This window comes from Pleurodeles waltl, chromosome 3_1, assembly GCF_031143425.1.
Source record: "Pleurodeles waltl isolate 20211129_DDA chromosome 3_1, aPleWal1.hap1.20221129, whole genome shotgun sequence".
NCBI lineage: Eukaryota > Metazoa > Chordata > Amphibia > Caudata > Salamandridae > Pleurodeles > Pleurodeles waltl.
In genome coordinates, this window is record NC_090440.1 from 911756599 (window position 1) to 911828687 (window position 72089).

The 72089-nt window shown below is 47.8% G+C and overlaps 1 long non-coding RNA gene across 1 annotated transcript; it reads right to left on the bottom strand.

The window, feature by feature from the left end:
* Positions 1–18860: 18860 nt before the first annotated feature.
* Positions 18861–56636, bottom strand: LOC138283281 (uncharacterized). Its single transcript, XR_011201166.1, has 3 exons — positions 56608–56636; positions 21613–21671; positions 18861–19367 (listed from the first exon to the last, which is right to left on the bottom strand). It is a non-coding gene; the product is annotated as an uncharacterized lncRNA (long non-coding RNA).
* Between the last annotated feature and the right edge of the window lie 15453 nt (positions 56637–72089).

The window sequence follows — 72089 nt, forward strand, 5'->3', positions numbered from 1 at the left end:
CAACATGGCGGTTTACCGCTACCCATATTATGACCAACACATAGCAATCCGTCACTATACAGACACACACACAAGTCCACCAGCCTAAGGGTCAGTGATAAACTGGCGGTAGCCAAACCCACACTGTTACGCCAACAGAACTACGCCCACAGCATTATGACCCACGAATCACCATGGCGGACATTCAACCGCTGTAAACCATTGGCGGTACATACCGCCACGCTCAAAATACACACACACACTAACAAAACAACACTACATTGGACAATTCAAACTACACACACCTGACACACATATACACACCACACACACACACACCACTATAAAACACACACACATGCACATTACCCACAACCTTTTACGACTCAAAGAAAGTGACAACTGAGAGACACACCAAGAGCACTCTCAGAACCAGAGCCACAGAACACCATCACCCACACACCATCCACGCACCTCACAGCACGCTGTGGAGTTGGAGAGACTGGTGGATGGGGTCCTACCCCAGTACCGAATGCTGTATGGGCCTCTAGACCAACAGGTGACTACACTGTGAGCATGATGCAAGGGGCATGGATGCATGGAGGGCTGTGTGCGAGGGCCTCGTGTCGGTGGGAGTTGGTGGAAGGGTTTTGGGCAAAGTGATGCATGTATGGTGGGCAATGTCTGTGCGTAAGGGGATGTGAGGTCTATGGTGGGCCATGAGTGTAACAGGCCAAATGGTATGACTGATACCTTTTTCAATGTATCTATTTATGCAGGTCAGCGCCCATCAGAAAAAGGGTATATGGTGTGCCATTGCCAAGGACGTGTGGACCCTGGGAGTCTACGACAGGCGGAACACCCACTGTCGCAAACGGTGGGAGGACCTGAGATGCTGGGTAAGAAAGACGGTGGAGGCCCAGCTGGGGATGACCTCCCAGCGAGGAAGGGGTGCCCGTTGAACCCTGACCACCCTGATGGCCCGGATACTGGCGGTGGCCTATCTGGAGCTGGTTGGGTACTTGAGGGCATCACAGCAGCCACAAGGAGGTTAGTACAGTTTCCTTATATATTACTTGTGCACGGTGGGGTGGTCTCCGGGTGGGGGATGTGGGCCTGTGGGTGCCCCTAGGCCAGGCCGGACATTGCAGTGAAGGTTCCATGTTGGGCAGGGGCTGATGAACACCACCTTCTAACAAGCTAGAAGGCATCCACTACTGGACAGAGGTCTGTGGGTCTCAGGTATGCTGCTACTGGGGTGGGTGGGTGGGTGGTTGTGTGTGTGGGTGTGTGTGTGTCTTGTACACCAACGGTGGTGTTGTTGTTGCCATTGACCAAGGGTATCATTAGTCTCCCCCCCACCTTGTTTTGTCACCCTGTCCTTATGTGTATTAGCATCATCTGGCGGAGGAGCAGAGGCGACAGAGGGAGCTGCATCCCACAGGGCCCAGGAGGCCGAATCCAATCGACGGTGAGGGTCCCAGTGGGACGGAGGGCAAGGGGAGCACCACGGCAGAGACAGGAGGGGACAGTTCGGACAGTGATACCTTCTCCAATGGAAGCTCCCTGCTGCTAGCGGGCACATCTGTGCCCACCCCAACTACAGGTACAGCCGCCACCCCCATACCAGCACCGACCACCCAGCAGCCCCTCAGCGAGTTTTCCGTTCCCGCTCACCCATGAGGGTGGGCATCTCCTTCGCCCCAGGCACCTCAGGCCCTGCCCCAGTTAGCCTTGCTGCCCTGGGTAAGGAGGCTATTGACCTCCTGCGATGCATCTTTTTGGGCAGTCAACCATAGTGAATGCCATCCAGGGGCTGGCAGGCCATTTGCAACAAACAAATGCATTCCTGGGGGTATTCACTCTTGCATGGCGGCCCAACAGAGATCAACCCAGGCTCTGGCCTCCTCCCTGATGGCAGCCATTGTCCCTGTCTCTAGCCTCCCCCTCCACCTTCCTCTACCCAGTTCCATTCTCCTTAATCCCAACCTATCCCAAGCACATATTCAGACCAGCATGCAAACAAGACAACACAACACACAGGAGTGGCTCAGGCAAACACAAGCACCACACATCATCCCACAGGCACTCACACAAACACCATCCAGATGCAGACATACCAACACCCACTGCCTCCACTGTGTCCCCCTCCTCCTCCTCATCCACCACCCTCCCAGTAGCATCTCCACTCACACCTGCATGCACTACATCCTCATCCACTACCCCCATCACCATCACACCTATCACTACACACCCCTCACTGGCAGTCTGCACCCCCATATCCATGCACATATCCCCTGTGTCCAGCTGCCAAGGGGAAGAGCAAGGAGGCACCACCAGCTGCCAAGGGGAAGGGCAAAGGGCCTGCACCTAAACATGGCGGTTCAGCCGTCCGAGGCTGCAGGGGAAAGGCTGGAGCCTCCCCCCATCACTGGCATCCCCCACACCAGCACCAGCACTGCCACCAGCACCACAGCCAGCAGCAGCAGCCCCAGGTGGCAGCTATCCGAGGCTGCAGGGGAAGGGCTTGAGCCTCCCTCACCACTAGCATCCCCGATACCAGCACCACTGCCAGCAGCATCAGCCCCAGCGGTCAGCCGTCCGAGGCTGCAGGGGAGGGGCCGGAGCCTCCCCCCACCACTGGCAGCCCCACCACCAGCACCGCCACTGCCACCACTAAGCAGCCATCACTGTCGGCGGCCAGTGTGTAGTCCTACCTCCAGGGGCTGTAGTGTGTCCTGGCCCCTTCAAATCCTGTGGGTTTGGCACCCAGGTGAGAGACTGTGAGCTTCACTCCCCCAAGATCGCATCACAGGGCACAATGCCCACTCTAGAACCTGTGGAAGAAGCCATCCACTTACCCCTCCTTGCCAGGATGCAGCACACAGGGCACAAGGCCCCCTCCAGAACCAGTGGAGAAGCCATCCATTCACCCCCTCCTTAACATCATGAAGCGCACTGGGCACAAGGCCCCCTCCAGAACCAGTGGAGAAGCCATCCACTTGATAGACTGTGGCTTTGCACTCCCCAGGACCAAGCAGTGGGCAAACCACCCACTTGAGAGACTGTGGCTGTGCACGCCCCAGGACCAAGCAGTGGGCAAACCACCCACTTGAGAGACTGTGGCTTTGCACTCCCCAGGACTAAGCAGTGGACAAACCACCCACTTGAGTGACTGTGGCCTTGCACTCCCCAGGACATCGCACAGGGCATGTAGCTAACTCCAGGATCAGTGGTGTTGTACCATCTTCTGGCTGAGGTGCCCTCCTATTCTCCGTCTCTCTGAGGTGCCTGTGTATTTTTGACCTGATGCCCCTGCAGTGTTCTCTCCGCGTTGTTGCAGGAGTCAAGTGGGGCCTTGGCCTATGTGATGTGGCCCTGAGGCCCCAGGACATTGAGGACTGGGCAGTGTCCCTCCATTTCTATTAATGTATATACCGTTTAGATTTTGAATCACGATTTTCTCATATTATATCTTATTACACTCACTTTAATCAATTCCTTTTGTCCTTGCATTATTCCTGAGAGGTACGGGGTGTATATGTAATGTTACTGCATATATTTGTGTGTATGGTGTTGGGGGTGGGGGTGGGGGTGGTGGTGTTGCATGTTGCATGTTGCCTGTGTGTGTTACTCTTTTTCCTCCCCCTTCCCTTGTGAGCTAGGCAGCAGTACTCATCGTGGTCATCTTCGCCAGTGTTGTTGTTTGTAGTGAATGAGGAGGTATACAATCATGGGAAATATGTGCAACTTGGGCTCCATGGCGTCGTGGTTCCTCCTGGAGTCTCCAGGTGAGTTATTTTCCTTCTGTATACTGTTTCTGCCGTGCTTTTTATGTCGTTGGTACCGCCGCAGAAAAGGTGGCGGATAGGCCTGTTGTAATACAGTGGGCGGTACATTGTCTTCCGCCTGGCTGTTGGCGGTTACTGCTGCGGTGCTTGTTGCTACCGCCATGGCAGTCACTGTGCTATAGTGGCTGTCTGTGTGGGCGTTTTCCGCCGTGGTCATAATTCCATTTTTTTTTACCTCCGCTTTATCACCGACTGCCAGGGTTGTAATGAGGGCCCATGACTGCTACGAAGATTCTTTCAATGCTGTCAAGATTACTATTCAGTGTTCAAATTTCACAAACTATTAAAAAATGTTTAATGATGAAATACAACAAAAAGAAATGATTGCTGCTGAGGTAGCTACGGATAGTTCTCAAAATAGCCATAGTTCAGGACCACAGAGTCAAAATCCTCTTGGACAACCTATGATTGAAAACGCAGCTGCAATAGCTATGAATGAAGTGCAAACTAATGGAGCAACCAAGACAGGAATCTGTACATCTGGAACAGTCAGTTGCACAACAACAAAGAGAAAGACATTATATCGAAGTAAAATGCAAAATGGAACATGGATTTCTTCATTAGAAGAAACCTTGCAATTGCTCATCATTCAAGCCCATACTTTTATATATTAGTGTGTCAAGCTGGTACCAGGAAAAGCTTTTTAAGTGAATCTCCGCTTACATACATAACGTTACAGAATCAAACATATTGTTTGTAGTAACAGCACCTACTGGATCAGCTACACAAATTATCAAAGGAATAACTTTACCTAGACTACTTATGCTACTAGTTGAACATGGCAATGAACTGGAATACCAGAAGCAATCTGGTGAAGCTTGTCATGAAGTGGCAAGAGTTTTGAAGAAACTTAAGCTTTTAATTATTGATGAGGTAAGCATGGTTTAAAATGTAATGCTTGACTTTGTTCACTTGAGAAAGCAACAGATTTTAAAAACAGAATACGACATATTGTTTGGAGGAAAGCTTTGAATTGTTTTTGGTGACCTACTGCAACTAACTCCTGTAAAATAATAGCCTGTTTTCAAGAGTCTTTTGCATGAAGAAACTTGGAACTCATTGGGAAGTATTGGAACTCTAAACATTTGGCAATATTTCAAATAGCAGCAACTCGTCAAAAACATGCGTCAAGCCTCTGACATGGAATAGGGAAATATTTTTTAAGGACATTAGAGTATGAGTTCTGACAGAGGAGGGAAAATGTACCTTGGGAAGTCAACTTAGCAAGAAACTGTTTTCTTCTAACAACTCAGCTGCAGGGCTAATATTTAATTTCTGAAATGAGGGGAAATCCATAGCTTCATTAGTGCCTACTCTTCAGGAGTGTGCCAATTTGAAATAAGAATGATTGAAACTGGAGAAAGAAGACATTTTGTAAATTACAGCTATCAACAAAATGGAACACCAGAGAGTGACAGTGCTGCTGAGTATAAAACTGCAAGAAAAATTGAACTCTTTGGAGAAATCTGTGTGTGCAAAAACTGTAGAGTAATTTTGAGACAATTTAAATGTTGAAGGCCTAGTAAATGCTGCTATGGGTAAAGTTATTGATTCCCTAATTGTGATGAGGTTGAATTCTTAGCTATAAAGTTTGATTAGGTTGATGGCATAAGTCAAATTAGAAAATGTGTTGTATTCTTTTAACTTGTAAAAGACTTGTATGTCTGGCAGAAGTAGTTCCCAGTCTGTCTTACGTATGCTGTAACTATCCATAAATCACAAGGTTTAAATGCAGATTCTACATTACTCAAAATTGGACATACAGTATTTAAAGAAGGAATGCCATATATAGCATTGTCACTATTTCGAACATTGTCAGGTTTATTTCTGGTTGATTTTGATAAGAAGCTTAGTGCAGATGCAAGTTGTGTCAGAGGCTACACCAGATAAAGAAATAAATATGCTCCTCATTTAGGACAGTATCCTGTTCATGAAAAACAGATCTTAAGTCCTAAGTGGAATTTTCGTGAAAAGACAGTAAACCAGGAGAAACAAAAAGATGCTTAAAAAAAAATTTGGAAAATGATACAGATATTGTAGGTTACTAGTTGGAGAACACAAATAGTGTAAACTGCTATGCTAATGTTGTTCTCAATGTTCTCTTCCACCTACTACATGTTGTAAATGCAATAAAAAAAAAAACATAGAACACATTGTGTACAGCAATGTTTCAATGCCTTCAACGCTTATCTAATGAAAGAACTGTGGCCGATATTTATACTTTTTGACGCAAACCAGCGCTGGCTTGCATCAAAAATGTTACCGCCGGCTAACGCCATTCCTACGCGCCATGCGGCCGCCATATTTAAGGAATGACATTAGCCGGCGCTGCGGACTGGGCAGAGTAAAAAAAAAATGTACTAAAAAACAGGCAGCGCCGGCGTGGGGGAAATTGGGGGTTGTGCGTCAAAAAATGGTGCAAGTCAAGTTTGAGGAAAAAATCATGCCTCATACCGGACTTGCACCATTTTTTGACGCACAACCCCATTGAAATGACTCCTCTCTTAGCAAAGACAGGAGTCATGCCCCCTTGCCCAATGGCCATGCCCAGGGGACTTTTGTGTCCTGGGCATGGCCATTGGGCACAGTGGCATGTAGGGGGGCCCAAATTAGGCCCCCCCATACCGCTTTAAAAAATAAATAAAAAATACTTATCTCAACTTACATGTACTTACCTGGGATGGGTCCCCCCCATCCATGGGTGTCCTCCAGGGGTGGGTGAGGGTGGCAGGGGGGTGTCCCTGGGGGCAGAGAATGGCACCTCTGGACTCTTTCCATGGTCAGATACCATGTAAGTGAGCACACAGGTCCCTTAATGCCTGCTCTCACCCATGCGTTAAAAAACAGTGCACATCAGGATGTGTGCCATTTTTTAAGGTCCGCCCCCTCCTGTGCGTCAAAATGACGCAGGAGTATAAATAAGGCGCACAGACCTTCAAGTCATTTTTTGGGCGGGAACGCCTACCTTGCATGTCATTAACGCAAGGCAGTTTCCCGCATCCAAAAAATGACGCACACGGAGGAATTTTGGCGTCCGCGGGCTCAGGTGTCAAAGTTTAAATATGGTGCATGGTTTGCACCGAATGTGCCCCCAGGGTTGGGTGCCATGTAACTATAATGAGGTACCTTACAAAAACTGTTTTATATGCCCTGGTGAGGTAAAATAGGCAAATTTGTTTTTCCCTCACTGTAGTGAATGGCCTCCATAGGCTAAAATGAGGAGACTTTATTTTAATTAACAAATTCCCCCTAAGCGTCAGATACCTTGAGTTTGATATCAAAGTAATTGTTATAATAAATCCCACAACTTACAATTGTTGGATTTTATATAACTAGTTCAGGTAAGGAGCTATAAAACTCTCTCTGAAAGTTGCCAATTTCAGCTCTGTAATGCCCTTCTCTGATTGGCCAGCCTCTGGCAGCCTGGCCAGGATGCCTTGATGAGATGTGAAGGGCCTGCGCTGAACACAAAGATGTGCCTGGGGGAGGAGATCTGCCTCAGCTGATCGGGAGGCAGGAAGGGGGGGAGGGCAGCCAAACTGGTCTTCAAAGGCAAGGAAGGACACTTGGAGGAGCCCAGCACCTCCCTCACACCCTGCAACCCCAGACAATTAGATGCCCTCTTGATTAGGAGAGGGCAGGAGAGGGGTGTGTTTAGGATTTATAGCCGTACCAGTGGATGGGCTCAGCCAGATCTAACCTCCAAAAATCACTTTCAGGCATGTTGGATTTTTGTTTTTTTTAGGAATGTTGCTCTCTGTGATTGACTTTAGCCACACTTCTCAGGAAGTGGTCATCAATTGCGGAAGGAGCCTGCCCGTGATTGGATACCAAGGACCTTCCTGTTTTTCACACAGGAAAAAGGATAAATGTGGCAGAGCTGCACCCACACCTCAGATCCCTACAAGGAAGTACATCAGAAGAAGGAGTGCCCTGCCGGATCCCTGATCTGCATCTTGACACTCTGAAGGACTGCACCAGCTGCACAATTGGGCTTCACCACAAGAAGGACTTTGCCTGGCTTCAGCTGGTTCAAGGAGGGACTCCCTGTTTGCTACAGGTGAAAATAGCTAACCAGAGTCCCCTACATCAAATATTGAAGAAACTGACCAGGTGACCACTGTCCAGTGGCTATTTTGGAGTTTGAGCCAGGTGCATTCTGGGAGTTGGAGTCCATTCCCTCAAGGATCAACTCAGAGCTTCTGGTGCCTTGGGGTGAGCTGTGGACTCCTAAAGGACCTTCAGAGACCTTCTGGAAGAAGATCCAGAAGTATGGAAAAGATTGGTGAACTTTTTGGAACAGATCCATAGTGGGATGACCTGCTGCAGTGAGTCTAGCCGGCATGCCTCAACCGTAACCTGGCCTGACTTGCAGGTTCGACGCGCTGAAGAAAATCTCCAAAAAAGTGACTAAGGGCCAGATGTAGCAAAGTCCGATTTTGCGAATCGGAAATTGCGAGTCGGTGCGGCTCGTAATTTCCGATTCGCAAAATCGGATGCAGTATGGTGTCGCAGACACCAACTGCGAGTCGCTATGGGGTCGCAAAGACCCACCTCATGGGGACCCCTTCCCTTTTGCCAATGGGTTACCACCAGTGTGACACTGGTGGTAACTCCGAATTGCTTTGCGACCACATACGCGGTCACAAAGCAATTTAGCATAGCGATGCGAGTCGCAAATAGGAAGGGAACACCCCTTCCTATTTGCGAGTCGCATTCACAATTTGCGAGTCGGTACCGACTCGCAAATTGTGAATGTGCATCGCAAAAGGCATTTTCCATGGCGCAAACTGCGCTTTTCGCAGTTTGCACCATGCAAAATGCTTTCTACATCTGGCCCTAAATCTGAACGCAGAAATTTGCTCAGGACCTCCTGCACAGTGTATCCAAAGATAGCTCCAGGGACGTCGGATCAAGATTCAGGTTTGGCCCGGTCGAAGGATTTTCATCTAGAAAAATCATCCAAGTCCCAAAGTGGAAATCTTCACCAAGGTCTCCTGCGATGCGTATCTGAGGAAGGGCTCCATGGAAGTAGGATTGGACTGGCGACTTCATCCCACTGAAGAAAATCGACTAAGTCTGAAGGTAAACTTTTAATCGAGGCCTCCCACTTGCTGTAGCCGAGCAGGGCTCCATCGCGATTGGCCTTAAACTTTGACTTTGCCCCGGTCGAGGTGCGACCAGACGACCAGATTGGCGCTTATTATTTCAATGCGCTAGAAAACAGTAATTCTTTAAACATTTAAGTGTCATTTTAAAGATAAAAATATAATCTATTTTTATAAATTGGTGTTGGATTTTTATTGTGTTTTGTGTTTTACTTATTTACTGTTTTGTGCTTTTTAAATGCTTTACACACTTGTCTCTTAAGTTAAGCCTTCTCACTCACTGCCAAGCTACCAAGGGTCGAGCTGGGTTTAATTTATTGAGACCTAACTGGACTTAAGTGGAGGTTAGTGGCCTATTGCTAAGTGTAGGTACTTACCTGCCATTACCAATAATCCACTTTCCAACATTTTTTGGTGCGCAGCGGTGGGATCCAGTACTTGTGTTTAAAGTCCCAATACAGTTTTAAGTGAAATAATTTAAAAATCCTCTATATTGACCTAGAGCAAAAGTATTTTTGATTTTTCAATTTTGGATTAATTTAATAATTACTTCATTTTTAATTTTTCTAAATTGTTCTGATCAATTGGTGGCAATGTTTTTTTAAGTGACACAAAACTTTAATGAGACCATGGTGTTTGATCTGGCTAGCCTACCCACACTCACTGCAGCTGAGCTTAGGGTGTTATGCAGTAAGTGGGGATTACCTGCTGCTAACAACCTTATGAAGGATATGATGGTCCCTTGAAGCCTAGGTAGTGCAGATGGAGGCAGCGAAAACTTCAGAGGTAAGAGGTGAGAGGGAAGGTGTGCTCTCCAACCTCCAGGGGGAGAAGGATGTTTGCCAAACTGTAATTTCAGCAGCTATGGCCCCATCAATAGTTAGTTGGAGGGGAGGATCTGTGGCATCAGCCCAAGAACAATCAGACCTGGACCTCAGGGAAAGGGAACTTGAGGCACAGGTACGATTTCCAGACAGGGCACCTCGGATCAGCGCAGGTTCATGATGACTTTAACGCCCAGCGACGATGCATGAAAAATCTGGTTGCAGTGTCAGAAAACTTCACTGCATGGGGTGTTGCATAGTTTCTCTAGCCTTGATGCATCGAGCTCCCAGCCGCGATGCAGGTGAAGCATCGATTTTAGCTGCAAATCAGGTGGCACCACGTTTTTCAGTAGTGTTGCAGGTGGTGCATGGATTTCATTCTGTGGTCTGCTGACTTCACACCTCAAGGGCCCAGAAAAGTGCAGGGCACCACTTGGCAGGGCAGGAGTCTCAGCAGAGAGTCCAGGTGCTGGCAGAGGAAGTAATTGAGACTTCAAAACAGGTGGCAAGCTCACTTAAAGCCCTTGGAGATTCTTCACAGGCAGGAATATATCACAAAGTCCAGTCTTTATCCTCTTCCAAGCAGCAACGGCAGGCCCACCCAGCATAACACATTGCAAAGGAGCAGTACTTCTCCTCCAGCTCTTCAGTTCTTCCGCTTGGCAAAGGTTTCTCTTGATTCCAAAGGTAATCTAAAAATCTGTGGTTTTGGGTCCACTACTTATACCCCTTTCTGCCTTTGAAGTGGGCAAACTTCAAAGGAAAGTCTGTTTACAGGATTCTGCCTTGCCCAGCCCAGACCCCAGACACACAACATGGGGTTGGAGACTGCATTGTGTGAGGGCAGGCACAGCCCATCAGGTGTAAGTGACCACTCCTCGCTCCACTCCAGCCCAGACGGTTCATCAGGACATGCAGGCCAAACCCCAGCTACGTTTGTCACACTGTCTAGAGGGGATTCACAAACAGAAACCACAAAAAGGCAGAGCCACAGAATGGTTTAAGCAAGAAAATGCCCACTTTCTAAAAGTGGCATTTCCGAAATGACAATTTAAAAACCGACTTTACCAAAAGATGTATTTTTAAATTGTGATCTCTGAAACACCAAACTCCACTTTTCTTACTGCTCCCAAAGGGAAATTGCACTTAAAAGTTATTTAAAGGCAACCCCCATGTTAATCTATGAGAGATAGGCCGTGCAACAGTAAACATTTAATATTGCAGTATTTCACTGTTAGGACATGTAAAACACACCATTACCTGCCCCACCTTTAACATACACTGCAACCTGCCCATGTATCTATCTAGGGCCTACCATAGGGGCGCCTTACATGTTTAAAAAAAAAAAAAAAAAGGGAAGGTTTGGGTCTGGCAAGTGGGTACACTTTCCATGTCGAATTGGCAGTTTAAAACTGCACACACAAACACTCCAGTGGCATTTTTACAGGGCTACTCATTACTCATGTTGGTGGCACAGCCAGTGCTGCAGGCCCACTAGTAGCATTTGATTTACAGGCCGTGAACAACTCTAGTGCACTATACTAGGGACTTACTAGTAAATCAAATGTGCCAGTCATGGAAGAGACAATTACACATATAATTTACGTAGGGAGCACTAGCACTTTAGCAGTGGTCAGCAGTTGTAAAGGGCACAGAATACCAAAAACAGAGTCCAACACAAAGTCAAAACATGGGAAGCAGAGGTAAAAAGATAGGGGAGACCACACCAAGGATGGCAGGTCTAACATTCTCCTTTTCCTAGTCATTTTAGATCACATGCTCACTATGATTTGGTTATTATTTGTATTTATGATTCTTGTAAAAGTGCATTCAGCCCAGTGGTATCAAAGCGCTAAAAACAGTCAAGTAGGCCGAAGCTATTCCAAGATCTAGGGAAAAAATAGCCAAGTCTTGAGTTGCTTATGAAATGGTAGAAAAGATGAGATTCCTCTGATCTCAATTGGAAGAGAATTCCATAACTTACCAGCAGCTATTGAGAAAGCCCTATTCCCCCATTTTACTTATTTTGCTACTTGGGCTCCTCTCCATTTTAAGACTTAGGGGGTCTTTTTGACCCTGACGGTCGTGGTAATGTGGCAGTGGTACCGCCAACAGGCTGGCAGTACATACCGCCACATTAGGACTTTGGCAGGTTGGCTGCAGCCAACCTGCCAATGTACCACTCGGACCACCATGCTGCTATTATACTGCCTCAGGCATTTTGACCCTGCCTACCGCCATGGTTTTCGTGGTGTTCGTAACACCACGAAAACCATGGCGGTAGGCCATATCAGTGACACCGAATTCCTTCCCTGTCACATGATAGGAGTCCCCCACAACAACTCCCCAGATGTTCCCCACCCCCCTCCATCCACGCTCCACCCTTCCAATCCCCCACTCCCTCTACACACACACACACACACACGCCAGTGCAGCTTCCTCATGCCCTCCTTAATAGAAGAGAACTTGGATAATCAGAGCACCAGCCAGGCGGCTGAGTTTTGAACAAGTTGAAGCTTGTTCAAAGATAGTTGGTTAATATTCAGGTATAGGGCATAACAGAAGTCCAATCTGGACGCAAGAGCCAGAGTTACCATCACTCTGGGTTCCTGTCTGATAAATGGCAGGACTTTCTTTAGAATTTGAATTAGCCTGGAACATGTGTCAGTAACTTTATTTACCAGAGCATCAAAAGTTAATGCTGAGTCGCAAATAATCCCGAGATTCCTGACCTCTGGTGTTGGTAAAGGTAATGTACGCAAGTCTCGGGTCACGAGTTATGATTCCAAATGGTGGTATTCGCACCAAAGACTAACTTCGGTTTTGTCCCATTCATTTTTAACCAGTTTTGGTGCATCTACTTTTTGACTTCTCTCATACAGGTTTGAATGTTGTCTTCTTGAATGGTAACAATAGTTTGGCTGTCATCAGCATATGAGGACACATGGAAGTCAAAAGGCCGAATCAGTTTGGACAGAGGGACAACTTACAGACTAGAGGGTCAGACTTAAAGATAATCCCTGGGGAACCCCACAGGGGATCTGGTAAGGGGCTGAGCAGAAGTCCACGCACTTGACTAACTATTCTCTCTTGGAGAAACATCACCAGAATACTCAAAGCTGAGCTCCTCAAACCTACCTGGTATAGTCGGTGTATCAGTTTTTGGGGTGAGACTGTGTCAAATGCAGCTGACAGATTTAGTAGGATTAGAATAGTGCCCCCTTCCTGATCCATCTTTTTCTTATAATATCTGTGGTGGCCAGTAGGGCGGACTCCGTACTATTATGTTTCTTCCGGAATCCAGGTTGGGAGACATCCAATTGATCATGTGCCAGCAGAAAGCTAATGATTTTTGGGACAAATAGCATGACTTGCACATTTTATAGCACTTTTATATCTCCCCAGGTTTCTCCGAGTTTCGTTCTTAAGCTCGTTATACCTTGGGGCTGAAACATTTTTCCCAGATTTAGGTTTGAATTCCCTCAAAGGGGCCACCATATTGATTGCTTATCTAACCCAGGAGTCAAAGACTTCCACTCGCGGTCCAAGACTTCGCTCAAGCTTCACCAGACATCTCTCTAAGCTAGGGTGAAATCCCCTTTCTCAATACGCTTCCGGTTGTATACTGGGAGTAGTGAGAGTCTTCTTGGATTCCTTTCTTCTCTTATATTTTACTTTAAAAGGGATCCTTCTATAATCTGTCCAATCCAGCTGCCTGCACTTTCCTACTGAGATAAATTCTTCAGTGGAGAAAATGCCATCCAGTATATGGCTGCCAGTAAGAGTATTTGAGGTAACCTCTTATACCAACTCAACAATGTGAAGTTGGAACTTCCACTGTACCATAAATGCATTGTATGCTATGTTACTGCTAAAAGGGCCATATAACCTCCTCCCAATTGTGATGGAGCTTCGCACCTGACACAATCATGAATTGTGGACAGTTTGGTACAACTGTCCATCATAACGGACAAAATCAAGATACATCTTTTTTAGGTAGTCATGTATCTGCTCAAAACACTCCTTCGGTAGTTATCAGAAATCTAGTGGTAACATTTTGCACAAAACAAACAAAACACATACACCTTGTGCAAAACCTACATGTTCCAGAGGTTTTTTGTGCTTTGGACGTGTGCCAACCTTTAGGTTGATCGATAATTTGTTGCTGTAACCGAAAAAAGTTATCTAACGATAAGAACTCAAAAATAACCTATCATCTTTATGCAGCTGTTGGGCTCTCCAACTGCCCATGAAGCTCAGGATAGGTGAATGCAAGTATGAGGGCCATTGGGGGTGAGGAAGGGTGCAGCACAAATTTTACATTTCACACATTTCAACATTTGGCTGTATTTTACACTTATTAAACTGTTTCTACTGGCCACTAGAAGTTCAGGACATGCAGTTTGTAAAGGGAAAATTTCTAAGTGTGAGTAAATTGAAAAGAACAGTTACTTGAATCATCAAGGTACATTTTCATTTCAATTTACAGAAATTTAAAAACATTGTTAAACATCTTGTTCACAGCCAAATTAGTGAGGTGACTTCACTGAAATCACATCACTTTACTCTGGCTCTTAGGGGCATATTTATGAAAAATCACACACAACTGCACTAGCGCAGTTGTGCGTCATTTTTTTAACACAAGCTAGCATAATTTCTTAGCACCACCCATGCACCATATTTACAAAAGGATCTAGGATGGCGCTAAGGAATGGTTAGCGTTCAAAATAATGATGCTAACATCTGCAACATGCCACAACAAAAGATGACGCTAATGCTGCAAAAGTGGCGCTAAGGGGTTAGTGGGATTTTTTCCACATTTGCATCAAAACAAAATGCACAAGCAGGAAAGAGTGCAATTGCAAGAGAAGATGGAACCAACAGGCCAGGAGAGACCCCAGGGAGACCTCAATCACTCAAGAACCAGCCAGGAGGGTCCAGAAAAGTCCCAGGAGAAGGTAAAGAGAAAGCAAAAGTGTCACTTTAGCAAGGAGGAGCATGACATCTGGTCAGAGATGTGGTGAGCACCAACAACAGCTCTTTGTCACCTCCAAAATGCAAGTTGGTAGGAGAAACGTAATATGGCAGCAAATAGTGGACAAAATAAACAGCGTCACAGAGGTGAAGAGGACTGTGACTGAGTGTAAGAAGCGCTGGCATGATTGCAAGCGCAGGACTAAGGAGAAACTTGGCAGAACAGACTGGAGGTGTAAGTCCTGCACCACAGGAGAACCTGGATGAGCTAGAGGAGATAGTTGCAGAAGTCATCCTGGAGGCGCTGGTCACTGGGATTGCAGGACAGCTCAGCGCAGACTACCAAGAATCACCACAAATTCAGGGTAAGTTGCAGGGGGGATATCCGGAAGTCCACTAATGGCAGAAGAGAGGCACATAGGACACACTCAATGCATACTGAAGGGTTGCATCACAATACATAGGCCCTGAATCAAGATGCACCATAGCCACACATGTACTGATGCCTTGGTTGTGATATGCACTTCAACATATACACAGCGTTAACACACGCCACTCACTATGGCTACACTCCACCATGTAAATTTGCACCACATTGCCTGGTTGGCATGTGCAAATAGTGTGGCTGTGCCATTACAACACCCATTGCATATTGTCAAAGCCCCTGTACTAACACAGACAGAGACTAGGACAGAAGTCATTACCACCCCAGGTGTGGTGTCAGGCTGGTGTCTCTGGCCAAAATGCTTCCCTTCCTCATTTTCACATTGCCTTAACTCATGTGTGCTGCATTTTGCAGCACACAATGAAATGCCATCTCAGCAAAAATAGCTTGTACATGTGGAGGAAGGGACACCTGTCTTCACATGAAGAAATCATCCCTTCAAGGAAGGCACCCTGTCATCAAGCTGCAACAATGTCTGTGTTGGTACAGGGAGAACAAATCTGTGCAGGTGCATGAGGAATTGCAAGGCTGTGCTGTATGGAAGTAAATATGGCACATCCATGTCTATCTAAACTGCTGCAGTGTACTGCAACACATATTGCAGCTGCCCTGCCATGCCTCATGAGAAAAAAATCTGCCCTGAATCTTGCAACCTGTGGAACACAACCCATACTGGGTGAACCCACGACAACTCAGACATATGCACCATATGGTAATGGACACAAAATAAAATACATTCAACACATTGTGCATGTATGTGAGCATCGTGTGCAGCTGTACAAGTATCTGCAATCTCACAATCTGACAAGATACAGGCCTAGATCAAACAGGAAATGGTGCCTGCTGCAGTGCCAAATTAGGCAGCATCACGCACCGTCAGTTTCAAAATGCAGGGAAGCACCATATAAATAGGGATATATTGCATATCTTTGTACACTCCTGCACAAGTGGAAATTAATTGTTGCGCGCCAACACAGCCACCCTTGGACCATAGTGCAAGGATGGCTGCATTGAGGCAGAGATTGTTTTTGTAGAGTAAGGGACACCTTTCTGCACAACAACAAACTCAAAGGGCAATTTGCCTTGCAGCACACATAGTAAAAGCACAAAATCCAGTAGAAATATGAGCATTACTCCAAGATTTTGCAATGCTAAATCCACCCCTGGGCTGGATCAGCATCCGGTATACAAATAGCCCAAAATCTGAGGCAGTGTCAAAACACAATGGGTGTAGCTGTGGTACACTGCACACACCTTCCACACAAAGTGCTGGTGTGAAGAGGCCATATATGCAAGGTGGCTTCAAGGCACAAAAAGTGGCTTCTTACTACCTTGTACATACGGGGCAGGGCATTGCACCACCTGAGCCTAATCAAGTGACTCAGGTGGCTCCTGGGGCACCTACTTATGCCCCAAAATGCCTAGTGAGCTTCAATCATGTGATACACAATGTTATACATTAGTACAACCACAACCTTGGGTCAGTAACATGTCACTGAGCCTCCAGTGGAAAATAAATGATGCCCAAGTCAAGAGTCAAAACAATTGAATATTGATTTTACATTCTCATTGCAGAGGATGATGGCTTAACCTACTGCCAACTTGCCTGTCCTGGATTTTGCAGATGACATGGATGACCAGCTGTCAACCATTAATGAACAGACTCCAGGATTCCCTAGGATCACTCCAGACACCACCTCCAGTAGCAGGGAGGACACAGCATTGAGGGGTCTTCACATGTAACACCCAGCTACCTTCACGCTACCAGCCAGTATTCACACAGCCTTGGACTCCGAGGACCAAGAGATCAGCTTTCACAGGACAGTGGTAGGAGTCTTGTGGAAGCTGGCCAAGCAGGTGGGGGGTGGATGGAGCCGATGGAAGGCAGCCTAGATGGAGTGCGCACGTGCCCCAGTCAAAATAAGGTAAACTCAGCCATCAGAGACACCCACTAGGTGGACTCCAGCAGTCTCTTGCTGACATAGGTGCTGTCATGAAACAGAGTCTACAACAATTGCCCTCCCAGGCTGGCAGCAGCATAACAGACAACAGGCTGTGGGCTATGCACAACACCCTGGAGTCCACACAGCAGGAACTGGCCTCTCTCAGGGAAACATGGCTGCCCACCACTGTGATGTTGCTGCGGTGTTGAAAAATCAGCAGCTCCTCCTTGCTGCAGTGATGCCTTATGTGTTGCCAACAAATGGCATGCTGCCAGGACCTTTGACTCCATATCTCTATCCCCTGAAGTGTGTGTCTCTCTACCTCTACAACTGTAGAAGCCATGGCACAGGAGGGTCCACACACAGGATGAAGATGTGGAAGGAATACATTTCACAAGGAAAAGCACCAGGTAGCACAAGTCAGTGCCACATGGACAGTTTCTCATTAGTTCTGGTCTTAAGATCATGCCAGTGTTGTGACAGTAGGAAATTTGCCCTTTTCACCTAACCACTGTTGTCTTTTATACCAATTGGCATCTTTTAAACTCCTCACTAATGCACACTACTCCTAACAATGTCGCATGACATGTCCCTCAATCCTGGACTCGATTGTGCTACATATGGCTAACGTTCACTCACGGGGTCTGTAACCTGGACGTTCTATAGAATTCACAAATACAATTGCACCTGTAAATAAAGCACCTTGTACACATGTAGCATTTTTACATTTAATGTGATCCATCTATTAAGCTACAAGATAGCATTGTATCAATCTATGTCAATGTGTATTGAATATCAGCACAAGAGTGCAAGACTGTCAGACACAAAGCCACACACTAGGATCCTAACATGAGAAAGGTGAATGATGGTGTTGTCAGCTACAACCAACTCACTGAGTAATCTAGATAAATTTTGAACAGAACCTTTGAAGTGGACCTATGGCACGTATGGCTCTGAACCAAGTCAATGGTAATTTACTCAGATTAGAGTACCAGTACAACTTATTTGTGGGGTGTAGAAGAAGCACACCTTATCGGTGATGGCAACCTGTCAGTGTTGCATGACAGTTTCAAATTTGACTGTTGTCAGATGTGCCACACTTGCCAAATGAAATTGCAGGACCCTATCAATGACAGATAAAGTATCATATTTACCTGTCCAAGATAAAGGGTATATATACACATTGTGAATGGCTGGAACACTGGATGAAAAATGTATGCATTAGTAGACGGTATGTAGCAGCCAATCTGACAGCTCTTTGGTCATAGGGGATGCACATGTTAAACCTGAGAAATCAGTACAGTAAGCATACCCTAGGCCATTTCCCCAACTTTGCCAGTGCACTCATGAGAACCCCCAGACACTCAATCAACTTACAAAATGATTAGGCTACGAAAAAAAACAGGATTTATTGTAAAACCATACACATAGGACTAACCTAAAAACGACATTATGCTAAACTAACCTATACTAACTTAACTAACAATGACACCTATCTAACCTATTCTAAACGTATCTTACACATGTAACACCCCCCTCAAGAGACAATATACACATAGGACAACATAAACTAGGACTAAACATGTACTAACCTAACCCATGGCATAAACAAATATATATATATATATATATATATATATTTTATACACAAATACCCAAGCATGACCCCGGAACCCAACCCCCACCAATAAAAAAAATGAACAAACAACCCCCCCCCCACTATACTAAACCTAACATATGCCTACACTAACATAATACTACCCATCTAAACAAGGTAAAACAGTAAAAGGGAGGAAAAGGAGATGGGAGGTTGTAGAACAATATAAGTTCATTTATTTCTTCAGTTTTTTAAATTAATCGCAACATCCTCTGGTTCCCAGTACTCTCCTCCTCCAATTTTTGAAGTCTGGCTAAAATCTTGGCCATGTCCCGTCTCATGTCTGGTTCAAATTGGCTAGCAACAACTGTAGCAGGTAGCTGAACTGGTGCCTGGCTCCTGGCTGGTGTAGCAGCTGTGGAGGGCCTTGGACTGGCTGTGGCCCCCTGCACCCCTAATGTTTTTCCTACAGTGTCCTTGTGTGGCTGTGGCTGTGGCTGTGGCTGCTGTGGAGGTCCATCTGCAAACACCCGCCATTCCCTGGATGCCTTCTCACTGTGGAACCTCCTTCCATTCAGCAGTATACTACTTCCACCTCCATTATGTTGTGGTAGTGTTCGGCTCTTATGAAAAGCATGCCTTTGGTCTGGTTCATATTGGCAGTGGAAATAAGAGGAGAAACAAGCATCAGTTACAGTATGGGATGGAGGTTGTACAGACATTATGTACATTGCAACTACGCATAACACATTCCTCAACTTACTCCTCATCTATGACTATTTACTACCAGCCATCTAAAGTATCATGTACATGTCACTGGGATGTCGGCTATCCATTGTTAACCAACAGGGCCCAGAGCTGATTGGACAAAATTGTCCATGATCAACTTTAGTGTGGTAAAACTTGTAATGATCACGTCCCCAAACAAGTCTGGATTTCCAGTGTGCCTGTGCATAAGGGTGGCTGTGTATGCAATCCATAACCTCGGCACCCCTGGTGAAACATCCAGGCTTGCCAAGTTATCATGGATGCAAAGTGTTGGGCCATATGATAGGGGGTCTGGTAACTTCCCAATGGCTATTCTAAGGTTTGGAAAATCTTCATGTGTCCTGGTGTAAGACGTGGCCTGAGCATATGTTACAAGGGGACATGCCATTGCCCATGATGTGCCCACATGTACAACTGAGGCAATGTCCCCAGAAGGTTTGGCCAAAGCCTGACCTGCCCATCCAATTTGTCTTCACATTAAAGAACTGAAGCCACTTATCCTGTGCTATGTTGTGCTAACTGTGTTAAACGACACACATGGTGGCTGTATGGGTGCCTTTAGGCCCACAGTGAGTTAGAGTCCGCACTGGGTGCTGCAACAGTATTGTGATACATTGTACATCATTTGCACACACATATCAGACATCAAAGTACCAGGTACGCACACAGTATTCACATCATATGGATATGTGATTTTTTGCGTACTCGCAACCCGGAGGACGATTCAATTTGACACACAGGATACATTTATAATTGGTGTGACACTCATGCTTTGTATGCAGATCTACGGAGTAATAGAGAGGTGAAGTTGTGACTTGTCATCTGTTACAAATCAAAATAACATTTCTCTTGAACTACATAATATGATGTAAGGCAAGATACAGATGAGGATAAATTAATATATAAAGAGGACCATTGGAGAGCCTGTGAAAGCCCTGAGTAACTCGTGGGGTGACACCCCCAGATGAAACAAGTGTTGGCTTTGCCTGGAGTGATGTATACATAAAGAAATAAAGAAGACTCTTGAGAACTGCATTTGGGACTGGACATCATATCAATTGATATATGAGAAGACATGTGCATTGTTTATTAATATGTATGTATTTAACAATCATTTTGATTGTTTTATTTAAGGTATAATAGGGAGGGTTTGATAAACAACGGTAAGGGTCCAGTTTGTTGCTCCCTGTGAAAATTCCAATTCTAGTAAAGTTAGATAAACGTGGGAGCTTGAAACCGGGGGAAATGGACCCTAGTCCCCCATTTATAAAGTCACCTTAATTATAAGAGGTAAGTTCCCACTCAAGTTTCCAATAGATTATAAGGCATCCAATTGACAATTATACAATAATATTCCTTAATAAATTAGAAGGGTTCTCAGAGACCTTTAGTCCAACTTGAAGTTTACTTAAGCAGTTATAAATGTCTTCATACAAAAAAGTGAAACATAGAGCAAAGAGAACACTCAGCCAACACATGTTTCGCCCTATGGGGTGCATTTACCAGGGCTCTCAAGGCATGATTGTAGTTCAATTTCTGCTAGTAACAATGTTCATAGTATTAAAGAATTAATAATCAATCCGTTTAGTAACCGCTAAAGTAGCAGAACGGGAAAATACAATTGGGCGCGTCCGCCACCATCTTGCGTTTCGCCCTGGTGAATGCACCCCATAGGTCGAAACACGTGTTGGCTGAGTGTTCTTTGCTCTACACTTCACTTTTTTGTAAGAAGACATTTATAAAACTGCTTAAATAAACTTCAAGTTGGACTAAAGGTCTCGGAGAATCCTTCTGATTTAAGGAATATTATTGTATAATTGGCAATTGGATGCCTTATAATCTATTGGAAACTTGAGTGGGAGCTTACCTCTTATAATAATAGGGAGGGTACCTTATATGTGCACAGTCTGCGGATTTGAGGCATTAATGGTTATATGTATTAAATATTTTCAGTAGGAGAGACCCTTATCTCCTTGTTACCCCCCAGTGTTATTCTATGAAGCATATGTGATGTGAACTACATCACTCACAGGTATCATGTTGGGAGGACTTTGTTGTGAAAACTGCTGAGATCTGGCGTGGGATGAATCAGACTTTTCACACAACCCCAAGATGACACTTACTGGCTGCATTGGGTCTTCAAATCGGGCCTTCTCACCTACAGTGTAGGGTGGAGGTCCACCTGCAAGACATGAATGAAAACATTGTACTTATCAGTTAATGGACGACATTGTTCACTGTTAACTTGTTAGGCTGAGCAGGCAAATCATCCTAGTGGTAGATCAGAGCAACTGACAAACATCTATGATCAGTCAATCACACTTAGGGGGTGATTCTGACCCCGGCGGTCTTAGACCGCCGGGGCCAGGGTCGGCGGGAGCACCGCCGACAGGCCGGCGGTGCCCCGCAGGGCATTCTGACCGCGGCGCTTTGGCCGCGGTCAGTGCAGGAAAACCGGCGGTCTCCCGCCGGTTTTCCGCTGCCCCTAAGAATCCTCCAAGGCGGCGCAGCTCGCTACGCCGCCTTGGGGATTCTGACACCCCCTACCGCCATCCTGTTCCTGGCGGTTCGCCCGCCAGGAACAGGATGGCGGTAGGGGGTGTCGCGGGGCCCCTGGGGGCCCCTGCCGTGCCCATGCCAATGGCATGGGCACTGCAGGAGCCCCCGTAAGAGGGCCCCGCTTGTATTTCACTGTCTGCATTGCAGACAGTGAAATACGCGACGGGTGCAGTAGCACCCGTCGCACCTTCCCACTCCGCCGGCTCGATTACAAGCCGGCTTCATGGTGGGAAGGTCGTTTTCCCCTGGGCTGGCGGGCGGCCTTTTGAAGGCCGCCCGCCAGCCCAGGGGAAAACTCAAAATGCCCGCCGCGGTCTTCCGACCGCGATACGGTATTTTGGCGGCTCCCGCCGGGCGCGCGGTGACCGCGCCCGGCGGGAGTCAGAATGACCCCCTTAGTCTCAGATAATGTAGACTAACACACAAACCAACCATCACTGTCCCTCACACTCCTGTGGTGCTTCTCACTGCATCATTTATACATTACATTGTCATGCAGGTGATTGGTAGCTCTACACCTCCATGACCATATGGGACTATCACACTCTATACTGCATCTGAGAGGCATGCAATAGTTGCAGTGTGTTGGACCTGGCCCCTTTGTAGGGTCATCCCCAAACTTTTTGCCTCCTTCCTCCTATTTCTTCTGACCTCTTGTTGTTTGCTATAGGACTCAGAGCACTTTATCACTGCTGAGCAGTGCTAACGTGCAGGTGTTCTCCCTTCTAAATTGATATGATTGGCTTACACCTAATTGGCACATTTAATTTACCTGTAAGTCACTTGTACGGTGGCATCCCTATACCAAGGGCTTGTAAATTAAGTTCTACTAGTGAGCCTGCAGCACTGCTTGCACCACCCACAGAAGTAGCCTTTCAAACATGTTGCAGTCCTGCTAGCACAGGGCCTGCATGCACAGTTTACTGAGACAGGGACCTGGCATCTAAATTTACTTGCCAGGCCCAGATCATCCCTTTTACCACATGTAAGTCACTACTAAGGTTGGCCCTAGATAGCCCTTTGGGCAGGATGCCAGGTATGTAAAATCAGGACATGTGCCTGATTGTGTGGCCTGTCCTGGCAGGTACAACGTCTATTTGGTTTCTCACTGCTGTGTTGCCTTTCTCATAGGAATGCAATGGAAATGCCCTGCCTTATGACTAGGGAGTATTGCCTGATTTATGAGGGGTAGCATAGGCATGTTTGCAATGGTTGTAATGATAGAGAGAAATGCTGCTTTCTGGTGTAGGTGGGTTTTTACTACCATTATAGAAATGGCACTTCTAGAAAGTAAGCATTTCTCTGTGCTTATGACTCTGGTGTTTTGCAGCTTGACTCCCATCCATGTCTGGGGCAGGGTGACAGCTGGGCTTTGTGCATACTTTTCAGACAGCCTGTACATAGGGATGGTGGAGGTGTCACAGAGGTGCACATGCATTTTGAATGGTCTTCCTGGGCTGAGAGAAGGGGAGGCATACCTGCATTTGTAAAAGCAGTGCCCTGGCCTTACACAAAGGGCTCGTCTACCCCCAACTGATATCTGGAGCCTTTGCTGGAGGAGAGAAGGGACACTTCTAGAACCAGTTATAACTGGTTGAAACCTCATCTACCCCTCTTCTAAATTGTTTTGCAAAACTGAGTATAAGTACAGGGTATTTTCCACATGTAAAATGCACAAGAAACATTCTTGACGTAATGGACAGTCAGTCAAAATACATTATTTGGCAAGATGCCATAAGAGCACAAACCATTTTATACAAATTAAAAGTTAATATATTAAAAAATATGCAAAGCATTGTTTACAAAACATTTCAGAAGCATAACGCAAGTCCAAATCTAATTACACTACCATATCAGCAAATTCATGTCAATTCCTGGTAGCAGTAGCAAGTCTAATAAGATTTAAAACAGAATAATAAATTTGATACCCTTCGATTTTAGCTGATATATAAAAACAGTATAAAATTATTTAAAAATGTTAAAAGTATGCAGGATAAAATGACAGATGCTCACTTCTATCAGAAATCACGAAAGTCATATCAGTTTCCAAATTAAACTATTGTACAACTGTATGAGCAGATTCATATTGTTTCCTGATAGCGATAGCAGAGCTAATAAAATGTAATACAGGATAACAGATTTGAATTTCTGGCAGTTTTTTAACATAAGTCATAACATCCTTTTGAACATAACTCATTGCATCCTTGTACTGTATGAACTTTAATTTACATAAAAAGGGGCAATATAAAAGCATATCTAAGAGTAGTATAAAATGTACAAAAAAGGAAAAAGTGACATGTGCTCTGCTTAGATCTTGCATCGCAGGGACAAGGTGGAAGCTCTTTTTGCCAAATACATTGTTTAGGGAAGGCCACTCTATAATGAATTAAGTTTAACCTGAATGAGGTTAGAAAGGAGCATATTAATGACTCAAGAACCAGGTTAAATAGGGTTCCATAGTAGCCACGGTTGAAATCCGGACATATGGTTCAAATGTTTTCAATTTCAGGGCACTATAAAATCTAAGGCTCAGGGTATAATCATTATGCCATTGTTTCACCATCTCCTTTGCATTTATTGACAAAGGCTCTGGGTCTGTACACATATTCCCAACCCCCAAATTTTGAAAAGATGTTTGCAAATATGAGAGACAAGGGATTCTATTTGATTTGACCAATTGTAAGCAATCAGTCATACAATCTTGGACCAAGCTAGCCACAGGGTTTCTCCACCATCTAAGCCACAGCAGTAGTAGGCAACAGCAATCAAATCCTCTATATATCGTAAACCCAGGTCCTCATGGCAAATTATATTTGCTGCATTCTTGGGTACCAACAGTAGTCTGTGGGCAAAGTTGTTCTCAACACGTTGAAGCAAGTCTACTTTAACGTAACCCCACAAACCCGCCCCACATGTAGCTGCTGATACACACTTGGAATTATAGAGCGTAACAATGAGATGTTGGTCTGTAGCCCAATTTACGGGTGAAGCGAAATATCGCTTCTATATTTCTCACCAGTTGCTGGGTCTTACATTTGAAATGGGAGTTCCATAACAGAGGAACTCACATGCATACCTAAACAAAAGTCTTTCACCTTGTTAATAATTCCTCCACTGTGAATTGTTTAGACCTTGTATTTCGGGGGCCACACGTCATTACGTACATCTTTGAGAAATTTACTTTCAAATCAAGGTCCTGCATGAAAGTTACAAAAGATCCAACAGGCCTTGAAGACCGTTAGCTGTTGGTGCAATTAACACAGCATCGTCTGCGTATAGTAAAACTGGGAGCTGTCTGTCCCATCTTAGGGAAATCCTTCCAATATTTTATTAAAAAGTCATAGAGCCCCCTGATATTTATCAAAAATAAAAATGAGGCTAAAATACAGCCTTGCCTTACTCCTAGTCTTGATGGAACGGGGGTGCTCACACCATGCAAGCCAATCTAAACTGAGACCTTTAAGTCTGTATGTAAACGCTTAATTAACTCCAAAGCAATCCCCAAGGTTTCCATAATTTGGCAAAGTTTCCCTCTATTTACCAGATCAAAAGCACTTGAGAGGTCAATAAATTCCATATGAAAGGATTCTTTTTGAGCAATTACATATTTGCTAAGAACGAGAGGCAAATTTTGTGATTTTTCTACTGCGCCTAGGCCAGGCCTAAAGCCATATTGGATTGGGGAGTGAATCTTTGCCTCCGTCACCCAATCCTCCAACTGTGATAGGCTCACACTCCCCAATATCTTAGCTGTGAAATCTAGAAGGGATATTGGCCTATAACAAGTAGGATCTTGTCTAGTACCCTTTTTGAATAGAGGGATAATAATGGCCAACTTCCATGAAGAAGGAATACTACTCTTTACTACACTTCTTAGCACATTTGTGATTAGCAGACCCCAAAGATTTGGCATAGATTTAAAGATGTCTACAGGGACCCCATCTGGTCCGGGTGCCTTTCCTGGCCTTGAACAATTTATTGCTGAAGTGACCTCATGGAGGTCAATGGAAATATCTAGAATGTTCAGATTAAATTCTGCATGTTTCTGCTTGATACTTTCTTCCCCCTCAGTTGGTAAGTCATTTCCAGAATAGAATACCCTCGTAAAATGATTCACCCAAACAGCTTCTGAAACCAAACAATCTTCATCTTTAGTATCGTAATCAGAAAAATACTGTTGATTTACCACCTTCCAAAATGTTGACGTATCCTTCAGTTCAGTGGCTGCCAAAAGCTCTTCCCATGCTTTAGTTCTAATTTCCAATTTCCTCTCTTCTAGCGTTGCTATGTACTGACCCCTTGGCATTTTAACTAGATCACAGGAAAAGGGAATAGTTCTCAGGGCTTTTTTTTTTATTTTTGTGAGCAGCTGTGCTCGCAGAGAAACCATTGGTGTACCACTGTACCCGGAGAAATCCTATCAGTTATCAGTACGACAGAGATGGCATTACTTAAATGTTTATATTCTTGGACTATGAGATCATGGGTTGACTGATGTAACACAAATATTAATGGAGTCTAACTTTGATTTTACAATTTCCCCGATTAAAATCATTTGAATCTACCTTTTCCCATTTCATGCATACACCAGAGTTTTTAATGAATGCAAATTTTCTTCTCACTTTCCAATTCTTTGACACCGGTTTGATGTTATAAGCTAAATAATTGCATTGGGGATTATTATCACTGGCGCAATAGGGTATAATCTTGAAATCAAGAATTAGATGGAAATCTAAAGCGCTAATAAGAATAAAATCAATAATACTCCCTTTGGAATGCACTGTAAATGTGGAGTTTTTTTGGTTTGCAGACACTGTTCCCCTTGCATACACAAGATCAAACTTAGATAAAAGAATGTAAAACTTCAGCATCATTTGAATGAGTAAAGTGGGCTAACATCTCTACCCTCAGTAGGAATGCTACACAGATGTGGCGCTTCCTGATAGCATAGGGACGCATTAAAATCTCCCACCCATACCATGACTAGCTCTTTGTCCTGTAGCCGAGTAGATGAATCAAAATCTATTACATCTCAAGGTTTCTCTTCAGGAGACCACGTGGAATATTATTGTAAAAGTGTATTATCAAAATACCCTTACTTCCCTCAATTAATAGTAAAATAAAATGAGGACCAGATTAAATTTGCCTCCATTTTTGGTAATTGTAATGAAACCAGAGCTAGAAGGCCCCCACTTGCCCTTCCCGCTCTGGAGGTTATTGCTGGTTGATGTAAGGATAAATAGCCGTTGTTAGAAATGGGGTCTTTGGTTGACAGTCCGGTTACCCCCTGTTCAAGCAAGGACCCTCACTCTAGTTAGGATAAAAGAGAATCACCCTCAGCTAACCCCTGCTTACCCCCTTGGTAGCTTGGCAGAGCAGTAGGCTTAACCTCAGAGTGCTGGGCGTAAAGTATTTGTACCAACACACACAGTAACTTAATGAAAACACTACAAAATGACACAACACCAGTTTAGAAAAATAGGAAATATTTATCTAGACAAAACAAGACCAAAACGACAAAAATCCAACATACACAAGTCAAGTTATGATTTTTTAAAGGTTTAAAATAAAAAGAGTCTTTAGGTAGTTGTAACACCACACTAGCGCTGCTAGCGTGAAAATGTACCTGGTTTGCGTCAAAAATAACCCCGCACGGGCGGTGTGCGTCGAAAATAACCCTGCACGGTTATATGCGTCGAAAACAGCTCGGCACGGCGAGGCGCGTCGAAAAAGCCAGCCACGCGACGGTCCGAAAGTCCCGCGGCGCTGGTTGCGATCTCTCAGCCTTCGTCAGCGATGCTGCGCGTCGTTTCTCCTGCTCCGGGCGTCGATTCTCCGGTCGCGTTTCCTGCGGCGTCGTTTCTCAGCTGCGGAGCCGGCGTTGCGTCGTTTTCTCAGCCGCGATCGGATTCGCGTCGATCTTTTCTCCGCACGGCACTCGGTGCGTGTATTTTTGTCCTTAGGCTGCCAGCCTCTCCTTTCAGGGTCCCAGGAACTGGAAGGGCACCACAGAGCAGAGTAGGGGTCTCTCCAGAGACTCCAGGTGCTGGCAGGAAGAAGTCTTTGCTATCCCTGAGACTTCAACAACAGGAGGCAAGCTCTACATCAAGCCCTTGGAGATTTCTTCTTCAAAATGGAAGGCACACAAAGTCCAGTCTTTGCCCTCTTACTCTGGCAGAAGCAGCACTGCAGGAAAGCTCCACAAAGCACAGTCACAGGCAGGGCAGCACTTGTTCCTCAGCGATCAGCTCTTCTCCAGGCAGAGGTTCCTCTTGATTCCAGAAGTGTTTCTAAAGTTTGTAAGTTTGGGTGCCCTTCTTATACCCATTTTAGTCTTTGAAGTCACCTTTCTTCAAAGGGGACTCACACCTTCTTGTGAAATCCTGCCTTGCCCAGGCAAGGCCTCAGACACACACCAGGGGGCTGGAGACAGCATTGTCAGAGGCAGGCACAGTCCTTTCAGATGAGAGTGACCACTCCACCCCTCCCTCCTAGCAGAGATGGCTAATCAGGAAATGCAGATCACACCCCAGCTCCCTTTGTGTCACTGTCTGGTGTGAGGTGAAAAACAACCCAACTGTCAAACTGACCCAGACAGGGAATCCACAAACCAGGCAGAGTCACAGAATGGTTTAAGCAAGATAAATGCTCACTTTCTAAAAGTGGCATTTCCAAACGCACAATCTTAAAATCAACTTTACTAAAAGATGTATTTTTAAATTGTGAGTTCAGGGATCCCAAACTCCACATGTCCATCTACTCTCTAGGGGAATCTACACTTTAATCATATTTAAAGGTAGCCCCCATTTTATCCTATGAGAGAGAGACAGACCTTGCAACAGTGAAAACGAAATTGGCAGTATTTCACTGTCAGGACATATAAACCACATTACTATATGTCCTACCTTATCCATACACTGCACCCTGCCCTTGGGGCTACCTAGGGCCTACCTTAGGGGTGCCTTACATGTAAGAAAAGGGAAGGTTTAGGCCTGGCAAGTGGGTACACTTGCCAAGTCGAATTTACAGTGTAAGAATACACACACAGACACTGCAGTGGCAGGTCTGAGACATGATTACAGAGCTACTTATGTGGGTGGCACAACCAGTGCTGCAGGCCCACTAGTAGCATTTGATTTACAGGCCCTGGCACCTCTAGTGCACCTTACTAGGGACTTACTAGTAAATCAAATATGCCAATCATGGATAAACCACTTACATACAATTTAAACAGGAGAGCATATGCACTTTAGCACTGGTTAGCAGTGGTAAAGTGCTCAGAGTTGAAAAGCCAACAGCAACATGTCAGAAAAAAATAGGAGGCAGGAGGTGAAAAAGACTGGGGATGACCCTGCATAAGCAAAAGTCCAACACGACCCCCTACCAGCCTAAAGCCAGGGGAGAACAATCAATACCTTGATGTACTTCCCTGATTGGGGCGATAGAACAGGGACCCAGGCCCACAACAGCAGGGGCATGTTCCAGTTCTACGCCTTCCTGACTCCAGTTGGATCCCTCTGTCCATACTCTCGGGGCCCACTAAGCTAACCCATGGGGAACCCTTCTCCACATCTACAGACACCATCTGTGCAACACCTAACTTTACTTTGCTCACAGATGTATTGCAATGGGCAGATAGTACCACCAGGGCCAACACAGTGGTGTTGCCCACTCCACCCCCGGGGTGTGACTCTCGTCCTCCCCCCCCCAGGGGCAACTCTGTCCACCAGGACAGCAAGCCACAGTGGCCCCAGACAACTGTCAGGGATGAGAGCCCGACCTCAGGCCTCTCTAACCACTGTGACTGTGGAGAGTGGGGGGTGGTAGCCCCAGGTGCCTGGCACCCTTTGACCACTCTCTCTTCCACCAGGTCAGGGATGACAACCTGACCCTGGTCCTCCCCTCTGGGGCTCTGTAACCTCCCTGCAGAAGCGGCACCCCCAGAGTCAAAAACTGTCAGGGTGCTTGTAGAAGCAGTCCTGCACAATTCTTCCACCAGTGCAGGGATGTTAACCTGCAACTGATCCTCCAACCTGGGGTCTGTACCTTCAGGTTGGACCAGGGCCAGGGGTGAGGCTTCCCTCCCCCTGCCCTCTCCTCTGGGGTCCTGAACCACCCAACTAGGAGTGGCCCCCCCAGAAGACAACATGGTAGGGGCACTGTTAGCAGTAGCCCCTTCCTCCAGGTCAGGGGGGACACCCTTAACCTGGCCTCCCAATCCAGGGTCTGTACCCACAGACTGGATCACTGCCTGGCAAACCAGGACTTCCTGGGGGGCATACCTACCCCCTACCAGGTCAGAGTTTACCCTCTGAACCTGGTCATCCAACCCAGGGTCACCACCCTGCGGTTGAACCACTGCCTGGCACACCAGGACTTCCTTGGGAGCACACTTACCCCCCATCAGGTCAGAGTTTACCCCCTGAACCTGATCATTCAACCCAGAGTCACCACCCTGCGGTTGAACCCTTGCCTGGCACACCAGGACTTCCAGGGGGGCACACTTACCCCCCTCAAGGGACACACTGTCCCGAAGGGCCACACAAGAGTCTGGCTGGCGCAGGTCTCCTGACCTCTGCCCATCTGACAGAGTCTGGATTCCCCCCAACCCAGAAATGGTCTTCCCAAGGTCATTCATGGGGGGCTCTGCTCTCAGAGCTGACCCCTGACCCTCCAGGTTCTCCACTGGGGTCCGCAACCCCCTCTCAACCCTCTGTCTGGACTTCTGCACCCCCTCACTAGGAGTGGTACTGCCAGACACCAGAACTGGTGGGACGCTGGCTACAGCCGCCCCCCCAAGTTCTCCTGACACTGTGGGGTCTCCCTCAACAGATGGCCCTATGGTACAGGCTAGGCTCCCCTCCTGGTGTTCCCGCAGGGAACCCTCCAGGACCTGGGACCGGATCTCGGGCACCTTGGGCCTCAACCCATCCCCATTCCCTCTCCTCTGAGACTGGACATGGGGTCCCTCACCCATCCCACTACACTGGGACCTACCTGGGACACTACAATCCTTCCCTACCTCACCTGGTTGGGAACTACCTAGACCACTCCTCTCAGGAGCACCCCCAAATGCCTCTTCAGACTCTCTGGTACTCACCCAGAAGTCTGCCTCCATTGTAAGCTCCCTGGGGTCAGAGAACTCACACTCCACCTGGTGTTGGCATAGCTCTGGAAAATAAGGACTAGACATATGCTCTCCAGCAATTACATCACTCAGCCCCTCACATGAATTAACCAAAGTACCCTTCACCCAACCATCCAGTGACTCTGCCTTGAAAAAGCACCCCACATCACCCTCCTGAGGCTGGTGAGACAGTACCTGACTGTCCCTGACACTCAACCCACACTCTTCTGGGATGTTTTCACACTCCATAACCAGGACTTCTACCTGGGGGGAACCCCTCTCCCTGTCACTCTCACCTAGAGTCAGTAGAGTGTCCCTCCCACCAGTAGGAATATGACTCCCCATGCCAGTTCCCCAATCCACCTCAGGGACCCTGTGCATCACTGGAGCTACCTCATACCCCTGACCCTCCTGGCGTGTGTTAACTCCCTCCTTCAAGTAGGGCACCACCTCTCTGGGCATGTGCACTTCTGCAGCATCACTGGATATACAATTGTTGCTGCCACCATTCCAGCTGGACTCAGCCCTCATGACTTCCAGCTCTTTCAATTTAAGCTCGTAAGCATAAATCATTTTTTTAATCTCTAAGTTCCTCCTCCTTTCTTCCAACTCCCAATCGAGCTTTTTCAGCTCCCATTGGTACTCCCTCTCTGCCTGTCTGTCCTGTAACTCTTCAGGAGTCAGACCCTTGGGTGACACCCTGCTATCCCTCCTGGGGACCCTCCCCCCAGGCGTAACAGGTTCCTCCACTACACCACTGTGTATCCTCTGCACTTCCCCACCCATATTCTCCTCCTCTGTGTGCCTTCCAGCCTTCTTGATTGTCACCCAGGCCCTCTGTGCCTGTTGCAGCTCCCCCTCCCTGGTGGAGCTCTCAGTGGGACAGTCAAGATCTTTAAGGAACTGTTTCAATTGAGCAACTGAGTACTCCTTCAGTTTCTCTATTTCAAACACAGCTCCAGCTGTTGCATCTCCAGATTGAGACATGATGGTCACAAGTGCAAAGTTCCAAAAGGCAGAAAAAATAATTTCCCAATGAAGTCAAAAGAATCAGTCAAGGGATCAGCAAAATCATGGAAGTAGAATAAAAAGAGTCCTTAAGAGAAAAATCAAAAGATCACCAAACAAGTAGTATGTGGTCACGTAGTGGTCTGAGATCAAAACAGTAGTGTACACTTAATTACTGTATGTCAAGTACAAATACAAGTCCAAATCCCGACCGCTGGTCACCAATGTTAGAAATGGGGTCTTTGGTTGACAGTCCGGTTACCCCCTGTTCAAGCAAGGACCCTCACTCTAGTTAGGATAAAAGAGAATCACCCTCAGCTAACCCCTGCTTACCCCCTTGGTAGCTTGGCAGAGCAGTAGGCTTAACCTCAGAGTGCTGGGCGTAAAGTATTTGTACCAACACACACAGTAACTTAATGAAAACACTACAAAATGACACAACACCAGTTTAGAAAAATAGGAAATATTTATCTAGACAAAACAAGACCAAAACGACAAAAATCCAACATACACAAGTCAAGTTATGATTTTTTAAAGGTTTAAAATAAAAAGAGTCTTTAGGTAGTTGTAACACCACACTAGCGCTGCTAGCGTGAAAATGTACCTGGTTTGCGTCAAAAATAACCCCGCACGGGCGGTGTGCGTCGAAAATAACCCTGCACGGTTATATGCGTCGAAAACAGCTCGGCACGGCGAGGCGCGTCGAAAAAGCCAGCCACGCGACGGTCCGAAAGTCCCGCGGCGCTGGTTGCGATCTCTCAGCCTTCGTCAGCGATGCTGCGCGTCGTTTCTCCTGCTCCGGGCGTCGATTCTCCGGTCGCGTTTCCTGCGGCGTCGTTTCTCAGCTGCGGAGCCGGCGTCGCGTCGTTTTCTCAGCCGCGATCGGATTCGCGTCGATCTTTTCTCCGCACGGCACTCGGTGCGTGTATTTTTGTCCTTAGGCTGCCAGCCTCTCCTTTCAGGGTCCCAGGAACTGGAAGGGCACCACAGAGCAGAGTAGGGGTCTCTCCAGAGACTTCAGGTGCTGGCAGGAAGAAGTCTTTGCTATCCCTGAGACTTCAACAACAGGAGGCAAGCTCTACATCAAGCCCTTGGAGATTTCTTCTTCAAGATGGAAGGCACACAAAGTCCAGTCTTTGCCCTCTTACTCTGGCAGAAGCAGCACTGCAGGAAAGCTCCACAAAGCACAGTCACAGGCAGGGCAGCACTTGTTCCTCAGCGATCAGCTCTTCTCCAGGCAGAGGTTCCTCTTGATTCCAGAAGTGTTTCTAAAGTTTGTAAGTTTGGGTGCCCTTCTTATACCCATTTTAGTCTTTGAAGTCACCTTTCTTCAAAGGGGACTCACACCTTCTTGTGAAATCCTGCCTTGCCCAGGCAAGGCCTCAGACACACACCAGGGGGCTGGAGACAGCATTGTCAGAGGCAGGCACAGTCCTTTCAGATGAGAGTGACCACTCCACCCCTCCCTCCTAGCAGAGATGGCTAATCAGGAAATGCAGATCACACCCCAGCTCCCTTTGTGTCACTGTCTGGTGTGAGGTGAAAAACAACCCAACTGTCAAACTGACCCAGACAGGGAATCCACAAACCAGGCAGAGTCACAGAATGGTTTAAGCAAGAAAATGCTCACTTTCTAAAAGTGGCATTTCCAAACGCACAATCTTAAAATCAACTTTACTAAAAGATGTATTTTTAAATTGTGAGTTCAGGGATCCCAAACTCCACATGTCCATCTACTCTCTAGGGGAATCTACACTTTAATCATATTTAAATGTAGCCCCCATTTTATCCTATGAGAGAGAGACAGACCTTGCAACAGTGAAAACGAAATTGGCAGTATTTCACTGTCAGGACATATAAACCACATTACTATATGTCCTACCTTATCCATACACTGCACCCTGCCCTTGGGGCTACCTAGGGCCTACCTTAGGGGTGCCTTACATGTAAGAAAAGGGAAGGTTTAGGCCTGGCAAGTGGGTACACTTGCCAAGTCGAATTTACAGTGTAAGAATACACACACAGACACTGCAGTGGCAGGTCTGAGACATGATTACAGAGCTACTTATGTGGGTGGCACAACCAGTGCTGCAGGCCCACTAGTAGCATTTGATTTACAGGCCCTGGCACCTCTAGTGCACCTTACTAGGGACTTACTAGTAAATCAAATATGCCAATCATGGATAAACCACTTACATACAATTTAAACAGGAGAGCATATGCACTTTAGCACTGGTTAGCAGTGGTAAAGTGCTCAGAGTTGAAAAGCCAACAGCAACATGTCAGAAAAAAATAGGAGGCAGGAGGCGAAAAAGACTGGGGATGACCCTGCATAAGCAAAAGTCCAACAGCCGTCCAATAAGAATATGTCCTTTGACCAAGGGGGGTCATTGCGGGAGCACCGCCAACAGGCTGGCGGTGCCCCGCAGGGCATTCTGACCGCGGCGGTTTGGCCGCGGTCAGAACAGGAAAACCGGCAGTCTCCCGCCGGTTTTCCGCTGCCCTCAGGAATCCTCCATGGCGGCGCAGCTTGCTGCGCCGCCATGGGGATTCCGACACCCCATACCGCCATCCTATTCCTGGCGGTTCGCCCGCCAGGAACAGGATGGCGGTATGGGGTGTCGTGGGGCCCCCGTAAGAGGGCCCCACAAAGAATTTCAGTGTCTGCTCAGCAGACACTGAAATTCGTGACGGGTGCAACTGCACCCGTCGCACCTTCCCACTCCGCCGGCTCCATTCGGAGCCGGCTTCCTCGTGGGAAGGGGTTTCCCGCTGGGCTGTCGGGCAGCCTTCTGGCGGTCGCCCGCCAGCCCAGCGGGAACCACAGAATCACCGCGGCGGTCTTCGGACCGCGGAGCGGTGTTCTGTCGGGGGAACTCTGGCGGGCGGCCTCCGCCGCCCGCCAGAGTTAGAATGACCCCCCAAGTCTCTTGAAAGCAGATTATATCATATGTAGATATAAATTTCAACCAATCTGGGTTTTTTATTTTAGACCAAAGCCCTGCAATGTTCCAACTCATTAATGTTAAAGGTTTACGTCCTAGTACAGATCCTTTCATTGTAATGAAATGAGCCAAAACACTAGGAAGAGTACCTGTCATAACCACCCTTCCTCTCGTGGATATGTATTGTGGTCTTTGCCTACCTTTAGCCCCTCTGGGTCATTCCTACCATGCCTTTCTATATCTGTAAATCAATCATTCTCATCTGAGGATTTGAGAACCTGAAAGTGATTGAAAGTGGTAATATTTGTATGGACTTGTGACATAACCAACCCTCGATTATGTTTACAATGAACTGCAGTAGAAAATAAAGTAGTCTGGTCGTAAAAGTAACTTAATGGGTACATTTGAATCCCCTCTTTGGTCCTAGCATGGTAATCCAGATCAGCCAACAAACACTTGACTAGACAGGGATTAACAAATTTAATCATGACACAATCACCCTCAGAAACTGATGGACCAACCCATTTCACTCTACGTGCCATAAGAATCTTATTATTTAAGTCCTCTTGATGTTTAGATGTAGTCCTCAACAAAGCAGATTCCTCATTAAGGCTTGAGTGTCTTCATTAGTACAACTGTCCAAGGGGGGCACATTTACTAAGACCAAAACATATGGCGTACATTCGGGAGGTAAGTGCAATGTCTCTTCGCAGTTAATAGAATGGGTAGGAGAGCAGTTCAAACACCCAAGGTGAGCCTCCTTTCGATTGTCCAAAGATAGCTTATGCTCAATATATGGGGATCCAAGACCATCTGAAAGTTGAGCCAGAGATGAACCAATTTTCTTTGGAGGAAGATTAAGTATTGCATTTTCGTTTTTAGACACAGACTCTTGATTATGTGATTTCACAGAATTAGGTGGCCCTGAATTGATAGTATGAGAAAGTGTGCTAATCACATTGGTATGGAAATAGTCCAGTCTTAGTTAAATTTATACGTTCCTCCTCCAAAGCTGCACAAAATGGTTTGAGTATGGAGTCAATTATATGAGTGGGGTCATTTAATATATCTTTCAAAGGCTACCGGTTGTCTGACATTATTTCCCGGTTGTATATAACTTCTCTTTTTAGACCCTGGAGCTCATTTTATATTCTTAGCCCTTCTTTCCTCTTTTTTAAAGGTGGACAATCCACCTGAGAGCAATCAGGAGTTAAATTTATATTTAATTCCTAAGTTTTACTTGAGTCTTGCAGGGATGGAGCACAGATTCCAGGCTGTAAAATTCCTGAGTTAGAATCTTTCAAGGGTGACTGTTCAACTTGCGTAGAATTTATAAAGACAATAGGTTTGAGGGGTGGCCTCTGAGCAGATTTCTGGACAGCCCCAATCTTTTCCTCTACTTGCTCTAATTCAGATTCTACAGCCCCTTTCACAGGTGATAAACAGGAATTAATTGATGTTGGAGTGAAAGAGCCCAGTCCGCCCTCCCCTTTTTGACAGGCACAGACGGCACATCGGAGGTATAGCCCTCGCACATCCTATGGTGGCAAGGTGGCGTTTTCAAGGGGCCTAGGGCCTGGCTCCTCCCCTACAGCAGCGCCTCCTGGCACAGTGCTTGTGGAACCTGGAGTCCTCACCAGGAATGGCAGCAATAAGATTGACAAAAAAAAACAAAAAAAAGATAGTGTCCCTGACCACATCCTCTCCCAATAGATCTTCATTCTCCTCTGCCTTAGCCACATATGTGCGTTGTTCCTCAGGGCCAAGAGAGGTAGCCCAGCCCGGCCTCAATCGGTATTGAACGGGCGCAGACGGGCCCACCCTTTAGCCAGGGTAGTGCCTGTGCCACGGGAGTCAAAAGCGCCATTTAGCACCCCCTGTCACTCTGGGGGCAGCAAAGCAAAAATCAGGCGTCCCGGGTAGTGGGCATCGAAAGCGCTATTTAGCGTGTCCTCTGATGTTCTTGGCACCAGCCCCTGTGACTCTGGGGGCAGCAAAGCAAAAATCAGGCATCCTGTGCCGAGGGAGTCGAAAGTGCTATTTAGCTCATCCTGCGGCATCCTCCGATGTTGGCACCACCCCCTGTGACCCTGGGACAGCAAAGCCAAAAATCAGGTGTCCCCCGGACAGAGAATGCTATTGGAGGGACTCACCAGCGACTGCCATGGACTGCTGCTGCTGTGCTGATCTGTGACCTGCTGGGTCAATAGGAGCAATTGCCACTGACTGTTATCCCCCTTGTGCTGGCCTGTTGTTGGGCCCTGCTATCCTGTGCTTCACTTGTGTCCCCAGAGGCTGGATGCTGTGGCCCCTGCCCTCTGCAACCATAGTCTTCCTAGTGCAAGGACAGACCTGTGTATGAGGCTCCTGTGCTGGGACAGAAGCGCTTGGAGAACGCTCTGTCCTTTGTTTAGCGCCTGGAAAGTGCTTTTCTCTTATTGCTGAGTGAGCTTTAAGCGTGAGTAAATCACTTTTATTTATTTTTTTAAGTTGCATTGCACAAGGAGCGCTGAATCGGGTGTGATGATCACAGAGTGAAGAAATCACCAACGCAGCCTGAATGCCTGCAGCACATTGTGAAATGCGTTACTTGACGTGCCCCCGGGCACAGAAAAAAAACACGAAAACTGGACCAGGTGTGCTCCTGGTGGTGCCTCCCTGGGTGCGGCATACTGAGGAGTGCCCCCAGGACACAAGCAGGCATTCATTCCTGAGCCTGGTGCTGCTGCAGCAGAGTCATGGAGAAGGAGGAAGCCGGCCTCCAGAATGAGGGCAGGTGACGACTGTAGGAGACTGGCCTGGTTTGTAGTGGGTACCTTGGGTACTTACACCTTATACCAGGTCCAGTTATCCCTTATTAGTGAAATGTAGTAGTATTCTAGCAGTTTAGGCTGATAGAGGTAGCTACAGCAGAACAGCTTAGGCTGAACTAGGAGACATGCAAAGCTCCTACAATGCCACTTAGTTATACAGTACTTATACACAAGTAAAGACAATAAGCAGTGTTATCAAAAATAAAGATTTATTTGGGTGACGGGGTACCAAAAATATCTTAGAGACAATACTCCTTCTGGAGGTAAGTATTACACACAATATATACACTAGACACCCACATTAGACAAGTAAATAGTCATAGAACAATGCACACAGTAGGAAATCATATAGAGTGCATTGGGAGTAAATAAGTCTAGGGGCAACACAAACCATATACTAAGAAAGTGGAATGTGAATCACGAAGTGTAGGAGGCTGGCCTGGCTTGTAATGGGTACCAGAGGTACTTACACCTTGTGCCAGGTCCAGTTATCCCTTATTAGTGTAGAAGAGGTGTTTCTAGCAGCTTAGGCTGATAGAAGGTAGCTATGGCAAAGCAGCTTAGGCTGAACTAGGAGACATGTAAAGCTCCTACTATACCACTGGTGTCATATGCACAATATCATAAGAAAACAATACACAGAAGTACTAATAATAAAGGTACTTTATTTTTATGACACTATGCCAAAAGTATCTCAGTGAGTACCCTCAGTATGAGGATAAGTTATATACATACACAAACCAAAATTATGCAGGTAATAGCAAGAAAAGTAATGCAAACAGTGTAGAATTACAATAGATTGCAATAGGAGCACATAGGTATAGGGGCAACACAAACCATATACTCCAAAAGTGGAATGCAAATAACGTATGGACCCCAAACCTATGTGAGCTTGTAGAGGGTCGCTGGGACTGTAAGAAAACAGTGAGGGTTAGAAAAATAGCCCAACCCAAGACCCTGAAAGGTAGTGTAAAGTGCACCTACTGCCCCCAGAGAGCACAGAAGTCGTGATAGGGGGATTCTGCAGGAAGAACAAACACCAGCAATGCAACAGTGGATTTCCAGACCTGAGTACCTGTAAGACAAGGGGACCAAGTCCAATAGTCGCGACAGTGTTGAGTGGGCAGGAGCCCAGGAAATGCCAGCTGAGGGTGCAAGGAAGCTGCCACCTGCTGGAAGGTCTGCAAGAAAGAGGACTAGGAACTTCCCCTTTGGAGGATGGATGTCCCACGTCGCGATGAAGCTTGTAGAGGTGTTCCCATGCAGAAATACTGCAAACAAGCCTTGCTAGCTGCAAGGGTTGCGGTTAGGATTTTTGGGTGCTGCTGTGGCCCAGGAGGGACCAGGATGTCGCCACTTGGAGGAGGAGACAGAGGGGGCACCCAGCAATGTAGGGAGCTCTCACATAAGCAGGCAGCACCCGCAGAAGTACCTGAACAGGCACTTAGAAGAAAAGTGAACCAGAGTCCAACCGAAGTCACAAAAAGGAGTCCCACGATGCCAGAGGACAACTCAGAAGGTTGCGCACTGCAGGTTAAAGTGTCGGAGACCAAGGCTTGGCTGTGCACAAAGGAAATCCTGGAACAGTGCACAGGAGCCGGAGCAGCTACAAATCATGTGGTACCCAGCAATGCAGTCTAGCGTGGGGAGGCAAGGACTTACCTCCACCAAACTTGGACTGAAGAGTCACTGGACTGTGGGAGTCACTTGGACAGAGTTGCTGAGTTCCAGGGACCACGCTCGTCGTGCTGAGAGGGGACCCAGAGGACCGGTGATGCAGTCTTTTGTTGCCTGCGGTTGCAGGGGGGGGGGAAGATTCCATTGACCCACCGGAGATTTCTTCAGAGCTCCTGGTGCAGAGAGGAGGCAGGCTACCCCCAGAGCATGCACCACCTGGAAACCGTCGAGAAAGCCGGCAGGAAGAAGCAATACAAGGTTTCTAGTAGTCTTGCTACTTTGTTGCGGTTTTGCAGGCGTCCTGAGCAGTCAGCAGTCGACCCTTTTGCAGAAGGTGAAGAGGGAGATGCCGAGGAACTCTGATGAGCTCTTGCATTCGTTATCTGGTGAGATCCCCAAAGCAGAGACCCTAAATAGCCAGAAAAGGAGGTTTGGCTACCTAGGAAGAAGGATTGGCTACCAAGAGAGGTAAGAGCCTATCAGAAGGAGCCTCTGACATCACCTGCTGGCACTGGCCACTCACAAGTCCAGTGTGCCACAAACACCTCTGTTTCCAAGATGGCAGAGGTCTGGGACACACTGGAGGAGCTCTGGGCACCTCCACTGGGAGGTGAAGGTCAGGGGAGAGGTCACTCCCCTTTACTTTGTCCAGTTTCACGCCAGAGCAGGGCTGGGGATCCCTAAACTGGTGTAGACTGGCTTATGCAGAGATGGGCACCATCTGTGCCCATCAAAGCATTTCCAGAGGCTGGGGGAGGCTTCTTCTCCCCAGCCCATCACGCCTATTTCCAAAGGGAGAGGGTGTAACACCGTCTGAGGAAAACCTTTGTTCTGCCTTCCTGGGCCAGGGCTGCCTGGACCCCAGGGGGGCAGAAACCTGTCCGAGGGGGTTGGAGGCTGCTGCAGTGCGAACCATGAAAAGGCAGTTTGGCAGTACCTGGGTTCTGTGCTAGAGACCCAGAGGATCATGGAATTGTCCCTCAATGCCAGAATGGCATTGGGGTGACAATTCCATGATCTTAGACATGTTACATGGCTATGTTTGGAGTTACTATTGTGACGCTATACATAGGTAGTGACCTATGTATTGTGCATGCATGTAATGGTGTCCTGAACTCAAAGTCCGGGGAATTTGCCCTGAACGATGTGGGTGCACCTTGGCTAGTGCCAGGGTGCCCACACACTAAGTAACATTGCACCCAACCTTCACCAGGTGAAGGTTAGACATATAGGTGACTTCTAAGTTATATAAGTGCAGTGGTAAATGGCTGTGAAATAACGTGGACATTATTTCACTCAGGCTGCACTGGCAGGCCTGTGTAAGAATTGTCAGAGCTCCCTATGGGTGGCAAAAGAAATGCTGCAGCCCATAGGGATCTCCTGGAACACCAATACCCTGGGTACCTCAGTACCATATACTAGGGAATTATATGGGTGTACCAGTATGCCAATGTGAATTGGTAAATTTAGTCACTAGCCTGTTAGTGACAAATTTGGAAAGCAGAGAGCATAACCACTGAGGTTCTGGTTAGCAGAGCCTCAGTGAGACAGGCATCACACAGGGAGCACGTACATATAGGCCACAAACCTGTGAGCACTGGGCCCTGGCTAGCAGGATACCAGTGAGACAGTGAAAACACCCTGACATCAACTCACAAACAGGCCAAAAGTGGGGGTAACAAGGCTAGAAAGAGGCTGTCTCACTTCTGCGCGCTCTGCTTTTAAATTGGTCTCAGTTGGGTAGTTAATTAATTTACCAATTTCAATTGTCATACTGGACCCCCCCTTAAGTCCCTGGTATATGGTACCTAGGTATCCAAGATCCATATGGGCAGCATTTCTTTTGCCACCCATAGGGAGCTCAGACAAACCCTTGCACAGGCCTGCTATTGCAACCTGCGTGAAAGAATGCACATGTTGTTTCACAGCCATTTTCACTGCACTTAAGTAACTTTTAAGTCACCTATATGTCTAACCTTCACTTGCTGAATATTAGGTGCAAAGTTACTAAGTGTGAGGGTACCCTTGCACTAGCAAAGTTGCCCCACATAGTTCAGGGCCATTTCCCAGGACTTTGAGAGTGTGGGGACACCATTACATGCGTACACTACATACTATATGTAGCTTCACAAAGGTAACTCTGAATATGGCCATGCTATATGTCTAACATGGAATTGTCCCCCTTTCCAAATCTGGTATTGAGGAGCCAATTCCATGCATCATGGGGGCTCCACTATGGACCCTCAGAGGTAGAGGATGACTCCAACCAGGAAGGCTCAGAGGAGCAGAATGACAATCCTGGGAGGGTACTTCCACAGACCTATCTCTCAATAAGCCCCCCCTAGTATAACTGGTAGTGGGAAGGGTTCACACTTAAGTAGGGCTTCCTTCACCCCTAGAGGCCAGGTCACTACAGTGGCCCCCTGTTAGAGATAAGTCTGCCTCTGCACACGTTACCTCTGTTTCAGAGGCTTCACATAATTCTAACCCTGAGGACCAGTCCCTAGATAGGGAACTCAAAGCTGAGGTTAGAGGAGGCCAGACTGAAGCTAATGCAGCAGCAGTTGGCCTTAGACTGGGAACCCCTGGCTGTGGAGAAAGAGAGGCAGAGTTTGGGGTTAGTTCCCAATGGTGGCAGCAGCAGTTTTAGAAATTCTAATGTTAGGGAACCTTCATTTGATTCTAGAAATCTGCACAAAGTTGTCTCTCCTTACAGGGATGGTGATGACATCTATGAGTGGTTTGCTGCACTTGAGGGCCTGTAAAGTTCAGAGGGTCCCTAATGTACAGTGGGCTGCTATCCTTTGGTTATCCTTCTCTGGCAAGGGGAGAGACAGACTACTTATTGTCAGAGAGGAAGTAGAAGATAATTACAAGGTTCCTAACAATGCACTCTTCGATGGTCTGGGCTTAACCACTGAACAGTATAGACTTCAGTTCAGAGAGACGAGAAAGGAGTCATCAGCTGGGCTCACCATTGATAATGTAGTTGGTTGGTCTAGTTAGGGAGACCACTGAGGCTGTTTTAGTCTCTGATGGTGGCATTGACCTAGCCACTTTAGTTGCTTGTCCCCTTAATATGGATAAGTATAAGCAGCTACCCCTAATTAATGGTGTTCAGGTTGAGGCCTACAGGGACACAGGTGCCAGTGTCACAATGGTGATGGAAAAACTGGTTGCCCCTGAGCACCTACTTAGTCACCAGTACCAAGTGACAGATGCCCACAGCAACACTAAGTCACCCCATGGCTGTTGTGAATCTGGACTGGGGGGGGGTACTGGCCCAAATAAAGTTGTGGTAGCCACTGACTTACCTGTAGAATGTCTGCTAGGCAATGATTTGGAGACTTCAGCTGGGGCTGAAGTGGAGTTGGAGGCCCATGCAGCAATGCTGGGCATATCTTTGCTCTTACCAGGGCTCAGGCCAAGAATCAGAGGATACAGAAACTTGGATCCTGGAATAATGGACCAAGTGCTCCCAAAAACTAGGGGTAAGAAGGGCAAACCCTTGTCCACTATCCCTCCCTCCACAGATTCCCCTTATGAGGAAGATGCATTCTCTCCCTGTGCAGAACCTACACCAGAGGAGCTGGAAGTTGATACAGATGAGCTTTTGGGTGCAGGGGGGCCTGCCAGGGAAGAGCTGAGTGTGGCACAGCAAACCTGTCCCACATTGGAGGGCCTCAGACAGCAAGCTGTCAAGCAGCAAAATGGTGGAGTCTCTGATACACACCGTTTATTGGGAGAATAATCTCCTTTATACTAAAGCAAGGGACCCTAAACCTGATGCCACCAGGAGACTGGTCATCCCCCTTCAGTACAGGGAATTCCTCGTAACTCTGGCTCATGACATCCCTTCAGCTGGGCATTTAGGCCAGAGTAAACCATGGGACAGAATTGTTCCACATTTTCACTGGTCCCATATGTCAGACACAAAGGAGTTTTGTCACTCCTGTGTCACCTGTGAAGCCAGTGGCAAGATTGGTGACACCCCAAAGGCCCCCTTGATTCTATTGCTAGTTATTGGGGTGCCCTTTGAAAGGGTAGGGGTTTATATTGTTGGCCTCCTTGCCCCTCCAACAGCTTCTGGAGATGGTGGACCATGCCACAAGGTACCCAGAAGCTATCCCCTTAAGGACCGCTACAGCTCCTGCAGTGGCAAAGGCCCTCCTGGGAATCTTTTCCAGAGTGGGCTTCCCTAAGGAAGTGGTGTCAGAGGTAGTAACGTCATGCCTGCATAGCTAAAAGTAATGTGGAAGGAGTGTGGTGTTACGTACAAGTTCACCACCCCTTATCCACAAACTAATGGGCTGGTTGAGAGGTTTAATACAACTATCAAAGGTATGATTATGGGACTCTGAAAAACTCAGAAGATGAGATGTCCTATTACCATGCCTCTTTTTTGCCTACTTTGAGGTACCCCAAAAAGGAGTGGGCTACAGCCCCTTTGAACTCCTATTTGGTCACCCGGTTAGGGGTCCCATTGCTCTTGTTAAGGAGGATTGGGAACAACCTTTAAGAGCTCCAAATCCGAACATAGTTGACTATGTACTTGGCCTGAGAAGTAGAATGGCGTAGTACATGAAAAAGACCAGAAAAAACCTTCAGGCCAGCCAAGAGCTCCAAAAGCAATGGTTTGACCAGAAATCTGTCCTGACAGAGTACCAATCAGGACAGAAGGTGTGGGTATTGGAGCCTGTGGCCCCAAGAGCACTCCAGGACAAATGGAGTGGACCCCATCTAATTGTTGAAATGAAAGGTTAGGTCATCTACCTGGTGGACCTGGACACTGCCAGAAGCCCCCTTAAGGTGCTTCATGTCAATTGCCTTAAGCCTTACTATGACAGGGCAGACTTAAGCCTGCTCATGGCTACAGATGAGGGACAGGAAGAAGAGTGACCCTCTCCCTGATCTCTTCTCCAGCACTGAAACTGATGGTTTCAGGGAGGTAGTGATTCTGGCAGACTGCCTTACTGCAGACCAGAAGGAAGACTGTAAAAATCTTGATCAGTTTTCTGAACTCTTCTCACTCACACCTGGTACAACTACTTGGTATGAACATACAATTGACACTGGATACAGTTTACCTTTCAAAAGTAAAATTTACAGGCAACCTGACCATGTCAGAGATTGCATAAAAGCTGAAGTTCAGAAAATGTTAGACCTTGGAGTTATTGAGCCTTCGGAAAGTCCTTGGGCTAGCTCAGTGGTGCTTGTCATCAAGCCACATAGCAAAGAAGGAAATAAATGGGGTTTTGTATGGACTATGGGGATCTCAATAAGGTAACCAAAACAGATGCTCACCCTATACCAAGGGCAGATGAGCTAATAGATACACTGGCATCTGCCAAGTATCTAAGCACTTTTGACTTGACTGTAGGGTATTGGCAGATCAAAATGTCAGAGGCTAAATCAAAAACTGCATTTTCTACAATAGGAGGGCATTATTACTTCAGTGATGCCATTTGGTTTGAAACATGCACCTGCCAATTTTCAGAGGCTGGTGAATAGTCCTCCAAGGTTTGGAAGCTTTTTGTGCAGCATATTTGGATGATATTGCTGCCTTTAGCACCACCTGGGATGATCACGTGGTCCACCTCTAGATAGTTTTAGAGGCCCTGAAAAAGTCAGCCCTAATTATAAAGGCTTCAAAGTGCCACATAGGGCATGGGAAAGTGGTTTATCTGGGCCACCTGGTAGGAGGAAAACAGGTTGCACCACTTCAGGGGAAGATTCAGAACATTATGGACTGGGCTCCCCCTACAACTCTGACCCAGGTCAGAGCCTTCTTAGGCCTCAGTGGGTATTACAGGAGGTTCATTAGGAACTATGGCTCCATTGCAGCACCTCTTAATGACCTCACCAGTAACAAAATGCCTAAAAAGGTATTGTGGACAGCAGGCAGTGTGCTCTGCACCTGTCTTAAAGAGCCCAAACTACTCCACAAAATTATTTGTGCACACAGATGCTTCTGAATTAGGGGTAGGGCCTGTACCATCACAGCTGAACTCAGAAGGCCAGGATCAACCTATTGCTTTCATTAGCAGGAGATAGACCCCTAGAGAAAAATGTTTGTCTGCCATAGAGAGGGAGGCTCTTGCTGTGGTCTGGGCACTGAAGAAGCTGAGACCCTACTTGTTTGGAACTCACTTTTTGGTTGAAACAGACCACAAACCTCTTATGATGTGAACAAATGAAAGGTGAAAACCCTAAATTGTTGAGGGGGTCCAACTCCCTACAGGGGGATGGACTATACAGTGGAACATAGACCTGGGAGTACCCACTCCAATGCAGATGGACTCTCCAGATGTTTCCACTTAGACAATGAAGACTCATCTGGATAAGGTTAGCCTTATTGTTCCTCATGGGGGGGGGGGGGTTGAGTAGGAAAGTGCCATCTTCCTTGGCATGTTACCCTCATTTTTACCTGTATGTTTTTGCCTGTCTCACTGGGATCCTGCTGGTCAGGACCCCAGTGCTCATAGTTTATGGCCTAATGTTTGTGTCTGTATAGTGCTTGACTGTCACTGAGGCTTTGCTAGCCAGAACCTCAGTGCTTATGCTCTCTTCTTTTAAATTTGTCACTATCGGCTAGTGACTTCATTTACCAATTTCAGTTAGCACACTGGACCTCCCCCCCTTATAAGTCCCTAAGTATATGGTACCTAGGTACCCAGGGCATAGGGGTTTCAGGAGATACATATGGGCTGCAGCATTTCTTTTGCCACCCATAGGGAGCTCAGACAAACCCTTGCACAGGCCTGCCATTGCAGCCTGCGTGAAATAACGCACATGTTATTTCACATCCATTTTCACTGCAGTTAAGTAACTTTTAAGTCACCTATGACTAACCTTCACTTGCTGAAGGTTAGGTGCAAAGTTACTAAGTGTGAGGGCACCCTTGCACTAGCAAATGTGCCCCCACATAGTTCAGGGCCATTTCCTGGGACTTTGTTAGTGTGGGGACGCCATTACATCCGTGCACTACATATAGGTCAATACCTATATGTAGCTTCAAAATGGTAACTCTGAATATGGCCATGTAACATGTTTAAGATCATGGAATTATCCCCCATTCCAAATATGGTATTGGGGAGCCAATTCCATGCATCCTGGGGGCTCCACTATGGACCCAGTACTGCCAAAACAGCTCAGGCTTGCACTGCAGCTACAGCTGCTGCCACTTCACAGACAGGGTTCTGCCCTCCTGGGGTCTGGGCAGCCCAGTTCCAGGAAGGCAGAACAATATATTTCCTCTGAGAGCAGGGTGTTACACCCTCTCCCTTTGGAAATAGGTGTTACAGGCTGAGAAGGGGTAGCCTCCCTCAGCCTCTGGAAATGCTTTGAAGGGCCCAGATGTGTCCTCCATGCATTAACTAGTCTTCTCTGGTTCAGGGACCCCCTTGCCCCCTGATCTGGCATGAAACTGGACAAAGGGGAGTGACCACTCCCCTGTCCATCACCATCCTAGTTGTGGTGCCCAAAGCTCCTCCAGTGTGTCCCAGACTTCAGCCATCTTGTTTTGCAAGGTGTGGAGGCACTCTGGAGGGCTCTGAGTGGCCAGTGCCAGCAGTTGACGTCAGAGACCCCTCTTGATAGGTCCTTACCTGATGAGGTAGCCAATTCCCCTCTCAGGGCTCTTTAGGGTCTCTCCTGTGGGTTCTCTTCAGAATCTGATTGCAAGTTTCTTTCAGGAATCCTCTGCAACTACTACTTCTTCCTCTGATCTCGAATCAACCGCAGCCTGCTCCAGGAACCACTGTAACAGCAATAAAGTATCCACAAGGGATACTTTTCCTCTGCCACTTCAGCTCCAGCCAGCAACTGCAACAGTTTCCCCAGTGTGCATGCTCTGAGGACTCCCTGCCTTCATCCTGCACCAGAAGGACCAAAGAAATCTGTGGGGTGACTGAGTCACTCCCCTGCTCCAACAGGCACCTTCTAAGATGACCAGTACCCTTGCACTCCTTGCACAGCAACGAGCATGCTCTTAAGGACACAGAGGTTGGACCCCATCGACAGACTGTCCTGAGGTCCTGCTGACAATTTGGAAGAGGTAAGACCTTGCCTTCCCTGAGAGTGACAGTGCCCCTGTGTACTGCGTCTTCTTCACCTCCTGGGGCCTCTGTGCACTATTTGCAAAATTCCTTCGTGCAAACCTGGCTCAGGTCCCCATCACTTCATCCTGCAATGCACAACTCGCTGAGTTGTTCTCCAGCGGTGTGGGACCTTCCTTTGTTGTGCTGCACCAACCATGTGTTGCACCGCCTTTGTCCCCATGTTGTGGGACTCCCGTGGGTGCTGCCTGGCATCCTAAGTGCTCTCTAAAGTGCTGAGCCCCCTCTTCCTCCTTACAGATTTGAGGCCCCCAGGTCCCCTTGGGTCCAGCCAGCTCCATTTTGACGCAAAATGCACTTTTGTCAGAACCAAGGCTTGTTGGTTACTCACACAAAATCAGGTCGGCTTCCACCTTCACATCATGGGACATCCTTTGCATCATGTAGGAACCCGCTGGCATCTTCCTAGGATATATTCGTATTCCTGCAGTCTTCGACTAACCGGTGACTCTTCTTTTGCACCCTCTTCTGGGTTGGCAGGGGCTCCTGTCCTTCCTGGAACGTCTTTTGACTTCTGAACTTGGTCTCCTTCCTTTGCAGGTCTTCAGGTCCAGGAATCCAGCCGTTGTTTGCAGACTTTGTTGGTTACTGCAAAATCCCAATCACAGGGTGTAGTGTGTCCTAGGGAAATTTGCAATACTTTACTCCTAATTTTCTAGTCTCTGGGAGGGGGTAATTTACTTACCTTTACTGTATTCTTACACTCCCAGCGATTCTGCACACACTACACATGTCTAGGGGGGAATTTCTGATTCGCATTCCACTTTTAGTATATGGTTTGTGTTGCCCCTAGACCTATTTTCTCCCTTTGCATCCTATAGCTTTTCCTGTTTACGTTGTTCTATGACTACTTAATTGTCTAATTTTGATGTCTACTGTATATATTGTGTAATTCTTACCTCCAGAAGGAGTATTGTCTCCAAGATATTGTTGGTACTGTCACCCAAATAAATACCGTTATTTTTGGTAATACTGAGTATTGTCTTTGTGTATGAGTACTGTGTAACTATAAGTGGTATTGCATGAGCTTTCCATGTCTCCTAGTTCAGCCTAAGCTGCTCTTCTATAGCTACCTCTATCAGCCTATGCTGCTAGAACACTACTACATTTCACTAATAAGGGAAAACTGGACCTGGTATAAGGTGTAAGTACCCACTACAAACCAGGCCAGCCTCCTACAGTGGGCATCAACGTAATTGGTCCCTTGGACCCCTAAACCACCCTAGGCAACAGGTTTATCCTAGCTTTGGTGGACCATACCACCCGCTACCCAGAGGCAATCCCTCTGAGGACAGTGACTGCGCCGGTGGTGACCAGAGCTCTGATGGGAATATTTACCTGTGTGTGGTTCCCAAAGGAGGTTTGTCTGACAGAGGCACAAACTTCATGTCAGCGTACATGAAGTCCAAGTGGGATGAGTGTGGGGTAACCTACCGGTTTGCCACCCCTCACCATCCTCAATCCAATGGGCTTGGTGAGAGATTCAACAAGACCCTAAAAGGCATGATCACTGGCCTACCTGAGGCCATGAGGCATAAGTGGGATGTCCTCCTGCCATGCCTTCTCTTTGCTTATAGGGAGGTGCCCCAGAGAAGGGTGGGGTTCAGCCCCTTTGAACTTCTCTATGGTCACCCTGTCAGGGGACCACTAAGCATAGTGAGAGGGACTGGAGAAAGCTCCCAAGAAAACTCCCCAGGATGTTGTCAGTTACATGCTGGCCCTCCGCAACCAGACAGCGCTTCTGGAAGCAGGCCAAGAGTAACCTCGAGGCCAATCGAGAGGTGATGGAGTGGTAAGACTGAAATGCCACTCTGGTTGAATTCTCACCTGGCGACAAAGTTTGGGTGATTGTGCCAGTAGAGCCTAGAGCTCTCCAGGATCGCTGGACTGGCCCATTTGAGATCAAGGAGCAGAAGTGGAGGCCACTTACCTAGTGGACATCAAGACCCCTAGACACCCCCTAAGGGTTCTCCACTACAACCGACTAAAGCCTCATTTTGAGAGGTCTGAGGTCAGTATGTTCCTTGTGACAGATGAGGACATGGAAGAGGAGAGTGAGCCTCTCCCCTATCTCCTCTATGCCAAAGACGGTGATGGGTCAATGAAGGGTGTCAATCTCTGACTCTAGATCAGAGAGGAGACTCCTACAAGTTGTTGGAGCATTTCTCTTCCCTGTTCTCCCTCAATACTGGACTCACACACTTGTGTCCATAACATTGACACAGGAGACAGTCCACCTGTGAAGAATAAAATTTACTGGGTGTCCGACAAACTGAGATCCAGTATAAAAGCTGAGGTTTCCAAGATGCTGGCTCTTGGGGTGATAGAGAAGTCCAGCAGTTCCTGGTCCAGCCAAGTGGTGTTGGTTCCCAAGGCTTCTGCTCCCGGTGCCTAGCCAGAACTTATGTTCCTGCATGGACAACCGGGGTCTCAACTGTCACGCAGACAGATGCTCACCCCATCCCCAGAGCTGAGGAGCTCTTAGACAGGCACAGCACTGCCAAGTTCCTTAGTACCTTTGACAGATCGCCTTGACTAAAGGGGCTCAAGAGATATCCACTTTCTCCACTCTTGAGGGACATTCACAGTCCAAAGTAATGCCCTTTGGATTGAAAAATGGCCCGGTACCTTCCAACGGTTGGTTAACGGGGTCCTAGCTGGCAAGGATGCCTTGTGTGCAACCTACCTAGATGACACCGGTCTATAGTTCCAGCTGGGAGGAACACCTGTTCCACCTCAAGGAGGTGCTTCAGGCCCTGCAACAGGCAGGCCTGACCATCAAGGCCAGATTGGGCAGGGTTCCGTGGCATACTTGGTACACCTAATAGGTGGTGGCAAGGTGCAGCCCCTCCAGGCCAAGATTGAAACTATCAAGGCCTGGCAACTACCAAAAACCCAAACAGATGAGAGCCTTTTTAGGCCTCACAGGATATTACCATAGATTTGTCAAGGGCTATGGATCCATTGTCACCCTTGACAGACCTTACTGCCAAAAAGTAACCTAGATTGGTGAATTGGACAGAGGCTTGTTGGAAAGCCTTTGACTCCCTGAAGGAAGCCACGTGCACAGCCCTCGTGCTCTAGTTCCCCGATTACTCCCAGGAATTTATTGTGCAGACAGACGCTTCAGAGCATGACGTAGGGACTGTTCTAGCACAGCTAAATGAGGAGGGCCTAGACCAGCCAGTAGTCTTTATTAACAGAATACTATTACCACTGGAACAGAGGTGGAGTGCTATTGAGAGAGAAGCATTTGCTGTGGTCTGGGCACTGAAGAAGTTGAGACCCTACCTGTTTGGACTCACTTCCGGGTTCAGGGAGACCACAGGCCCCTCTGATGGCACAGGCAGATGAGGGGCGAGAATCCTAAACTCTTGAGGTGGTCCATTTCACTATAGGGGATGGATTGTATGGTGGAGCATATCCCAGGGATTGACCACGCCAACACTGATGGTCACTCCAGATACTTCTGCCTTAGTGGAGAGCTCCCAGGAGGTTGGGTAGCTCTCGCCACTTTCAGCAGGGGTGGACACATGTTAGACCTGACAGCCTTATGGTGGTCACCCCTAACTTTTTGCCTGCCTCCCTCCAGTTTCTGGACACCATTCTCTTCTGGTTTTAGGACTTTGCGCACTGTCCCACTGCTAACCAGTGCTAAAGTGCATATGCTCTCTCCCTTTAAAACATGGAGACATTGGATCATACCCAATTGGCTTATTTATTTTACATAGTAAAGTGCACTATATGTGCCCAGGGCCTGTAGATTAAATGCTACTAGTGGGCCTGCAGCACTGATTGTGCCACCCACTTAGGTAGCCCATTAACCATGTCTCAGGCTTGCCACTGCAAGGCCTGTGTGTGCAGTTTCACTGCCAACTCGACTTGGCATTTAAAAATACTTACAAAGCCTAAAACTCCCCTTTTTCTACAGTTAAGTCACCCCTAAGGTAGGCCCTAGGTAACCCATACAGCGGGGTGCTGTGTAGACAAAAGGCAGGACATTTACCTATGTAGTTTACATGTCCATGTAGTGTAAAACTCCCAAATTCGTTCCTCATCCCCCTCCCCCACTCGCATCCCCCTCTCTATCTCCCCTATCTAACCCGTTCACTATCTACCTCCCCCACTCCTCCTATCTATCTATCTCTCTATCCCACTATCTAACTCCCTCACTCTCCACCTCCTCCTATCTTCCTATCTCTCTATCTATTTCCCTATCTATCGATTTCCCTATCTATCTATTTTCTCTATCTATTTCTCTATCTCTCCCCCCCTCCCTCACCCCCTCTATTACCTATCTTCCTATCCTCTCACTCTACCTCTCACCCTCACCCACCTCTACAACCCCCCCTCCCCTATCTTCTCAACCCTACTCCTATCTTTCTCCCTTATCTCCTAAACCTCCTAACACTCACCCCCCTCCACCCTTAAACCCCCCTCCCCCAGCTCTTCTCACTCTACCTGTCCCCCCCTCCCTCGCGCTTTCCCGCCGCGACCTCCTGCACGCCCCCGCCCCCCAGCTCCCATTCGCCCCCACCTGACCCCTCCCCCCCCTCCTACCTCTTATGGCGGCCGCTGGCGCGCCAGAGGCAAGCCCGTCTGCGCCCGTCCGCGCCTGTCCGGCGCCCAGCGCCACGACCCCTGGTCCCCAGCTCTCCCAAGCCCCGCTGACCCGCTACGACCCCACCACCCTCCACGCCCTCAACCCAGGACGCTCCAACACTTGCTTCCAAGCTCACCCCAAACGCACCCATGGACCCTTCGCCTGCAACTCCTGCAAACGCACCTTCCACCACGCAACAACCATGACCCCAAGCCCACGCGCCATCAACCACCTCAAGTGCATCCCAGTCAACGCTCGCTCCGTCCACAAACACGCCGTTGAACTCTGGGACCTCCTGGACTCCATACCACAGGACGTCGCCTTCATCACGGAGACCTGGATGAACGCCTCCTCGGCCCCTGATATCGCCACTGCCATCCCCGAAGGCTACAAGAAAAGACCGCACCAACCAGGTAGGAGGAGGTATCGCCATCGTCTTCAAAGACTCCATCAGCGTCACCACCTCCACCGAAGACACCCCTCTCGCCGCTGAACACCTGCATTTTCAGATTCGCACCGATCCGAGGACCACCCTCAGAGGATCCCTCATCTACCGTCCTCCCGGGCCACGCGCCCCTTTCAGCGACGCCATCGCCAACTTCATCTCCCCGCACGCCCTCGCCTCGCCGGACTACATCCTCCTAGGTGACCTCAACTTCCATCTGGAACAAAACAACGACCCCAACACCACCACCCTGCTCGACAACCTCGCCAACCTCGGCCTCAAACAACTGGTGAACACCGCCACCCACATCGCCGGACACACGCTTGACCCCATCTTCTCCGCCAGCAAACACGTCTTCTTCAGCCACGCCTCCGCCCTACACTGGACCGACCACAGCTGCGTCCACTTCACATTCCGATGCGAGACCCGCCACCTCCGCACCCAACCCATCCCTCGTCGACAGTGGAACAAGATCACCGAAGAGCAACTCTTCTCCGCACTCGCCGCCAACCAACCCACCCTCACCACCGACCCCAACGACGCAGCCCTCAACCTCACAAACTGGATCTCCAACTGCGCAGACATCCTTGCTCCCCTCAAACGCACGCATCGAGAGACCAACACCAAAAAACCTCTCTGGTTCTCTGACACCCTCAAAGAATCAAAGAAAACTTGTCGCGCCCTTGAGAAAGCCTGGCGCAAGGACCGCACCGCTGACAACATGACCGCCCTCAAGAACGCTACCCGCTAACACCACCACCTGATCCGCGCCGCCAAAAGGAACTTTTTCACCGACAGACTGGACAAAAACAGACACAACAGCAGAGAACTCTTCAGCATCGTCAAGGAGTTCTCCAACCCCAGCGCCAACGCCAACGCCGTCACGCCCTCACAGGATCTGTGCAAATCCCTCGCCACTTTCTTCCATCGCAAGATTAACGACCTCCACGACAGCTTCGGACACCAGACCCAACCAAACACCACCGAACCGGCATCCACGGCCATCACCCTCAACAACTGGTCCCACATCAACACGGAAGAAACCAAATCCATCATGAACTCTATCCACTCCGGCGCCCCTTCGGACCCCTGCCCTCACTTCATCTTTAACAAAGCCGACAACATCATCGCCCCGCACCTCCAGACCGTCATCAACTCTTCTTTTTCTTCTGCTACCTTCCCCGAATGCTGGAAACACGCCGAAGTCAACGCCCTACTAAAGAAACCTACGGCTGACCCGAGCGACCTCAAAAACTTCCACCCCATCTCTCTTCTGCCTTTCCCAGCCAAAGTAATAGAGAAGACCGTCAACAAACAGCTGCCCACCTTCCTGGAAGACAACAACCTGCTCGACCCCTCACAAACCGGATTCCGAACCAACCACAGCACTGAAACCGCCCTCATCTCAGTCACTGACGACATCAGAACCCTGATGGACAACGGTGAAACAGTCGCCCTCATTCTGCTCGACCTCTCGGCTGCCTTTGACACCGTCTGTCACCGCACCCTAATCACCCGCCTCCGCTCCACTGGAATCCAAGGCCAGGCCCTGGACTGGATCGCCTCCTTCCTCTCAAACCGTTCCCAAAGAGTTTACCTCCCTCTGTTTCGCTCAGAACCCACCGAGATCATCTGCGGCGTACCTCAAGGCTCATCGCTCAGCCCGACACTCTTCAATGTCTACATGAGCCCCCTTGCCAACATCGTACGCAAGCACGACATCATCATCACCTCCTACGCCGACGACACCCAACTTATACTCTCCCTCAACAAGGACCCCGCCAGCGCCAAGAGCAACCTACAAGAGGGTATGAAGGACGTCGCAGATTGGATGAGGCTCAGCCGCTTAAAGCTGAACTCTGAAAAAACTGAAGTCCTCATCCTCGGCAACACCCCGTCCGCCTGGGACGACTCCTGGTGGCCCACGGCCCTCGGCACCGCACCGACCCCCACAGACCACGCCCGCAACCTCGGCTTCATCTTGGACCCTCTTCTCACCATGACCAAGCAAGTCAACGCTGTGTCCTCCGCCTGCTTCCTCACCCTCCGCAAGATCTTCCGCTGGATCCCCGCCGACACCAGAAAAACCGTGACCCACGCCCTCGTCACGAGCCGCCTGGACTACGGCAACACCCTCTACGCCGGGACCACCGCCAAACTCCAAAATCGCTTGCAACGCATTCAAAACGCCTCGGCCCGCCTCATCCTCGACATACCCCGCAGCAACCACATCTCCGCACACCTGAGACACCTGCACTGGCTCCCAGTCAGCAAAAGGATCACCTTCCGACTTCTCACCCACGCACACAAAGCCCTCCACGACAAGGGACCGGAATACCTCAACAGACGTCTCAGCTTCTACGTCCCCACCCGCCTCCTCCGCTCCTCTGGCCTCGCACTCGCTGCTGTCCCTCGCATCCGCCGCTCCACGGCGGGTGGGAGATCTTTCTCCTTCCTGGCGGCCAAGACCTGGAACTCCCTCCCCACCAGCCTCAGGACCACCCAGGACCACTCCGCTTTCCGGAGACTCCTAAAGACCTGGCTGTTCGAGCAGCGATAACCCCCCCTTTTTCCCCTAGCGCCTTGAGACCCGCACGGGTGAGTAGCGCGCTTTATAAATGTTAATGATTTGATTTGATTTAACAGAGGTAAAATTGTTGAAAAATAGGAACACTCGACCAAACGAAGGTCGAATCTGAGGCAGCAGCACATGATGAGAGAAAAAAAATCTTACTTTTCTATTTTGCTATCTTAAACCTTAAGTAAAGATCTAATCGATCAATACTTCCCATCAAAGCTTAAACACAAAGGTTAATTCCAGAGTAAATTACATATTTAATACAATTCAAAATTAGAAATTCTACAGTCTAATCCACATCAGGATTGGACACATACCAGGTCAGTCTCAAACGTTGCCACACTGGTATTAAACCAACACGGTCCCACTTCCGTGTGAATAAAATGAAATCACTAAAGTTTAACAGCATCCTACATGCAGTTTCTCGAAGATCCTCCCCAAGGAAGTGAAACAAAGCTGTCAAAATGTATGTTTCCTTCCGTACTGTACTATGAAAATATTACAAACGGGGTGAAACTTATCATAATCGAACTGTTTAAGTGATTCCGAGTAGTTACATGTACCTACAAAAAGAAAGCCGAGTTCTAATTAGACGTAAGAACGTTATAACCATTATATTGGTCATGATTTGTTTCAATGAATTTATGTATCCCACACAGCAGGTTGTAGAGGTGAAAAGTTACAACGGGAGACCAAAGTAATCGAAAAGCTAACACGGACATTCAGAAAAGCCGTTGCTGTGTTAACATCCCCTCTAGCTCCTTCACTATAGAGCACGCAAACGCTCAAGGACAAAAAGGGTTGAGAGGTTGTCTAGCATTACCGATAAGCGATGACGCTCTTCCTTGGATAAGAAAGTTTAAAGTAAAAAAACTTAAGGAAATATCAGATACAGATACAACCCATATGTGTCGGTCACAAGCCAAGCTGTACGCGAGACCAAAGGAACCCACTGTGCTTATCAGTCACAACTTTCGAAACATCCTGACAGTCTCGCTGGCACTAATGCACTAAAATACCTATTAACCTGGCATTTCCCGCACCTAGAAGGAGTTAAATACGCTCTAGAATTAAACTCGTAGAGAAAAAGAAAATACCCACTACATTACTTACCTTAAGTACGGTACAGTCGTCCAAAACAATATTAACCAATCAAAGATATCCATGACATAGAACAGGAAAAGGTGTACTTAACAATACATCTATTTAAGTGCCTTCCATCAACAATTATATATTATTAAGTTACCTCAGCCATCGGCCACAGCTCAAATCGGCAAGAGATGTGTGCTGGTAAGCACCTGATATATATACCTTAGTTAATGAATTGCACCTGCGAGAGAGAGCATGGCCACCTAAAGAGAAGGAGAAAAAACTTTCGAGCAAATTACTAAACAGCTTTCTTGAGCCCCAACTACTACTATCAATCGAAAACAAAACACAAAGGGTGAGAAACGATACCATAAATTAAAAATTAGTACTAAAACGGGCTAGCTGGCAGAAAAGAAATGTTAATTAAGAAGAAAAAAGCCGAAATGGAGTGAACTAGGCTTGAAGCTTGAGCTGTAACTAGTCACATGAAGGTGACTCTAGTCTACATGGCTTCATATCTGTCCTTTTTGAAGGAAAGCCTTCATTAAAATTGGAAGCTAACCCAAGAAACATTATGCAGCAGTGTTGAGTACATGAACACTTTTATACTAACAGTCAGAAAGGAAAATCATTCTAAATATCCCAAGCAGGTCTCGAACCCTGAGCTTAGCCCATCCCTAATCATAGGAAGATGAGTCTACTCTCTATGGGCTTTCATCTATTTTGCAGAATAAAAACTTAATTAAACCATTTTAAATTTGTTGAATGAAAATGTTTTCCTGGCTTTTTTCTTCTTTTCTAAATCTCCACCACTCCTCTGTTTTTTTACTTCCTTCATACCAATGATTTTTATATCCTCTATTTGAGCAACTGAGCGTGATGACCTAAAATGTATCGCTATTGGGTACTTGTCCAAATTCCTAATAGCCCTGAGATGCTCCTTCCATCTAGTTTTCAATTTGCACATGGTGGATTTAGTGTATACCACAAAGACAAACATTATATAAATACTGTTGGAAGTGTTACAACAGATGAGTGAAGCAATACAAAATTGATACTCTCCGGATACATCTACAAATATCTTGACATCAGATACATGTTGTTGGACTTTTTTGCTTATGCAGGGTCATCCCCAGTCTTTTTGCCCCCTGCCTCCTATTTTTTCTGACTTGTTGCCGTTGGCTTTTGAACTCTGAGCACTTTACCACTGCTAACCAGTGCTAAAGTGCATATGCTCTCTGTGTATGTGATCGGTTTATCCATGATTGGCATATTTGATTTACTAGTAAGTCCCTAGTAAAGTGCACTAGAGGTGCCAGGGCCTGTAAATCAAATGCTACTAGTGGGCCTGCAGCACTGGTTGTGCCACCCACATAAGTAGCTCTGTAATCATGTCTCAGACCTGCCACTGCAGTGTCTGTGTGTGCAGTTGTAACTGTAAATTCGACTTAGCAAGTGTACCCACTTGGCAGGCCGAAACCTTCCCTTTTCTTACATGTCAGACACCCCTAAGGTAGGCCCTAGGTAGCCCCAAGGGCAGGGTGCAGCGTATGGTTAAGGTAGGACATATAGTAATGTGGTTTATATGTCCTGACAGTGAAATATTGCTAAATTTGTTTTTCATTGTTGCAAGGCCTGTCCCTCTCATGGGTTACCATGGGGGCTACCTTTAAATCTGATTAAAGTGTAGATTCCATTTGGGAGCGGATGGACATGTGGAGTTTGGGGTCTCTGAGCTCACAATTTAAAAATACATCTTTTAGTAAAGTTGATTTTAAGATTGTGTGTTTGAAAATGCCACTTTTAGAAAGTGGGCATTTTCTTGCTTATACCATTTCTGTGATTCTGCCTGTTTGTGGATTCTCTGTCTGGGTCTGTTTGACAGTTGAGCAGATTGCACCTCACACTAGACAGTGACACAAAGGGAGCTGGGGTGTAGCCTGCATATCCTGATAAGCCATCTGTGCCAGGAGGGAGGGGAGGAGTGGTCACTCATACCTGAAAGGGCTGTGCCTGCCCTCACAGAATGCAGTCTCCAACCCCCTGGTGAGTGTCTGGTGCCTGGCCTGGGCAAGGCAGGATTTCACATTCCAAAGAGACTTTACTTTGAAGTAGGCCTACTTCAAAGGAGAAATTGGGTATAAAAAGGGCACCCAAAACCACAGACTTGAGAAGCACTTCTGGAACCAAGAGGAACCTCTGCCTGGAGAAGAGATGAATAACTGAGGAAGAAGAGCTGCCCTGCCTGTGACTGTGCTTTGTGGAGCTATCCTTCAGTTGCTGCTTCTGCCAGAGTAAGAGGGCAAAGACTGGACTTTGTGTGCCTTCCATCTTGAGAAGAAATCTCCAAGGGCTTGATCTAGAGCTTGCCTCCTGTTGTTTGAAGTCTCAGGGACAGCAAAGACTTCTCTCTGCCAGCACATGGAGTCTCTGGAGAGACTCCTACTCTGCCCTGTTTTGCCCATCCAGTTCCTGGGACCCTGAAAGGAGAAGCTGGCAGCCTAAAGACAAGAAAATCCACGCACAGACTGCCGTGCGGGGAAAAGATTGATGCGAATCCGATCTGCGGCTGAGAAACACAACACGCCGCCGGCTCCGCAGCTCAGAAACGCTGCTCGCAGGAAACGCGACCGGAGAATCGACGTATGGTGCAGGTGAAACGACGCGCAGCATCGCTGACAGAGGTTGGGAGATCACAACCTGTACTGCGGGATTTTCGGATCATCGTGCGCCTGGATTTTCAACTTGCGTACTGCAGTGGCGAGTTATTTTTGACACACACCCGCCAGTGCGGGGTTATTTGTTACGCACACCAGGTACATTTTCACTATAGCAGCGCTGGAGTGTTTTTAAAACTACTTAAAGACTCTTTTTGATTGTTAATTGATAACTTGACTTGTGTATGGTGGATTTTTGTCGTTTTGGTCTTGTTTTGTTTAGATAAATATTTCCTATTTTTCTAAACTGGTGTTGTGTCATTTTGTAGTGTTTTCATTAAGGGGCAGATGTAGCAAACGTTTGCGAGTCGCAAATGGCCCGAATCGCTATTTGCGACTCCGCAAAATCAGAAATGGGATGCAAAAATCCCATTACCGACTCGCAAAAAGCGATGCAAGCCGTTACCGACTCGCAAAAATTGCGACCCCATTTTGCGAGCCGCAAATAGGAAGACGCAATTTGCGATTCGCAAACCATATGCAATAGCAACTCGCAAATTGCGACTAGTCGCAAAAAGCCCATTTTGCACTTCCAATTTACCACTAACTCAGAGCAGGTGGTAATCATTACCAAAGTATAAAAGGAGACCCAGAAGGCATCTGGGTTACTCAAGATGGTGGAGATATACCTGATAGCAGTGAGGAGGAGAGCCCACGCAGACCAGCAGAGGAGGAGGAGGAGCCAGAGACAGGAGAAGATTTACAGAACAAGGCAGACACTCTTCCAGCAAACTGAGGAGGAAATATACGATAAATATAGACTTAGCAGCACAGCTATACTAGATTTAATTGAATTTCTCAAACCACAGCTAGAACGCCAGACTCTGCGCGGCTGCGCCATCCCTACGCATGTGCAAGTGCTATGCTCACTGCACCTCTTGGCCTCGGGGAGCTATCAGGGGGTCATTGCTGTGGCAGGTGGGGTATCCCAAAGTGCACTATCAAGGTTCCTCAGGGCATTCCTAGATGCCTTACTCACACACATGTCCCAATACATATACCTACCCAGGAATGAGGCAGAAATCAACAGCACCAAGTTGGACTTTTACCGGATTGCCAACTTTCCCCATGTCATAGGGTGTGTAGATGGGACACATATTCAAATATGCCCTCCTGCAAACCTGGAATATCTGTTCCGCAATAGAAAGTGTACCCACTCACTCAATATTCAGGTTGTTTGTGATGCCCATTAAGTCATCACTGACATTGTAGCAAAATTTCCAGGCAGTACTCATGACTCCTACATTTTTAGGCACAGTGGGATACACCAACGCCTGGAACCTGGGGAGTTTGGAGACGGATACCTCCTAGGTAGAGCTGCATACACCTTGTAGACATGCACACAGATCAATGTGCACACCAACCAGGACTTCCTAACAGTGTACTTTTTGTGCCCAACAGGTGACAGTGCATATGCACTACGGCCATGGATACTGACTCCGTACTTAACACCCAGCAATGAATGTGAGAGGCGATACAACAGTGCACATAAGAGGACCAGGAACCTGATAGAACGAACCTTTAGATTGCTGAAAGCACGGTTCAGATGCCTTCACCGAAGTGGAGGTGCCCTCCAGTATACCCCCATAACGGCATTCAAAATAGTTGTCGCATGTGCTATCCTGCATAACATTGCCACCCGACATGGGCTACCTCTCACCCCTGCAGACCCAGATTCTGAGGATGAAGAGCAAGAGCAACCACATCGCCATCATGGGGATAGGAGCATCGCAAATCAAGGCAGACTGAGACGGGAACACATTGCAACACAATACTTTGGAAGGCAAGTGCATACTTCTGCCATACTCACCAATTGAACATACACTCCATTTGTTAAGTGGAACAAAAAAATTATTTAATATGTGCAGAAACCAAACTATATACAATGAAAAACTGTTCAGGGACTTCAAAAAGCCCACCTGGCATGGGACACATTGCCATCATGTGCCCCAACATCAGGGACAGTAGTCAGTTTACAGCCTACGGTGGCCTCTGCCAGCCTGGCTGGTGCCAGGTTGCTCAGCAGTGCTCTGCCTCGTACTACCACTCCGGAGCACCCTGGTGTCACCAGCAGAGACACTGCTGACAGTGGAGCCCTCCTCGCTGTCTTGTGGGGCGTCCCCTTTACCCCTGGACACCTGCTGTGCCTCCATGAGGTCTATCACCTGGGTGATCCGGCCCAGGCCCTTTGCCACATCACCCGCAAAGTGGCCCATTTCTACCTGGAGGCCGACTGTTCTCCTCGACAGCCCAGTAGTGTTCACTGCCAGTCTGCAAATAGAGGAGGCCATCCTGTCCAGCCTTTGGAGCAGCTGGCGGTCCCTGCGCCGTGCACCCTCACTCTGTGTAAGCAGGCCAGCCACCAGGTCACGCATTGACAGGGCTAGGTCACCAGTGTTGTTGCCAATTACCTCCAGTTGTGCATGAACCTGCTGCATGCTGTTTTCATTGTTCCTTACGAAGCGCTGCAGAACCCCACTAATCCACCCTAACATTTGATTCTGCAGGCGCTGACCACGTAGCAGTTGTGCCTCTGTCGGTGTGGTGGATGGAAGCCCTGACTCTGCCTGCAGCCCTGCCCTTCTCATCCTGCGTTGCCTGCGCAGCGGTGGAGGCCCTGTGATGTTTGTAGTGGCACTCCTGGTTGTTGCTGGTGCAGGCTCCGAGACCACTGTTGCAGCGGGTGTTGCCATGGAGGGGATGGTGTGGGTGGTGCAAGTGGGAGTGGTGGCTGCTCCTGTTGTCTCCTCATGGGGCTGGCTGACCAGTGGCACCTGGCTGCTGTGGCTGGTGGTGGTGTCTTGTGGGAGACCTGTGGGACATGGGGAAAACACTGTCAGTGTCTACTATCTGTTGCACACTTCCTAATAAACATTTGCCTGTTCACTGCCTACTTGACTACATTGCCTGTAATGCATCATGCTGGTATATGCTACTCTGAAATGGAGCTATCTTGGTTGTGCATGCCCCTGTGTACATGGTGGGTGGGGGTATGGCATTGATGGGGGTACAGGCATATCACATGGTACTCACCGGTTGATGGTCCAGGCTCAGAGGTGTCCAGTTCTCCAAATCCTGTCACAGCCTCCGGCTCCAGGGTCTCCTCCACCCTTTCCTCCAGGGGTGTGGGTGGTGGTATGGAAGATGGTCCCCCTCCTGTGCCTCTCATCTCCCGGAGCCTTTCTGCCACCCTCTCCTTGGTCCGGGAGTGGAGGTCGTACCACCTCTTCTTTATTTCATCCACACTCCTGTGGCTGACCCCCAGGGAGTTTACTTTCTCCTGTATTTCCTGCCAAATTCTTTTTTTGGTAGAGTCTGGCACATTGAGGGCTGCCTTCCCAAAAAGCTCATCATGGTGCTCACAGCACTCCTCTGTGAGCACCTCCAGCTCCTTCTCTGCAAACTTCAGCTTTCTCTTTCTGGGAGTGTCAGCCATGGTTGCTCGGTTAGCTGTGCTGCAGTTAAAAAGGGTGTGGTCCTCCCTCCTCCCAGGTGTATTTGTAAACTTCCTGGCTGTGATGTCATCATCATGTGCCAGGAAGTGTTTTCCAGAGTGTTCTGGGGTGGTTTCTGGAGTGTTCTGCAGCACCTGCATTCAATTTCAGAGCAGTCGCAATTTGCGACACCCACTCGCAAATTGTAAGTCCGTTTTTTGCGCGGTCGCAAAAAGCGACCTCGCAAACAGCGGACTCGCTATCTGCGGTGCGACTCCGGGTGCGAGTCGCAATTTGTCCCCGCAAATTTTACCTGCATTCCAGTTAGCGACACGCAAATTGCGAGTCGCACATGCTCGCAAATTGCGAGTCGCTAATTTTTTTGTACCTACATCTGGCCCTAAGTTACTGTGTGTGTTGGTAACCTAGCACTCTGAAGTTAAGCCTACTGTTCTGCCAAGCTACCAAGGGGGTATGCAGGGGTTAGCTGAGGGTGATTCTCTTTTACCCTGACTAGAGTGAGGGTCCTTGCTTGAACAGGGGGTAACCTGACTGTCATCCAAAGACCCCATTTCTAACACATGTTTACAACAGATGCAGTGCTCACATTTGAAGTACCCTTTCGGTAGTCACAGAAGCCAGCTTGCTTTAGTACTCCTGGGGTTGTATTTAATAGTGTCACTAGGGCTGCATAATGTGCAAGTAATGTGTGTGTGCCTTTCTTTACGCTATTTTAGGTTTAGCTGGTAACAGGCTTTTGAGATCAGCATCCAAGGAGAAAAAACCTCAATGTTTATGTAAGCTGTTATAGATTCTTTTATTGCCATTGCTGTAAGTCGTGAAAAGTCTAATCACATTGTTGGTGTTTTTATTTGCTGTTGAAAGGGCCCATAGGACAAGGGCGCACATTATAGTTACCTTAGGGCACAAGTTGTAGTTACTTGAGATAACTCTATAGCTGCTGAATTTCTATGGTTTATGTGTGTAAATTCAGAACGTAACTATAATGTCCCTCTAACCTTTGGTTTTTGAGTGAATATATATAGTATATTCACCAAAAAAAAAGGTTACAGGGACATTATATTTAAGTTGACGTTTCATCCATACAAAACCATAGAAGCTCAACAGTTGTGGTTATACTTATAGTTTTAGTTATGTTAAGAACCTATAACTCCTTGAATAACGATACTTTCACACACAAGTTTTAGTTTCCTCAGATAACTATAGTTGTCCGACTTGGCATTCTTGGTGTGGTCTCCCCTCACTTTTTGCCTCTACTTCTTAGGTTGTTGCTGGGTGCTGGACTTTGTTTTTGCTGTTTTTGTTACTCTGGACACTTTACCACTGCTGACCAGCGCTAAAGTGCAAGTGCTCCCTCTGTGAAATTGTATGTGTAATTGGCTTTTTCATGATTGGCATATTTGAGTTACTAGTAAGCCCCTAGTAAAGGGCACTAGAGGTGCCTGGGGTCTGTAAATCAAATGTTACTAGTGCACCTGCAGCACTGATTTTGTGCCACCCACATGAGTAGCCCTGTAAACATGGCTCAGATCTGCCACTGTAGTGTCTATGTGTGCAGTTTTATCACTGCCAATTTGACTTGGCAAGTGTACCCACTTGCCAGGCCCAAACCTCCTCTTTTTATACATGTGAGGTACCCCTAAGGTAGGCCCTAGGTTGCCCCATGGGCAGGGTGCAGTGTATGTTGAAGGTGGGACATGTACTAATGTGTTTTACGTGTCCTAAAAGGGAAATACTCCCAAATTAGGTTTTCACTGTTGCAAGGCCTCTCTCTCACATAGGTTAACATGGGGCTACCTTTAAATATGCTTAAAGTATAGTTTCCCTTTGAGAGCAGATAGAACTGTAGAGTTGGAGGTCTTTGAACTCACAATTTAAAAATACATCTGTTAGTAAAGTTAGGGCCGTATTTATACTTTTTGGCGCACAACTGCGCCAACGTAGTTGTGCGTCAAAAAATTGAACGCCGGCTAACGCCATTCCAAAGCGCCATGCGGGCGCCTTATTTATGGAATGACGTTAGCCGGCGGAGCTGCCTGGTGTGCGTCCAAAAAAATGACTTACACCAGGCAGCGCCGGCGTAGGGGAAAAAGGAGCTTGGGCGTCAAAAAATGGGGCAAGTCGGTCTGAGGCAAAAAATCTGCCTCAACCCGAGTTGCGCCATTTATTTTTGACTCCCAACCTCCATTGACATGACTCCTGTCTTAGCAAAGACAGGAGTCATGCCCCCTTGCCCAATGGCCATGCCCAGGGGACTTATGTCCCCTGGGCATGGTCATTGGGCATAGTGGCATGTAGGGGGGCACAAATCAGGCCCCCCTATGCCACAAAAAAATAAAAATAAAATACTTACCTGAACTTACCTTAAGTTCCCTGGGATGGGTCCCTCCATCCTTGGGTGTCCTCCTGGGGTGGGCAAGGGTGGCAGGGGGTGTCCCTGGGGCCATGGGAGGGCACCTCTGGGCTCCTTCCGAGCCCACAGGTCCCTTAACGCCTGCCCTGACCAGGTGCTAAAAAATGACGCTAAAGCGGCTGGACATCATTTTTTTTGACCGCCCACTCCCGGGCGTCATTTTTGCCCGGGAGTATAAATACGGCGCACATGCCTCGGAGTCATTTTTTAGACGGGAAGGCCTACCTTGCATTTCATTATCGCAAGGAAGGTGTCCACGCTAAAAAATGACGCAAACTCCAAGATCTTTGGTGCTAGACGGGTCTAACGCCAAAGTATAAATATGGAGTTCGTTTTGCGTCTGATTTGCGTAAAAAAAAACAACGCAATTCCGGCGCAACCAGAGTATAAATATGCCCCTTAGTTTTTAGAATGCTAGTTTAAAAATGCCACTTTTTAAAAGTAGACATTTTCATGTTTTAACCATTCTGTGTATCTGCCTGTTTGTGGATTCCCTGTCTGGGTCAGTCTGACAGTTAAGCTGTTTGTCAATCTCCTTTAAACAGTGACACAAAGGGAGATGGGGTGTAGCCTGCATATCCCGATGAGTCATCTGGGCTGGAGTGGAGGGAGGAGTAGTCACTTACAACTGAATGGGCTGTGCCCTCACACAATTCTGTCTCTAACCCCCTGGAGTGTGTCTGGGATCTGGCCTGGCAAGGCAGGATTGTGTAAACAACAGAGACTTTCCTTTTAAGTTTGCCTACTTCAAAGGCAGAAAGGGGTATAAGTAGTGGACCCAAAACCCCAGAGTTTTAGATCACTTCTGGAACCAAGAGGAACCTCTGCTGTTAGAAATGGGGTCTTTGGTTGGCAGTCAGGTTACCTCCTGTCCAAGCAAGGACCCTCATTCTAGTCAGGGCAAAGTCGAAACACACCTGGTTAAACCCTCTCACCCTCTAGGTAGCTTGGCACGAGCAGAAAGGCCTAACCCAGAATCAATGTGTAAAATATTTGTACTAACAAACACAGTAATACAGTGAAACACTACAAAATTAACACCACACAGGTTTAGGAAAATAGTAACTATTTTATCTAAAGAAACAATACCAAATAGGATAAATATCCTCAATACACAGTTCAAAATAAGACTTTAGTCATTAAAAACAAAAAACTGTGCCTAGAAGCACCAATACTCCAATTTGATGTTAAGCGGTGTTGTTACGGAGTCGTTTCACACAATGCACTGCCAGTGGTGCCGTGTATGGAGTCACATGGACCCCAGGTACAGTACCTTAGCAAAACGTGAGGAAAACAGGTCGGTGAATGGAGTCGGGAAGGGAGGCATTGCTGGATCCGAGGAGGTGTTGGTTCCTTTGCTGTGGGGCAGGTGAACAGAGGTATCGCAAAGAGCCGTCAGGTCCTTACTGCAGAGTGGTGGAGGTGAGGCGGTTTCGGTTGCGAGGTGTCTGTCCCTTTGTACTTCCAGCAGAGACAAAGTCAGGTGTCACGAACGTCGGTGTTACAACACTCCGATCTCAGCAAACTCATGCGGGACGAGTGGCTTCGGTGAGGCCTGCGGAGTCGTTGTTGGCCGTAGGACTCTAAGCACTTTATCACTGCTGATCAGTGCTGAAGTGCAGGTGCTCTCCCTTCCAAAGTTGGTATGATTGGCTTACACCTAATTGACACATTTAATTTACCTGTTAGTCCCTTGTACACTGGTATCCCTATACCCAGGCCTGTAAATTAAATGCTACTAGTGAGCCTGCAGCGCTGCTTGCGTCACCCACACAAATAGCCTTTCAAACCTGTCTCAGGCCTGCTAGCACAGGGCCTGCATGCGCAGTTTACTGCCACAGGGACACACAATCTAAATTTACGTAAGTAAGGAAGGAGGGAACAGGGAGATTAATGGTCCAGTGTACACTCTCCCTAATATAACCAGTAGTGAATTGTGAAGTACACTTTTCCAAATGGTCAGAAAAATAAAAAGAAACACAACTAATTTACAAGAAGACGAAGATAGTCAGGAGCAGAACAGCCCTCACACATCTATCACATTTACGTGCCAGGCCCAGAACTCCCCTTTTACTACATGCAAGTCACCCGTAAGGTAGGCCCTAGCTAGCCCTATGAGCAGGGTGCTATGTATGTAGAAGGCAGGACATGTGCCTGATTGTGTGGCCTGTCCTAGTAGTGACAAATAGCCTAGTTGGTTTCTCACTGCTGTGAGTACTACCTACTCATAGGAGTGCATTGGAAACACCCTGCCTCATGTCTAGGGGGTATTGTCTAATTTATAAGGGGTATCATTACAGAAATGCCACATCTGGAAAGTAAGCATTTCTCTGTGCTTATGACTCTGATGTTTTGCAGCTTGACTTCAATCCACGTCTGCGCAGAGCAACAGTTGGCCTTTGTGTATACATTTCAGACATTTTGTACACAGAGAGGGTAGAGAAGTCACAGAGGTGCATCTACATACTAAATGGTCTTCTTGGGCTGAGAGAAGGGGAGGCAAGGCACACTTGCATCTGTAAAGGCTGTGCCCTGGCCTCACACAAAGGGCTCATTTACCCCCATTGATGTCTGGAGCCTGTGCTGGAAGAGAGAGGGGACACTCCTGGAACCAGTTGTAACTGGTTGGAACCTTCTCTCCCCCTCTTTGATGAGCTTTTGCAAAACTGAGTATGAGTACAGGGTATTTTCCCCATGAAAATGAAAAACTTGTCACTTTTATCATGCTTGTAACTGGACACAGAATTCTGCTAGAGGGACTCACCAGGATCCGCCTTGGACTGCTGTTGCTGTGCTGACCTGTGACCTGCTTGGACACCAGGAGGAACTGCTACTGTCTGCATCCTCCTTGTGCTGGCCGGTTGCTGAGCCCTGCTGCCCTGTGCTCTAATTTGGTATCCCCAGGGGATGGGTGCTGTGACCCCTGCAACTGCCTGCTAAGTGCCTTGTGAACGCTTCTCTTTATCCATCTAGCACCTTGAGAGCGCCTTCCTTGTATTTGACTAGCGCATGGAGAATGCTCTAGTTAATTGGCCTCAAAGCCCCCTGATTGCGCCCTGTTCATTTCTATAGCTCCTAGACAGTGCTTCATTGTGTGCTGCTGAAGTAAATCACCACCGTGACCCAGGCACTCGAGATCCTCAAGTGTGTCCAAAGCACACTGTGCCCGTGCCTTTGGGGCACTGCTAGGTGAAGAATGGAGCAAGCGCACTCCTAATGGTGCCCCTGAGGGGAAGCACGCTGCAGGAAGTGCCCCTGGGGCTCCCACAGGCCTCTGCTCCCGGTGCCTGGAGAGACCGCGTCCAAACCACGGCAATGGAGGAAGCCAGCTCCCAGCAAAGGGGCCAGTGAAGAAGGCAGGAGGATCTCCCTGCCGAAGTCCTCCACTCCCCAGTTCGGCAGACTAAATCCAGGACCAGGCGGGGTCCTGAGCTAGGAGGCTCACCCCCATCCGGCGTGCTGAGACCCAGGACGCATGGTCTACGGCCCCCATAGTGAGACGGGGCTGGCTGGAGCCGCCCTTCTTGCCCACACTGCACTCCCCTGCCGGCAAACCAGGGGGAGAGGAGAATGGTAGAATGGACTCGAGGTGATGGTCCCAGTGTAGGTTGGCGTTGTGGTGCTTTTCCCCTCTCCTCCAGCACATTTTTGGAGATCGAGGGGGCCTTAATTGTTTAGGAAGCCACATATCGCGGGACAGGCCGAGGCCTCAACGGAGGCTCTGTCCCACTAGGGATCAACAGTTGTCTCCCCACTCCAGGGGCATAGGAACTCCTGTGGGCCATGCATGGCTGTCACCGACCTTTACCTTTGTGATTGGTGATATGTCTTGGATCTGATTTGCCATGTGCTCTCTGATGCACCACATATTATCTGATGTGTTTGCTAATGTTATGGGCATGCATGCTAATATGATTCCTATAACTTGCCAGATGTTTTCTAATGTTCCTGTTATGGGCATCTATGCCAATATGTTCTTATTACTTGCCAGGTGTTTCCTGATGTTCCTGGTATGGGCATTTATGAGAATCTTGTGACGTGCATTATTGTAGTAATGTTTTTCCTGACTACTGCTTATGTTGCAGAATAATGAGTAAACTGTGTATTATATGTGACTACTGCTGGTTACTGCAGAGTAACAGTACTGTGTAATGTTCTGACAACTGCTTGGGTGGCAGTGTATTAATGACATGCTGTGTTTGGTCTAATGATGTCATGTACAATACAGTTTATTGTTATATAACTTGGTGTTGTGTTTCTTTTGTGGTGGGAATCGTGTGTTGTGTGGGTTGTGCAAATGCTTCACACATTGCCTCTGGGATAGGCCTGACTGCTCGTGCCAAGCTCCCAAGAGGGTGAGCAGGGGTTATCTTTGGTATACTAGACTTGCCCTGCCTAGAGTGGGTGGACTCTGTCTGACTTAGGTGTATACCATAGCCAACCAGAAACCCCATTTCTAACAGTGTCCATACAACAATTCAAAAGGGCTAAAACCAAGTCGCTTTTGTGACACCTCCCTATAAGCAAACATAAGGCATGGCAAGAGGAAGTCCCACTTATACCTGACGGGCTCTGACAGGCCCATAATCTTGCCTTTCAAGGTGCAGTTGAATCTCTCAACCAGACCATTTCCTTGGGGGTGGTAAGGAGTGGTGATCTTGTAGGTCACCCAAAAACCTTTCACAGAGACTTCATATATGTGGATATGAAGTTGGTACCCCTGTCAGATACTACCTCCTTGGGCAACCCAGTGCGGGTAAAAATCCCCATCAATGCACGTCCCACCACAGGGGCTGTGATTGACCTCAGAGGTATAGCTTCTGGGTACTGGGTGGAATGGTCCACCAAGACCAGGATAAACATGTTGCCCATGGCTGTCTTGGGATCCAGAGGCCACACAATGTCAATACCAACCCTTTTAAACGGGGTGCTGACTACAGTAAAAGGTTGGATGGGAGCCTTACGTTTCCCACCACTCCTGCCACTTCCCTGACAAGTCTGACAAAACCTACAATATGCATCAGAGTGCCTTCACATTTGGGGCAAGTAAAAGTGGTGACAGTTAAAAGGTCTTGCCTTGCCCCAAATGTCCTGCTAAAGGCATATCATGAGCCATACCCAGACCCAGTAGGAAGGCTCTGAAGCACTGGGGTACACGAGAACATGGGCTGCCACAGGCTCAGCAACCTTAGGCTCACTATATAGGAGGCCATCCTCCCAATAAATCAAGGGGCATATTTATACTCCATTTGCGCCAAATTTGCGTCGTTTTTTTCGACGCAAATTCGGCGCAAAATTAACGCCATATTTATACTTTGGCGTTAGACGCGTCTAGCGCCAAAGTAGGAGTAAAGAGCGTCATTTTCTTGCGTGAACGCCTTCCTTGCGTTAATGAGATGCAAGGTAGGCGTTCCCGTCCAAAAAAATGACTGCGACGCAAATGCGTCGCATTTATACTCCCGGGCAAAAATCACGCCCGGGAGTGGGCGGGTCAAAAAAACCCGCATTTGCGCCACTTTTTAACGCCTGGGTCAGGGCAGGCGTTAAGGGACCTGTGGGCTCAAAATGAGCCCACAGCTGCCCTCCCATGCCCCCAGGGACCCCCCCTGCCACCCTTGCCCACCCCAGGAGGACACCCAAGGATGGAGGGACCCACCCCAGGGACATTCAGGTAAGTTCAGGTAAGTATAAATATTTTTATTTTTATATTTTTTTTGTGGCATAGGGGGGCCTGATTTGTGCCCCCCTACATGCCACAATGCCCAATGACCATGCCCAGGGGACAGAAGTCCCCTGGGCATGGCCATTGGGCAAGGGGGCATGACTCCTGTCTTTACTAAGACAGGAATCATGTAAATGGCGTCTGGGCGTCGTTAAAAATGGCGCAAATCGGGTGGAGGCGATTTTTTAGCGTCAACCTGACTTGCACCATTTTTAAGATGCCCTAACGCCATTTTTCCCTACGCCGGCGCTGCCTGGTGTACGTGTTTTTTTTCCACGCACACCAGGCAGCGCCGGTCTGCTTGCGCCGGCTAACGCCATTCAATAAATACGGCACCCGCTTGGTGCTTCAGAATGGCGTTAGCCGCCGCAAAATTTTTTGACGCTAAACTGCGTTAGCGCAGTTTAGCGTCAAAAAGTATAAATACGGGCCCAAGTGTGAAAAAGGATCCTTGCCAGACCCCTGGTCTGTAGCCTGCTGCTGCAAACCCACTAGATTGGGACATGTTTTCTGTGCCTCACAGAATGCTTCCCTGGTTGGTCCCCCTTCCTGCTGCCTCTGAGTCACCTCGGGTGCCTCCCCCAGTTCAGACACCTTTTCCCCTGTAGGCTCTGGGGTGTCCCCCTCAAGCTCAGCCATCTTCTGAACCATGGGAACGTCTGGGAGGGGGTTTCCATGCTCCTTGTTCTTCCTTCTTCTGGCAGACACCTGGGCCACTCTTTCAGGCGTCAGGGTCTCCCGATCACCCTGATAGGCTGCCATTGACTGGGTGGACACACACACACACACCCAGGCAGACCCAACCTCTCCAAGTGAGACCTGTGTTCCACCTCCTTCTAAGGGGAATCCTCCAGGTCATTGCCAAGCAAACTATCTACAGGCATGGTGGGACTCACAGCTACTCTCAAGGCACCTGAGACCCCCCCAATCAAAGGGAACATGCACCACTCTGCACAGGAACTCTGAGTTATCTGCTGCAACTACTTGGTGAAGTGTGTGGGGAACTATCTGCCCTTCAGACACCAGGTGACTTCTCACAGTAGTCATACTGGCTCCTGTTTCTCTCTGAGCCTTCATCCTATGCCCATTGATGATCACCCACTGCCTGTACATGTTAGTGTTCTTAGGCATGAGGGTCCTCCGGACCATCTTACTGTCCCCTAGTAAGACAAGGGTCATCTCAGCTGGCTCCCACCCACCTGTAATCAACTTCTCCACAAGAGCTACACTGGCCAAACTCTGTGACTGAACATAAGTTGGTGCCTATGTCCCCTTGGGACATTTGGGATCCCCCCTCATGTGACCCACCTAATAACATGCATAGCAGTTGCG